This window comes from Pelecanus crispus, chromosome 1 (assembly GCF_030463565.1).
Source record: "Pelecanus crispus isolate bPelCri1 chromosome 1, bPelCri1.pri, whole genome shotgun sequence".
Classification (NCBI taxonomy): domain Eukaryota; kingdom Metazoa; phylum Chordata; class Aves; order Pelecaniformes; family Pelecanidae; genus Pelecanus; species Pelecanus crispus.
Window position 1 is genome coordinate 121,744,023 of NC_134643.1, and position 71,712 is coordinate 121,815,734.

The 71,712-nt window shown below is 45.7% G+C and overlaps 1 protein-coding gene across 1 annotated transcript; it reads left to right on the forward strand.

Moving 5' to 3' along the window:
- The first annotated feature begins 469 nt into the window (after positions 1-469).
- Positions 470-57,289, forward strand: HUNK (hormonally up-regulated Neu-associated kinase). The gene is given in 11 exon segments (XM_075725500.1): positions 470-568; positions 570-746; positions 20,311-20,603; positions 29,540-29,595; positions 35,084-35,219; positions 37,065-37,192; positions 42,729-42,864; positions 47,532-47,700; positions 48,657-48,740; positions 54,061-54,289; positions 56,643-57,289. Coding segments are annotated over 11 exon segments (2,154 nt in total).
- The last annotated feature ends 14,423 nt before the right edge of the window (positions 57,290-71,712 follow it).

Below are 71,712 nucleotides of genomic sequence, written 5' to 3' on the forward strand. Positions count from 1 at the left end.
TGGTTGAATCCCAGAGAGGGATGCGCTGCCACCCCCGGTTTGGGGTGCCGGGCGCGGGGGGGGGGCGGAGGAGGGGCCAACCGGATTTGAACAGACCCAGGCCGCCGGGTTGCGATCGCATCTGCTCCCGCCGCGTGCGAGCGGCTTAAATTACCGCAAATTCAAACTGAATGAGCCCTCTCCCCCGCCCTCCGCCGGTCCCTCCCTCCCCGCTCCCCTCCTCCCTGCTCGGCGCGGCAGCCGCGGCCGGCGCGGGGCAGAGCAGCGGCGGCGGGAGGGAGGAGGGGAGGCGAGGCGAGGCGAGGCGCCGGATCCCATGAGGGGCGGCAGCCCGGGGCACCGCGCCGCCGGCTCGCCCCAGCCCCGGCCCCCCGCCAGCCCCGCTCCGCCCCCCCGGCGCCTGGCCGCCGGCTCTCTCTCCCCCGAGCAACTTTCCTGACCGCCCGGTGGGCCAGCGGCAGGGCCGGGCATGCCGGCGGCGGCGGGCGACGGGCTCCTGAGCGAGCCGCCGGCGGTGGCGGCGGGCGGCGGCGGCGGGGAGGCGCGGAAGGCGGCGGCGGCGGCGGAGGGGGGGGGGGGGCAGCTTCCTGGCCGCTTGGCTGAGCGCGGCGGCGGCCGCGCCGCGGGAGCGGCTCCGCGACTTCCAGCACACCAAGCGGGTCGGCAACTACCTGATCGGCAGGAAGCTGGGAGAGGGCTCCTTCGCCAAGGTCCGGGAGGGGCTGCATGTGCTCACCGGAGAGAAGGTACCGCGCCCGGGCCGGGGCCGCCCCGGCACCCCGCGGGGGGCTGCCCATGCACCCCTCGGGGGGCTGCTCCCGGGGAGCGGGGCGGGGGGGGGAGGGCGGTGTGAGGCGGGTGCGCTGGGGCTCTGCCGGCCGGGAGACCGAGCCCCCCGAGGGCCACCGAGCCCCCCGAGGGCCACCGAGCCGGGGGTCGCCCAGGCGGGGGCGGCGCGGGGCTCCCGACTTCCCCGCCGCGCTGCCGCACGCTGCGGGCGTGGGGACGGCGCTGCCCCTTCGCAGGCTTGAGATTCCCGTGCCTGCAGTTTTGCTCTCCTCTCGGAACACTTCAGTTGCTTTGACCTGCCTTTTTTTTTTTTTTTTTTTTTCCCCTTCCCTTCCTCTTTGCTTGCTTATTTTTTTGGTCAGAAATGTGTTTTTAATGCCGAGACTTGCATTGCTGAGGGCCAGTCGCTGCGTGCGGTCTAGTCGCGACATTGAGCGCGTCGGTACGCAGAGGTACTTCTTGCTCGTCAGAGCGATGGGAGGTGCTGCGTGTGTCTGCAGGAGGGGGTACGGTTCGGCGATTAAAAGTTGTTGGTACCGCCGCACGGCGAAAGATGCGAGATGCACCGCCCTGGATGGTGTTTTCCCAGGGTGTCGGTAAGAAAAGTCCGCGGAGAGTCTCTGCTTTTTGTTTATTATCCAGAACCCTTCAGTGGAGGCTTTTGCCCATCAATCAGGATATGTCACAACGCTATAAAGAGCAGTAGGGGCTCGGCTGGGCGGTAAACAGAGCAAGGACAAGCCCGCCGGGGCCCCCCGAGAAAGAGTTGTGCTGCTCTTGTTTGAGCTGTCTGACTTCGGCCTCCGTTTTATCAGATCCCTAACAGAGGGCTGCCCAAAGCCTTATTGTTACTGAAAGCTCCTTGGACCGGTGGAGCTAAGTGCGGTGTAATTTCCTCCAGCTCCAGCAGCACGGTAAGCGTGCTGCTGTGAAGACTGCATCTTGGTAGCTTGCATTCCTACACTCTTGGATATCTTTTCTTTTTTCATTCCAGTAAATTGGTCACGGAGTGAAGTTTAATATAGGGCTCTGAATTTCATCAGGAGAAAAACGATAAGGTTAGTGATTATTATCATATAGGAATGCAGAAAAAATAATTTTGTTCTCTTCTGTTACTAAGCGTGTGCTTCTCCTTGGTAACAGATACATCCAATGATCCTCCAGTTGATAAAAGGCACATGCACACACACGTCCTTCCCACCTCCACGTTTTTGGATTGCTACATTTATCTCAGTCTGTTAAGAGGGGAAAAAATAAAAAAGACCCACCACACGCCCCTCTGTCTCAGCTCCCAGGCCTGCTGCTTTTTTCTTCCCTCCCCTCCCCCCCCCCCCCCAATGTCTTGAATAGCACACACTGTGACAAAGTGACAAGCAGAAACTCTAGGAGAATCACACTTCCTTCCTGCTGAGCCACTGCGTCCGTATCTGTGGACAGAGATGATGATCTCTGAGCTCCGTCTGACCTGATCTTGTACCATGGGATCAAAGGAAGCTCCTGCTGTCGACTTCAGTCAGTGAAAGATGGGTCACGTAGTTTCAAATTGACTAATCAAAAGTCCATCTTCCCAGAAAATCCACCTATTTAATTCCAGGTATTTATAGATAAGCAATTTGCATTAATGGATAGGAGATAAGAGTAATTAATGATTTGCTTCAGGTGAGGTCCTATCTCAGTGAGGTCCCTCCCTCTAACCGGAGGGGTGAATGCTTTCCATCCTACGCGTGACCCCACGTGAGAATTTCACCCCGGGTAGAGAGCTGATGGACACTCGGCTCTTCTGGGCATATTCCTCTACAGAGCTTTCACGTGGCCTCCAGCCAAAGGCAGCTGAAACGTGCCCAAACTGGCTCTGCCTCACAGCTGCCGGCAGCTCTGCCTACATGGAGCCCACCACAGGTGACTGAGCTCTGCCTGTGATACGAGGAAGAGAAGGAAAACATCTGCTTACCCGGACTCCTTTCCTTCAGAGCGCAAGGCTGCGTTGGAGAGGAGGCTGAGGCTGGCGAGGGTGGGAATGGGATCGGGAGCAACAGCGCGCGGTGGCGTGAGCGCGGGGGCCGGTGGCAGCAGGTCGCAGGAGGAGGTTCTGTGGGAAGAGGACATTCTGCTTAAGAGATGGTGTGTCTCCCTGGCAAAGTGCTTCCGCAAGAGCATCCCGATACATGAAGGGCCAGATCCATTGAGTAAGCTATATTTGTGCCTTCTGAGAAATCTCGGTGAACAGCGGGCCAGGCGCTGGAGCGTTAGGTACGACAGTGCCAGCATCTGAGCCCAGGTGACACCGACGCTCAGCACAGACCTCCTCCTCCAGACATCAGGTGCCCAAAGTCAGGCTGGAGCTAACGGAGCTGTCTGAGACATGGCATCAGTAGCGGCATGTGACAGTTACCTTCTGTCACCTCTCCCTACGCACCTCCGTCCCTAAACGTGTCTTGTCTCAGGGGGGAAGATCCCCCAAGAGCGACACCGTGCTCCTCCAGAGGCCAGAAGAGAAGATCGCTCCATAAGGGCCTGATGCCATCCCTCCTTCCATGGGGTGAGCGAGAAATTGGCCGTGTATAGTCTTCCAGTCCATTCACTTGCAGAGGAAAAGTTAATCCGCAGGAGTGTATACTTAATACACTCACAAGCGGAGCTCAGCGAAGCAAAATGTGGAAACAAAGCTGTCTCCCGTGGACAGCTCGCTGGATCAGTGTAATTGCTGCATTTTTCTAAGCTGATGTTTTATGAGCCTATTATTCCAGGATTAGTGCCTGCATGTATTTTGAAAGGAAAAAAAGTAATTGACATCTGATTTTTGTCTTGTAAAGCCATTGTTGAGCAAGGGCATTGCCTAAATTTCAATAACATTGCCATAATAGTACAAAGTAGGGGTGTTACTGCTAATGTCTGGTAGCTGTTTTGGCAGAGTCTGGTCCATTATGGTCACCAAAATATCTAACTTCAGTAAGGGGGGCCCAAACAGGTTTTGATTTGCAGCAGACTTTAGCAACTCTGGAGGAGTTAATGTGCATTATTGTTTCAGAAAATTGTGTGTTTAGAAATGAAATTGTGGATTAATGAGTCCCCAGCTAGGCTCGGATCCATCGCACTGACACAATGCATTGTACAGAATCAGGGCAATGCGGAGCGGATGCCAAAAATCTGCCATTACCTCACTCTGAAATTGCTAGAAGCTAAAGAGGTCTTCAAGAGAGCATGAGATGTTATGTACTGTGGGCCAAACACTAGTTACTTTACCAGCTGCTTCGAGGGCAGTTTGATGGACGATGCATTTTGAGTGACCTGTGTGGGATGGGAACCAGCAGCTCCTACGAGCGCCTAAGCACAAGAGGGTGAGCTAAGGTGAGATTTTTAAACCTTCCCTATGAACGTCTTTAGCACTGGACTTTAAATCAAATCTTTTATGGTACTTCTTGCGGTTTATGTTGCCATAATGTCAGGCATGTTATTATTTTGTGGGCTTGAAAAATGTTTGGTAGTGCCTGATGCAATTAAGTGTATTTTAGCTGAGTGCAGGAGAATGTTGAACAGATTATTCTTTCCATTGCTTTTGAATAAAAATATCGCAGCCTATAATCTGACATTTTTGGGTAAAAGGCTGATTTGTCAGATCAGCTCAGGCAGTCTTTATTGCTAATCCTAAGGAAACATAGTTCCTCTATGAAGAGCAAGCCAATTTAGCTTTAAATTGTGGCTCTGAAACCCCGCTGAGTTAGCTGTATTGTTATTCAGCTAACTTTGGGAGCCTGTGCCCAGTGTACTCTCAGATTGCTTCAAGCCTTCTGCTTGGGGCTCAGAAGGGTCGATCACCGGGTGATGGGAATTGGTCAAAGACAGATATCGCAAGATAATTTTTTGCATTTTTAGACAGCCGAGATTACGCTGCCATCATTGCGGTGGGGGTGGTGTGAGGCTCCATTGGCAGACCAAATAGATTGTGTTATCTGCTGAGGACCACGACGAAATGTCCGAGTAACTGCATATAGTATTGCGGACTGACAATGTATTGACCATTTACCGAGGCAAAGTTCTTATAAACAAACTTGAACCGAGATTACATTTAACTACTTTTAGGTGTAATCTTTAGCAGTACCAAAAAAAGAGTCATTGAGACAAATTGAATCATTTGATTTCTCATCCACCAAAAAAATTTGTTTATCGTTTTCTTTAGCGCTATTGTTAAGCTTGAAAAAGGTACATTTTTAGTAACAGTTAGTCAAGTGGCTTTCTGCAACAGTGGGAAGCAGCGGCTAAAAATACAATTTACCAGTTTCTTCTATAAAGGCAAAGCAATTAATATTGAAAATGGACTTTTCACAGAAGAGTTTGCATTCAGAATGCATTTCTGTATTAAAGAGGTAAAAAAAATAAAAAGAAGAGGTGTATTTGGGCACCCTGGAGGTGCTGGGGTGGGTAGGTGGGCAGAGCAGCTTCCCTGCAGAGAGCTGGAAATGCCTCTTTCGCCCTGGCAGACCCTCCTCGAAGGCGGGAGGTGTTTCCAAAGAGCATCTGCACGGCTGTCGCCTGCTAGTGGCACGCTGCGCTGCGTGCATTGTGCAAAATCATACACCAGCGTAGCAGGTGCATTTCTGTGCAAACTTCGTGCCCTACCTTTGCCTTCTGAAGTGTTTTTCAATGAGCGCGGGGGGAGCGGTGCGGCTCCCAACCTTTTTGGTAGGTGTGGAGCGACTGGGGCTGGAGCCACTGCCGGGGAGTCCGTGTGAGGTGGAGCAGCGGTCAGGCAGGTTACGTGACTGCTCTACATCATCCAAGCCTCCTAAAATGCTTCCCATGACTAGGCACAGGCTGTCAGTTTAAGCAGCGTTTACGTAAGTGAGAGTATAGAGAAGTCCATATGCGGCGGTATCGGTCGCTGGCCCTGCACCCCACCTTTCCCGTTGCAAGCCCCCTCCCACTGCAGACCTCTCCGTCCCCTTCTTGGGAGGGATGGAGGAGGCAGCTCTCAGCTCAGCCTCTCAGGACCCATTACCCAAAGCAAAGGCCGGAGCAACTCGTTTTGCACAATTTCTACCTTCTAACAACCGTTCAAGAGACTATAGGCAAGTGGACACAGAGAAATATTGACGAAAGTGGTGCCAGTAGACAACAGCAGATGTTACGATGCCATATAGACTTTCACATGTCACGGTGTTAATTTTGCCTTGAGTAAATTCACTGTTTTCCTTTGTCTTCCACCGTAGACTTGAGGGAATGGAGACTTGGCTTGGTGGCCAAAGACCTGTGGGTGTGTTGGCAAGTGAGATCTTGCCCCGTTAATGCCCTTGGTAACCGTGCCTCCCCCTGCGACATCGCTGCTCTGCATCTGGGAAGTCAACACTGGTGGAGGCTTCCCAACGAGGGCTTCTGCGCCAGACCTTGTCCGTATCTCAAGGTCAGGGTTGCCCAAGTAGTGACACTGGCTTGAAACCTGGGAAATTTGGTGTATACTTGTATATAGTTCTACGTTCTTTACCTTTGTCTGATTTCTGAGTTTTGGGGGCTGTGAATGGGGGCGGGGGGGCAGTCGCTTTCAAACCATCTTGCCAACCAAATAGGCCAGGAAATGACTTCACTGTAAACAAAAGTTGAATTTCTAAGGTGGTCACTGGTCTTTCAGTTCAACCCTTTCCTTTTTTATCCCCCAAATATTGTGAGGTTGCAGGTAAAACTGTGAAACTTTGAATGCCTTCATTGCTTTCAGTGGCTCAGAGGGTAAAGCCACAGGATCTTAATTTGAAATTTGATTTGTTATTCTATGTTCTTCCTCCAGTGATACTTGTATATCAGTTTCCTAGATGCATTTGTTCTCTGACTGTTAAGTATTTAATTAGTAGTTCTCTTCTTACCTGTTTCTCTACATATTTTTAAATTTTATCTATATCAAAAAAAAAAGCTTGTCTTGAAAAGTGCTTACTGCAAATCTGCATGGTGGCTTTCTCCCAGGATGCTGTTTGCTTTTATTAACAGCTGCCAACTGTTGCACCTGGATGACATGCCACTCTTAATTATATGCACCGAGGCAATAAAATGAGGGTGTTTCTGCAGCCTGAATTTTGATATTTTCTTGCTTCTAAGTGTTTGCTTTCACAGCTTTGACACTATTCTTTTCACAGAAGCTTGTGTGTGTGTGTGCAGATGCAGAATTTGTGTTGAAGCTACTAACATATGCTTTTGTTAACATACGATACTTCAGAAAATGATTTGAAGGACAGTGTCATGCTTGTCACGGCATCAGTGAGGACTTGGCTGGAAGCAGGACCAGAAGGTTGGTTGCTGTGTCAGCACAGGGTTCCCCGACACGTCTTACGGAGCGTGCAAGAATTTGAGTGTAAGGCAGAATAAATGCCAAACTGCTGATGTGCACCTACCTGCTCAGTTTGCTATATGATCACCTGCTAACAGTTTGTTCATCTGGAGAATAACCAGTTGCATCAGGCACTTGTTATAAAGCTACACTCTTCCCTCCAACCCTTTTCTGTGTTGCATACTTGGCGTAAGCAGGAATGGGCTTTAACAGGCAAGAGAGCCTGTTCATTAGCGCAGTCTGTCTTCCAGGAAGATTGCTTTAATATTTTTCAGCTGTAGCTTGCAACTTGTTCTGCAATGAGCTGAATTGATGCACATGTGGCAGTTGCTTATCCTTTTGAGATAATCTGCTTTCAAGTTTATATTCAGCAGTTTCAAGGACATCACTAACAGTGCATGTCAGCAATATGCTGCTTTTCATATAGACTGTTGTAATTTTAGTGGCATATGCAGGATTGAGGGAAGCAGAGTGTTTAGGTTGAATTGACGCCAGGTGTAGTTCTTACACGATGCTTGCATCTGGATCCTTGCATTTGTTCTTGCAAGTTTTGTATTTTTAGCATATTTAATGAATGTAAAGCTGTATGCCTGTTTTTGTAAGCATGTGTTACCTATGTCTTGGTAATTAAAATATGTCTCGCTATCTACATCTTGCAGTTTGCCATATCTCCTTCTACACCAGTGAGGTGGAGAATGCTACCGTAGCTTCATGCTTTTCAGCGGACATAACACACTAGGCATCTTTGCCCCTCTGCCCTCGTGAGTTATTTGTTAGCCCGCACTTGGGAAAATGGAGTTTATTAATGAGCAGCATTTACTTTTCACAAGGATATAACACCAGAAGGAAAGCAGTCGTGAGATGGTGCAACAAACCTTCTGGCAACTAAATTATAATAGTCTGCCTAAAACCTGTGCTGTTGTATGAACAACACTATAAAAATGAGCTGAGAGTTTGCGTGCTGACTACGGTGCTCTTCAAGGTTATGGAGAAGCATCTAAAACTGTCCAAAGCCAATAACTAGGTAGATACCAGCCAGAAGAAGAATTAGGTGGATTGCTGTGTTGGTGCTTACCTAGCAGCACGGGATACAACCGAACTAAAGCAAACCCGTACTGGCTGTATTCAGACCATATCGAGTACTCTTCTGCTTGCCATGTAGCCACACTTTGCATTACTTCAACTCCAGATTGGCTTGGCTGTTTTTTATAGATAAGCTGAAGAGCAAAAAACCCAAAACTTCTCAATTCCATGGCTCTGTAAAACTTCTGCTGTGCTTCCCCGATGGGTTGTCTGTTGGCTGATCTCCTTGAGGGTGCAAACTTAGTGGTGCCAGTGTTTTTGGTGGGCTGATGGAGGTCATGCTGGTGAAGAGAACCAGATAGGTTTTTCCAGTAAGCTTTACTGGAGTAAGAGAGAAGCCACCATCACAAGCACAGCTTTGGGGCCCATGCTAGGGCGGAGATACCTGTTTCGAAGCTGATAAGGTGAATCCCTGCAAAACCTGTGTGTTGATCTGCGTTTAGATATCGGTGCTTGCAGGGAGCAGGATCAAACCTCATCCTCACTGAAAGAGTCTGGGAGGAGTTACCATGGCTCCCAAGGAGACCACCTGCAAAAAATGAACAGAAAGCTGGTGCTGCCCTGACCGAAGTTTCCTTTTCTGTCAATATTTTGCACTGCTGATCTCTAGGTGCAACACCTTTAACGACAGGCCCAACAGGGCTCTTCTCATTTGTAGTGCAACATCAGTGCTACTAGTATTATGAGAAACAACATTGCAACAAAGAGAACTAAAAAAAGAGAAGTTATATATAATAAAGTTCCTTTGCTCTCTGCCTGTTGTGGAAGATTGTCATGGAAACATTTTTTTCAGAGAACAAATTTATTTTCTGTGAATAATGTCCACAGAGCTAAGGGAGAGAACATATTATTTATATATAAAAACTTTATTGGAGACATCCTTCTCCTGGCTCCCAGCAGTTGTAAATGTTTTATTGACTGTGTTTTAAATCACTGCAAAGGAGGGTATTACCTGGGCCTCAAAAGCAGTGGCTCTTGGGTTTTTGTTGGGTGGTTTTTGTTAGGTTTTGTTTTTTTTTTTTCTCCTTAAAGCCATAAAGCTATATTGGTATTAAAGTGCTTTAAATCAGGGACACTTAGTCTTCCAAAAGTCCAGTTATGCATTTGATCGCTAAAATGTGAAACGGGGACTATTTAATAGGAAACACGTTATGCGTCTGTGATCAGGAAAATGGGAAGCGGCGTGAGCCGCCGGGTTTCTCCTGTAGGGATCGGTGCTGGAGGAACGTCATTTGGTATCGCTCCTCTGCTTTTGCTTCCCGACATGTAACCTGAGATCTTCATCCGTCTCACTGTGACAGAAGTTTTCAGCATGAGGAAGGCAAGTTGTGATTTATCAGAAACAGCTGGATGGGATACGGTTCGCTTGCGACCGAGGCATCGACTGTGCCTTGCCGTGCCCCGGCTCTGGCGTCCGCCTCTGGTCCTGGCAGCCTGCTAGGGCACGCCTGGGCGGAGAGGACCTCTCTTTCCCAGCAGCTGGCCCGCTGGCCTCCTCCGTGGGGGGCTGTGAGTAGCCATCAGCTTCCGTCCGTTATTTCTTCCACCAACTCATTTCACAAGGACCTTGCTGCTCTGAACGGGTTTTCCATCTGCCGCAGTGACTGCGCGTCAGGCTCCCCGTGCGCTTGTGTGACAGGCCCTGAAAAATGTCCTTCCCGTTAGCTGGTCACGCCTTGAGCTCCAAGAGTTTTCACATTAAGTGCTGGGAGGTGTTTCAGCATGTCAGTCTTACCTCATGAATGGGGGTCAAAAAGCCTTTTACTGAAAAACAGCTAATATTTGGAAAGTGATAGTTGACGAATATTTTACATGCCAGTGGCAAGGCAAACCCAGCTGTCCCAGGCATTCAGAGACACGCTTTCTTCTTGCAGGGGATGTCTCCGGCCCGGCTTTGACAAGCTCGTAAGGATTTTTTTTGGAACCTCTTTAGTGCATCCTCATGTATCTCTGCGTCTGGCTTTCTGCCACCGCTACTTCCATCAGTCTCTGCGTAATCTCTCTTGACTTGTGTAGATATCTTTAGAGGCCAGGGAGGTAAAAATGTGCTCCTCTCCCTCGGGAGGTGCAGTTATGGCTACCCCATTAATTAGTTGACCAGGAGAGCGGTGAAAGGTGGCTGGAATTGGTTTCTTTCTGCCAGAGGTGAGATAGATCCCCTCCGTGACCCACTCAAGGCAAGCCGTGCATTCCTTCCCGTGGAGGGGGCTGTGCTGTAGCCACGCGGGTTCCTGCTTCCCAGGCTCCCGGGCTGCGCTCTGACCCTGCGGCATCCGTGCGTTGTACAGACTCTGCTGCTTTGGACATATAGCACCAAGGAAAAATGTAATTCGTGGGGGTTTCTGTTCAGAGCGGCTGGGCAGGGGCAGAATTATGGCATCCTCTTTGCCTCAAAACCATCTCCTGCTGGGCCCTGTGCTCTGGAGGTCTGGCCATTTCAGGTGGCAGAAACGCTAGCAGGTAAGAGTATGTCTTTCAGTTGTTTGAAAAGGGAGTGAAGCAGAAGATGAGAGGGAAGGGGACAGCTGGCTTTATGGAAACAGCAGTGCAGAAGCATGTCCAGGAGAGGATAACAATAGTTGCCTGTGAAGTATGGCATGGAGTTACCCATAAATGTGATGTGAAGTAAAATGCACGCTGAAGAGAAATATGGCCAAGAATGGCTCTCCTCCAGTGAAGCTGAGCTGCTCTGTGGAAATGGACCACATCAGATCAGACAAGGCATTGGTTGTGCGTTAAATCAGCAATTACCTCTGCTCTGTTTCCTTCCTTCCTGACTGAAGTAAGAGGAAGAGGGAGGAAGGGCTGCAGAAATATGGGGGACGCCATACCGTGTGGAAGGGTGCTAAGGTGGAGCGTGAGGAAGCTTTGAGGAGTCTGTGTGCACAGCCTTGCAATATTGACAGTCTTAAAACCTTCATGTGGTCTGCCCTTGCTCTTAGCATAGCAGGAGCAACCCCGTAGTATGTCCTTAGAAATACCAGTGCCTCGACACATCAAAACTCTGTCTCCCCGTGGCAACACTAATTTGACTGTGCCAATACAGTCAGTGGCAGGGCCGTGGGTGAGCTGGGCTGTCTGCAGCAGCGTCAATATTTGCATGACTCCTCGTGACACTTCACGTCTTCTGCGCCGGGGAGCTCCAGCAAGGATGTCACAGAGAGCTCGCAAAATTTACATCTTTTGATGTGACTGCTGACGGCTGTCAGAGCGTCTTGCCTAGGTCAACCCCCATCCTTCTGTGTCGTGCCTTGTCCCCCACCGCTCTCTGCAGGGACCAGAGACCCTTCACGTATGTACAGGCACTGAAGCCCAAAGGGATCACAGCAATCATCCAGCCTGACTTCCTGTAGAACACGAGCCCTGGTATTCTCTTCAGGAGTGGCTGTATCAATGTTTTGTTGAACTGTTGCATACTTTTAAGGTGGTGGGGGGGGGCAGATTCAAGATCTACATTCATCTCTGTAAGATAAGAGGTTTCTATCATTACTTCACCGCACCTAAAAAAACATGGATCATGTTTATAGCCTGAGTTTGCCCAATTTACCTTTTGGGAAGTGAATTTTTATTTTATTAGATTAAAGAGCTTTCTGTTATCACAAATCTTTTCCTCGTGTAGGTACTTGCAGAAAATCATCAAGTCAGTGCTTAACGTTCTCCTAATTAAATATTTTGAGCTTCAGTCAGTTACTATGGCAAACAGTTCTTGGACCTCAGACTGTTCTGAAGCTCCTTTCAGAACTCTTTCCAAATTCTTAACATCATTTTTTAATTACTGGCACCAGAACTGGATACAGTGATCTAATAATAGTCCCCAGTGCCTTGGACAGGTGTAATTAATACCTTTTCTTCCTTTAACAAATACACCCTGCTTATGCTTTTAGGGATTATGTTTAAGTTGGCTGTGGCATCAAGAGGGCTTACATTCATTTGCTTATCTAAAGTACTCCTGAATCCTTTTCTGCATTGCTGGATACTGTCGTCTTTGGGGTGTAGGTAATGGTAAGATTTTCTTCTTTTCCCCTGGCGATTTGATTCTTTTCTGTTCAAGCTACCGTGAATCTGAAGTACATGAGTGAGCATACTCGGAACTACTTTCTTATTTAGAAGAGTTTATCTTTCTTGAGGGGCTGATTTCAAGCTTTCCTGACTCTGTCTAGTCTGCCAACAGAGAGAGTGGCCTCCTGCCTACTGAGACATTTATCCCGTACTCCTCTCTACAGCAGCTGCTTTTATGTATTGCTAAGCTCAAAACTCTTGGCTTGCACTGTCAGAGACTCAGAAGAAAAGAGACTACTTTGACAGAAGTGACTCCTCTCTACCTTTTTTGATTGCTGAGTTTTACTAATGTCAGAGCAAATACAAAAGAAAAACTATATATTCAGCTGTCCTACAAAAAGCAGATACAAACACTATCAAAGACTGAACTTCGCCACTGAAGTGTGAAGCAAAGAAATGATACTGCTTGTTTAACGTAAAACCTCAATGCATCTCTAATTGTATAGCTACGGAGCAGCCTTTTCACAGTGCATATGTGTGCACATGCATGCACATGTTTAACTCAACCTCTGTCCCCCCCTATTCCACTCGTAGCGAGCATACAGGGCGAATATAAAAGGTATCAGATGGCCATCACTGAATGGTTGTCCTTTTCTATCCTTCATAAATAGGACAGGCCTTATTCTTGTGGAAGAGTCTGCCTTTACACACTGCTGTGGGCTTGGGCGATTGCTGGCTTCCTCGAAGAGAATGGCTAAGCTGTAAGCAGAATGGTTAGCAAGTGGTTACCTTCTTGTGATACTTTCAGAAATGTTCTGCAGTTTTCTTTGAAAGCAGTTCTTGAAAGGTGAATAGGATGCTAACATTTGTTAGGGAACTGGGAAGCCAAGCAAGATAGCCAAAGGCAGTCCCACCAAAAATGCCACCCCGGGAGCCTCTTCAGACAGTTTCTCTGAATTGGGTGGCATGGGCTGCAAGGTAGTTTGGCAAATGCCTGACATCAAGCATGTTACCTTTCTTACAGTTTCATTGTGTTTAGTCCCGTGGTGAAAGTTACATTTGTGTGATGATGTCTAGACTCATGCATGTCTGCCAGTCCTAATGGAAGAGCTGTGATTTCTCTCTGTCCTGAGTGGGACACATGTGGTCCTTTCTGAAGGTGTACAGTTTATTGATGCATTTGCTTGGATGATCCTTTTCTTTAATGCTTTATTTCTTAAGATATTGGAACTTGCTATGTAAAAAAATTATTCCTTTGCTGTATTGTAAAATTTGCTAAGCTGTAACAGCTAAAGGAAAGAATAAACGCTACCCATTGAATGAAGTTGGCATTTTCTAATCCTTGGATTCAGTTGTGAAAAGCTGGTTGGTTGCCCAAACTGAGATACCCTTGAAGGGATTGCTTTCAGGACTGTGCTGACAACTGTGCAGGCTTCAAAGTTAGGTCTGTTTAATATGATTTGAATTGGCCACCCAAAATCACCAGACGGTTTTGAAAACTAAGCTCAGATTTTTGTGGTGAGGACAGTGGTAAATACAAAGCAACCTACAAATGATGCCAGACAGCTATCACTGAAAGGAAGGAAGAAACGAAAATGAATTCATTGCATGAGCCTTCTTGGGCACTTCAAAAAAAGAGCTGGAGATGGGCTTGCACTAATGATGGCTGTAAAATATCTACATGGTCTGACTCTTAGTCTCATTCTCCTGGATGAGCCTAAACCAGACAGTAAAGGTTTGTGGGTTTAGGTGCAGAAGTCCAAGTCTCAGGCCTTCCCATTGACTGTCCCCTCAGCTGCACCCTGTAGCCTGCAGCTCTGAACTTCATCTGAATGGTCAGGGTGCACCAGGCCTCCCGTGGCCCAGGACGGTGCTGAGTCAGCGCTGCTGCCTGGCTTGGCATCATCTCCAGCAGGTCTGCCAGAAGTAGACTCTGGCAAAGAAAGAGGAGGGGGAAAAAAAAAGGGGGGGGGGGGGGGGAGGGCAGAAGAAAAGGCAGGGGGCTTGTCCCTCCAGTAGTTGAATAGCCCCTCCAATAGTTAAAGTTGCTTCTCTTGTGCTATGTTGGTCTCCTGGCCAAATCCCACAGTGCTTGCTGGATTCTTATTCAAACCACTTTCCTCTCAATTCAGCTGGAGCTCCCTTTGGCAGAGGTCTGCAGGAACTGCCTTCCTCTTATATAAAGTTAGGAGAGAATTTGCAGAAGGAAACAATTCAAGTGGTTGGGTAAGTGGGGAAAACTCTTTAAAAGTCCTCAAAATGTCATACACTGATTTTGCAAGGTCATGCGCAATCTTCTGTTCTCTGTAAACATGTTATAACATTATTTGCCAGGCTGGGGCCATTACTATGAAACTGTTCTAGATGTTATTGCAAGTGTCTGATGTGAGTATTGTTCAAGACCTCTTGACTTTGACTTGGCAAACAGGCCATTGAGAAAACCCGTTTTCCGGCAAACAGGAAGGCTTACTGCCATTGAGGTGCGCCCTTCTGCCAAGAGACGGCCTATGCAAAGACATCCAGTCTGGCACGCAAGAAGGCTGAGGCTGAGTTCGGACCTCGGCTCCCCAGATGCTAACGTATCGTGTGACTGAAGTCACGGCTGGTCATATGGTTGTTACTTGGGTTTTATTCAGGTGGAATCATGATGTGTCTTAACTGGTCAAAGCTTGAGATTCACCAGGGAAAGCTAGTTAGAGGGATAGATGTTGTTACTGTAAAACCATAGCTTGAATAAAGCTCTTTGCAGCTTGGGGAGGTGGGGAACAACCAACCAAAAACTAGAAAGCTGATTGCCTTCCATCAGTTTTGTATGTAGTTGAAAATAGGTTCTACAGCAGGCTTGGACCCGCGCCCGCCCCCCCAATATTATTATGTTTTTGTGCTTAGCTTCATCCTGGTATCCAACATTTGGTTTCCCATCAGCAGTACCCTGCAGGCATACCATGTCTCGAATTTCTTCTTGAAACACAATAGAAGCCGAAAAATACAAGTTTTCAAAGCAGGTTTCCAGCACCAAGGAGTATTTATGGAGGGTTGGTCAGAAGGGGGAAAAAAAAAAGTCTCACTAAGAGTGAGCTGCACTCTGACAAAACAACAGCGCTGCAGAGCAGTCAGGCAATGATCTGAACAGACCTTTGCATGTCCGCTGGGTAAGCAAACATCTTTCGCTCACTAACAAAAGCACTACTTCTTGACCTGTGATTTTTCCAAGTGTCGCTGTTGGGGTTATAAATAGGTGGCAGAAGGGCAGGGGGAGACCATGACTTTGACTTCTGCCCACTGAGCACCTGGAGGTTCCTCCTGCCTGGCGCAGCAGACCCATCACCAGCTCCGTGGGCTCGGCGTGCTGTCAGGGCGCAGGTCTGGGGAGCTGCCCTACGTGAAATGTGCCTCTTGCATGGACATACAGATGCTACGCTGGGGCATGCTTAGGGTGTGTGTGAGCCACCTCCCATGCTTTGTTGCAATTTCTTATGTCGAGGCATGACTGTTTACAAGGAGGATGCAAAATGTGTTTTCTCTGGATGCAGCAGTGACCTAGCGACCAAAGCCCTGGCTCCCAGAGTTCTCCAGGCAGTGTTTGGTCCTTTAAACTGTCTCATCTTGCTTTTTCTCAGGGCCTTGCTGTGACTGTTTCTGTGCAGTTTAGTGCCAGTCAGCTCCGCCCACCCCCCCGCCTCTCTCCTGCAGATTCACAAACCTGCCTAAAACACTAGTTGGCAAAAATCCTCCGCCCGTGTGTGTCAAACGTGTGCCTTTGTTTGGGTGATGACACGTGCCTGTATTTGCTGATGGTGTTTTAGCTGCTTGGTTCTGTAAGCAATGTCACTGTCTCCTGCAACGATCTGTGGAGAAGAGCAGTGTTTGCGCTTCCCCCTCACCTCCACTCCAGTACGTTTTAGCCCAACCTGAACTATTTTAGTGCGACGATCGAGAGAAGCAGCAATTGCTCATATGATGTGTCACACCATAAACTTCAGGAAAGTAATTCATTCCAACAGTGTAATTCTAGGACTCGGGAACCAAAAATATGGCCTATTACTCATCTTTGTACTTCATAACACAGAATAACCTAAACCATTTATTTATTTACATAGCCGGGGTTTAGCCAAATCAAAGTGTTGAATGTCAAGAGCCACTGTTGCTACATATTCAGAGCAATTACTTGATCATTTATTTTTTATTTCTGTGCCAATATTGGCCAAGAATTTGAGTCAGGAGATAGGCATGATGCAGATGATGCAGAGACAGAGCGCCCCTACTTCAAACTTGGGAGAGCAAGACTGCGTAACTGGCATGTCTTGAGTAGGTTATGAAAGCTCAAATGTGTTTTTTTTATGGTTATCTAACATCTACAGTATTTTCTCTACTGAAAGCTTTTTCCTTCTGCATGAGTGAAATTTTCAGGTATATGCACACACATATACACTGTGCAGGAGGCTGTGTGTATTAAATGTGTTGGGGCACATTCGGTCTTCACTTGCCTTGGTCTAACTCTGGATGAACTCAAAATTGGGGATATTTAGCTAAGTCAACCGTGGAGTAACTGAGTACAGAGTTTGATCCCTAGATTTCCTCGATATGCTTCAGAATAAATTGTAAATCAGGGGAAAATCCAAGAAACCCAAACAAGTGAAAAAATCCCACCAGAGCTCTGCCTGTCAGTGCTGGCCCCTTTGCACAACGCTTGTACCATGGGATGCATTTCACTTAGGAGAGCAAAGTGATCCTACAAGAAAGCAAAAGCAAAAAGAGCAGTGCAAGGGGTAGGACATTGACCAGGGGGACAGAAGAATAAGTGAAAGGAGTAATAAGGAAGAAGACCTGGGAGGAACAGAGAGGAACAGGAACAAAAGCTCAAAGCTATTATGGAGAGTATTCATACGAAAGTTGATAGGCTGCTTGTGTGTTTGGGTCAGCTCCAATTTTTTTCTTTAGCTATACAGAGGTTTCTTTAAAGACCCTGGCTTTTGAATAGAGATGGAGAGGGGAGCATCTGTCTGCGATGCTTCCAGGGTGCCCTGTGCTGCAGCACAGACCTATGCGAGGAGGCAAGGTCCCCCACGTGTCTGTCCCAGGAGCAAACATCGCACTGAAGCTAGTTTCCTGCCTGGTTTGGGAGATGCAAGTCTCCCGTAGTCTCAACTGGTGTTTTACTCTTCTCTTTCTCCTATGCAAAGCTGTTGCCAAAGCAAAACTGTTGTCTCCTCCTTTGTCAGCTCTGTCAGCTGTGTTGGTGGATCTTTTGGACCCGATGCAAGGGGTGTTGAAGGGGGAAAGGTAGTTTGGAGTCAAGGGTGGGTCTGACAGCGGCTTTGCTTGTCTGCTGAGATAGGTAGGGTGCCTGACCAACTATTTGTCAAAACTGAGGAGAAAATTTGTCCTTAAGGCACAGAAAGCAATTGTTTGTGGTAGTGAAAAAGTCATCAAGTATTCACGTAGTTGGCTCTGTCTCTTGGGTTCAGGTGGTTGCCCCTGCTCCCCACAGCCGTGCTCAGCCTGGGCAGCAGATGTGCCTGCATTTAGTAATGTGCTTTTTTTTGGTCAGTGAATTGGAGATGACTTAGCAATATGCATAACAGATTACTGTTCCGTACTGTTAATATTCCATGTTTTGTATCCTGCAGCTGTGGAAGATAGCAGCTTTTTTTTTAAAAAAAAAAAAAAAACTTTTGCAGAGATTTTTGTGTTGTGTTGCCAGCAAACAAACTGGCATCTCATGTTTCTGTAACCCCGAATTGGTTTGTCCTCACCAGAATAACTTCTGTGGTTTGCTGTCTAAATAATCCATGCAAGCCTCTGTGTTCATGGTCCTATCTCATTAGATGGAAGAACGTACTAATTTAAGACTGTTTCCTCGGTGAATCACCTGAGGCTTTGAAAAATTGTAAAGTTAAGCTGTGGTTTGCCTGTTGTTTTATCTTATAACTAAATGATCTTTCTTTAATGTGACTAGTCAGAAATGTAGGTTCTAGGCATTTATGGACCCATTGCTGCTCTGGGCTTCACCCAGGCAGCTGTCTCATGCGTGGTGTTCAGCCTTATCTTTTTATCAAGGGTATTTCATCAGAATGATCTTTCAGCAGCAGAAATGTATCCAGCTAATAATGTGCTCAGCAATCCTGACTTCTGACAGACCATGTAGCCCCAACTCCTGTAGTTTTATTCTTCAATTCCTCTGCCGATAGGACTTGACTTTGATTCAAGGCGTTCATGTCAAAGGGTCTGGATCTGTTTTTGTTGTCGTATTTCCAGTCCATGGTTTTTGTGGCTTTTGTTCTCTAAAGGAGAACCAAAATGTTTGCTAATTTAACCTTTCCTTTGCTTGCAGAAAAAAATAAAGATAAAGCTAGTCAGGCTGGGAGCTGTCATGTGCTTGATGTGTCCTTGGCACTTTCTCAAGCTAGGAAGGCAGCCAGGTATGCTTTGAATAAGTTTGTCTCCCTGTTGCCCAAGCCCACCAGCGCACAGTACCATGGATTGTAACGATGTCGTTCGCTGCAGTTAAAAGTGAGTTTGCTGCAAGTAGTTCGTTGGCTGTGAGGAAGGATGTTGTACGAGCTGGAGATGGAGGGAAGCCTCTTGGGCTTGTGCTGTTGTCTGGGTGTTAAGGCTAGGGTAAATAAAACTCTGAGGTTTTCCCCACATTAGTTACTCCTCCTTGTTGTAGGAGTGAGGTACTGCGGGAGATCCTCCAGGGCCAATTCAAGGCAGACAGCAAAGATGCGAGTGCAGCATCTTTGTGCCTCCATCTCGGGGGCAGAGGGATCGTGGCATTTTCTTGTGTGTTTTGTTGGACTTGTACCCATGCAAACAAGACTCTTTCACATCATGTAAAATTCAGTGTCACGCAGGAATACCAAGCACCATGCTCCCCCCACCCCATCCTGACAAACAAGCAGCCGTCACTTGGGTAATGATGGGCAAGCTGTGGGGTCCGGGTGCGTGGGGTGAAGGACTTCCTTTGTTGCAGAGCTCTGAGGAAAGGAGGAGCTGGGAGGAGGATTTCGCGGTGCCTTTTGTTGCTCAGCTGGCACAAGCTGTTAAATCTTTGTCTGGCGCAGATGATCTGGAAGTCTGCAGCACCCAGTCTAAATTAGAAACCTCAATAAATAAATAAATGTCTATAAATGTGAGGCAGAAAAAGGCAGATACTTTTATTGTGACTTTTATATACTTTTATACTTTTATATACTTTATATACTTATATACTTTTATATACTTTTATATACTTTTATAGTGAATCCATTAAAACAATAAAAGGAACCAGATTCCTTAAGCGTAGGAAAGGGCAATATCCTCCCCGGTCCCATCCCTTTTGTTCTCATGTGGCGTTCTGTGCCAGCAATGAGAAGGAAAGCACTTGGATAGGCACTAGCACGTGCTGTGTTGTAGATTGTGGTACAGAGTTTCCTTAGTCTTATTATGTACTTTCATGATGGGCTCCAGTTGACTTGGAGAGCTCTGAGCAGCTATGCCACTGAGAACTTGCATTAAAAAAAAAAAAAGTTTAGTCGTCTTGGATTTTGCAGAGTTGCTCAGTTCTAGAAGTAACAAGGAGATTGTCTTTCATGTATGTTTTAAAAGAGAGAAAAGAAATGTGCCAGGAGAGTGATACCAAACCATTTTGGTTTTCTTTTTTTTTTTTCTTTTTCATAATGCAAAACTAACATTTGGTTGTAGTTTGCGAAACTTATCATCTCAAGTTGTGTGTCAAAAGCCAGGAACAGCCAGAAATGACACTTCAAACTTGTAAATGCCAGCCTGAAGACTTTCTGAGAAAATAAATGAAAACCGTTCACTATTAAGTGTGCTAAGTATTTGGTTATGGTTAGTAAGATCGTCTCCTCCCCTTTTGTTATCTATTTCCTTGTAGTAACTTTTATCTGTCATCATACAAGGGGATAAAGAAAGAAATTGTCAGTGGAGGAGGTGGAGTTGGAAAAGCAGCTGTTTCTCTGACCTGGGCAGTTGTGCCTGAAACCACGGTGTTTCAGTTGAGACTGACATCCTTTGATTTTATTTTATTTTTTAAAAAAATTTTTTTGAGGTGGTTTATACAAGGTTAAAGCAATAAATCATTGGTGTGACTGCTAACAATCCCCTCTCCTCTGTTTTTTCATTAGGTGGCAGTGAAAGTAATTGACAAGAAAAGAGCCAAAAAGGACACCTATGTCACCAAGAATCTGCGACGGGAAGGGCAGATCCAGCAAATGATCCGCCACCCAAATATTGCTCAGCTGCTGGATATACTGGAAACTGAAAACAGCTACTACCTTGTCATGGAGCTGTGCCCTGGTGGCAACTTGATGCACAAGATCTACGAGAAAAAAAGACTTGAGGAGCATGAAGCACGCAAATATATCCGACAGCTTATCCTGGCAGTTGAACATCTTCACCGGGCAGGAGTAGTTCACAGGTAATCTTAAAAACCCTCTCTGGTTAAAATTTATCTCAGAGCCTCTAAGTGCTATTTTGGCATTTATTTGTATAGTAAGGAGTGTTCCTTACGAAAACATAACCCTGACAGCTTTTTTGGCTCATTTTCATGATGCTGTTTAGATGCTCGTATTGTGGACATCAGAAAGCACTTAAGTAAGCGTGTAACTTCAGGTCAGCACACGGGAGCTGTGCTGACTCCGTGTCCTTAAAGATAAGCCTGTGTTTTGCAAAAGTAGGGCTCTTTTCCTGCAAGTAGCCCTATTTTGCCTCTTCAAAGCGCTGTACCAACATTAACTAATGAATCATTTCACTATTTCTTTGAGGAGGTGGTTGTGTCTGTTGTTTTACTGGTGGAAATACAGCAGTGTGGGGAGATGAACTGATTTGCCCAAAGCCTGACAGTGACACAGCTGGGATGAAGCCTGAACGGGACCACAGAAGTCCCTTGCTTCTGCTTCTATTGCAGGTTATATTGCCCCAACAGGACCTCACAAGTTTGAATACTGGGAAGTACAATGCAGAGTATGCGACTGTTCAGTTCATCTCACAGTGTCTTCTCAGGAGAGATGTTGAGCTTCGTTCAATCAGTGTATAAGCAGGATGTGGATCTCCTTGCAGGAGGAGGATGCTGTGGAGTTAAAAGTTTACCTGGGAACAAGACAAACTCATCAGAGAGAAACCTGCAGAGGGTTACTGAATCAGAAGTAGCTACCTCTGCCTGAAGTCCCTGAGAAGCAAGTGGGAGAGGCTAGGAGACTACAGGTGGAGATATCACACGTGATGGCCTGTCCCTGTTCCTTTTCTCCACTTATGTGTTCTTGGATGCTATGGAGACAGGAAGATGGTGGGCTGGGTGGACCTTTGGTCTGAGCCAGTATGTCTCCTTTTCTTTTCTTAGGTGTGTTTGTAGGGTATTGTCTAAGAAGGAGGCTTCACTTTCTAAATTTGGACCAACTGGTGTTAAGTCTGGGCTCCCACATGCTTCCCATATGATGCTGAGCAAGTTGTGTCAGCCCCATCCTCAGGCTATGCAGGCACATAGTAGGAGCTAGACACCTGAATAGTTTTGAGGACCTGGGTCTTAATTTCCTTGGCTGCACTGACTGTGTATGACTCTGATGGAGAGCTGTTGTACACACCCATCCACGGGGCTGCTGTGCAGGCAGCTGGCAAACTGCCTGAAGGCAGCCCACAGCCAGCTCCTCCAGCTATGCCCAGCTGTGTGCTGAGCTGCCTACCGCTGTGCAACGCTGTTGGGCACATCTGGCTTGGTGGAACTCCATGCGCTCTGAAAACTGCTTTTTTTGTCTTGAATCTCTCTGTGTGTTCCCTGTGATCCATCAGGGATAGGTGCTACGTGCGCATACAACCTCAGGTGTACTGAGGTCTTATCTCGAGCTAGATTTCTGGTACCACTGTAATATAAATATTTGAGCAGCCACCAGGTCTATTCTGCAGGTTCTCTATCAGCAGCTAAACTGCTGACCTCTTTAAATTATTAACCCCACAGTTTGGGGCATGGAAAATGAAGAAGTCTGCTTATTGCTTTAAGGGATCAATTGGTATCCGGTATGTACAGAGAGAGAGGAAGGAAAAAGGTCAGAGTTTCTGAGATGGGCAGAGGAAAACCTGGCAGGAACAAGATGAATGCATTTAGCTTTTAACAGCAGTATTGAGTTCAGCAGCAGTTCCTCTCCCTGAAAAATTTACCGTCTGCATAGTGGCTGAAGGGCTTATGGGGGGTTGGTAGGTTTGGCTTTGATTCCCTTCTTCTTCAGGGAGGATTCAAACCCACATTTTGTACCAAAATAGCTCATTCGCTAGGTACAAGCTGCAATCAACAGGCTGCTGTGGTGGGAACAAGGCAAGGCTTTGGGGTCCAGAGAGAACATGAGCAGGAGTTCCTGTACGGATGCTGCATGCTTGCAGCAGTTTTGGCCCTCACCCCCTCTTTCTCTCTGCTGTCTCTGAACATAAGCGCAGCTCCCAGAGACTGAAGCGTGAGGGACCTTTGTGAGAGGAGGGAGGAAGCAGCCCTGGAAATACTGATACGCTCTGCTGCATCTGGCAGCTGAGCTCTCTCCATCCAGCCCTGTGGTGTTGGATTAATCCTTACCCCAAAGGCAGCATACTCCATCCACTCCATTTCTCAAATCACAGTGTGGCACAGAGCTGGGTCCTTGGGAGTCTTCCATCCAGATAATGAGCAGGTCCGGTTCTGCTTAAACTGATAACATTTGACAGAATCACAGGCAGTATATCTGCAAGTACTTTCTCTAGCTTAACCATTCAATGTCTTGACTTATTCTGCAAAGTACACAGAGCAGCGTAGAGATGCAGGAAGAACATTGATGGCGTGATCCAGATTTATTCTCCTGGCTCTCTGCGAGCAAGGGAGGGAGAAAGAATAGTCGTTACCCCAGGAGTTGTCCTTCAGCATCTCGGGCTTTTGACCGTGGCAACTGTAAAAACAGACTACTCAGTTGGCAACTGAAGAGGGGGAAAAAATAGTGCAGAAGTCTGATTCATTCTCACCCTGGATGAAATGGCAATGTTCTGTTGTTGTTATTGTTGTTATTTTTAAAACAGGTAAAAATAACAGCACTTTCATCTACGTGGTGATCTGTGGGTGTTTGCATTCACTGGGTGTGAAACAAAACACAGCATCCTAGGCCAGAAAGCGGTCTGCTGTTTGTCTCTCTCCAAATGCTTTCATTATTCACGTTGAATGGGGCAGGACATTGAAAAGTGTTCACTGACTATTTTTTTACAAAAGTCACCAGTGTTTTTGTCTGCATTATTCGGGGAATAATATAGATTACTTGCCCTGTTCTATAACTCAGGATGAAAGCAAGCCAGATGAAATAAGTTGCATGAAATTTGATTACATTATTTGATGAGTATTACTCGGTAAGCTTCATGACTTACAATCAAGACTTGGCATGGCAGGAAAAGCACTCTGGACAAGAGCTGGGACCCAGAACTCAATGGAAATGCCTCTTTTAAGAGGCAGCGATGTGCAAACAGCCTAAGGTTAAAAAACTTCAAGAGACCTCATTTTATTTAGAGAAGTTAAAAAAATACCCATGTTTGACTGTATAGATGCATTTAAAATTATTAACATTTCATCTGCTACGATGGATGAAGACGGCAAGTTCCAGAGTGCTGGAGATGCATCTTTGGTGAGGGGTGTCCAGGGTTCAGAACTCCTTGGCTGCTCGCTGAAGAAAGAAATGCTGTTACTCTAAATATGATTTCATGTAATCATTTGTGTTTCATTCCTTCTATCAGAAGAGCTGGTTGGTTGCTAAAAATATACTTGCAACAAGCTCAGCTGTGAATCAGGTAGGAATATTTATCTTTCTCTCTGACAGAGGAAAACAAATCCAAACGGCAGTATCTGGTGAAGCTTTCTCTTTTCAGAGGGTGTTTACATAGGCCTTCATGCTGTCAAAAAGCAGGATGAACAATAAGCCCCTTGGGAGTGTAAGGACAACAGAGGAAAATGAAGTGAAAGCCGTGGTGCTTGCCACAGCATCCCACAGGATATTCTCAACAACCCTTTTAAAGTAATTTTAACAAAATTCAATCCCATTCAGTGCAATTACTGTCAGGATGTCAAAGAAAACGATTTAATAATGTATTGGTAGCAAAGATAGCTTTCTGTATTCCCCCTTTTTCTGTCTTCATGGCAGCATATTCGTACCTTCCACTGCCATTTTATAATTAAAAGCAGATCAGGAGTTTGAAAGACACAAAAAAACCCTGAGGTTTTGAGCGGAGTTTATGTATTTTTCCATGATCTCCTTCCCTAGCACAGTAAGGTGGTGCCATATGATCTAGTTGCTCAGGGTGCTGCGGGATTCCTGCCTTGGTACCCGCTGCTTTGACATGTTGGCTTTGATAACTTCCATCCTATTAATTTTAAGTGCCAGTAGTCTGGCTGCTGATGCAATATGTATGACAGATCCTGCACTACAGAACAAAGTCTCCTTTTGAAGTGCAAAGCTGGTTTGTCTTTCTATTTTATGTCGGATTTCAAAATTACCTTTGGGCATTCTCTCTTGGAGTACTCTGCTGTAAACAAACTAAACATTGTTTTAGTGAAGACAATGGACCGAACTCCTCTTTTACAGGGGCAACTGCATTGAATTCAGTGATGTTGTGACTGATAAAAGAATCAGGCTCAGTAAATAATATTTTGATAACAAAGCCTTTGAAATGTATGCTGACGTGATGAGGAACCCAAATCTCTGCAACCTTTCCAGCTCACCGCCGGCTCTTACATGGGGCTAGAAAGTGGGCATGCGGGTTGGTAGTTAAGGAGTGCTTTTTCATGATTCTGTTATGATTAAAAATAAGATGCAGGAGACAGCAGCCAACCACTGCTGCTTTGCAGCTGCTTGCTGGTAAAACCTCCCTTCTCATCCCTCCTCCCCCAGACAAGAAATAAAGTGTGAAATGCAAAAACTTCAATTTTGCTGTCTGATGCCTGCAATGTCACTGAATAAGCTTCTTTCAAAAGCACACTGAGCTGACAGCTGAAGCCTGGGGTAACTCACTCAGTGGAGCAGGCTCATGTTGCCTGGTGGAGTCACTGGCTAGAGCTGGGGTTTCCAAAGTGGTCTGTGAAGCTCTAAGCAAAGCCAGAGAAAAATCAGCCCCATCAACAGAAGAACAAACTCCCAAACAAACCATCCCGTGAAGCAGGCATATTTTCAATTACGGGGAACGATGCCTGTACGCTGCTAGCTTCGCACGCTGACAAGGCATAAATATATGCTGATTCTCCACATTGTGGTAATGCAGCTTGATCTTTCTTGAGTGTCTTCATTATTCATAGATTTGACTAACGTGTACCATAGTTAGACACTCTCAACATCATGGAACTAAGCCCTCAGAAAGAGGTAAGAGTTTTTGTTCGTCTCGTATTTAATCACTGAGGGTGCACTCTGGTATTTTGAAGTTTTGAATGCCAAAAATTTGCTTCAAGGGGGAAAAAAAAAATCCTTTAGTCCCATTTTTTGAGGCGCCAAGACATTAAGGAACAAGATCAGATTTACCTCAAGGAGGGAAAGTGAAGGTCTCCAGCATCTACGTTTCTTCTCCCCACCTCAACCCCACACGGCATGGCACGTGCTGCTGGCTGCATGAGGGAGCGCTTGCCCAGCCTTTCCAGTTGCAAAGCAGCTGTGTCCCGCTCCAGCAACCCACCAAGAAGTGCAAGCCACGTGCATAATTATGAGGATCCTTGAGTCTGCAGGGACTGGCACGTGTACATGATATTCAATGCTTTGGGTCTTCCCATTGACTTCAACAAGGGTTTCAAGTGCTGTGTGTGTCGTAGCTGGTAACTCACATCCGCTCTTCCAGTTCGCAGCTGTTAAAAACATGCAAAAATCTCCACTGACTAGAATAAAAAAAGGTGGTACGTTTGCTTGCATTTGTTAAACCATTTAAAATATAGTGCATGAAATTCAGGGTCCCCTAACACTTTTGGGTGCAATGGTGCTACTTTTTCCATTACAATGAATTAATGTAAACATTCACGCAAAGCAGCAACAGAGATGAGCCTCTCTTTGTAAAAAATAATTTAACTTTGAATCGGACAGAACTGATGTAATAAAGCATTTAGGAACTCTGGGGAAATCAGTCCTGTCTCTCTGTAGGATGAGCAGATACATAATTGGATTGTACCACTGCACTTTTTGGTAAAAAGAGGGTAATTTGGTGCATTGTTAAAGTCTCTTGAAGTGTTCACTGAATAACCCTTTTGTCCCAACAGACGCAGGTCTTGTCCAGACTCGCAGGCTCTATTTGCACTTCTGCTGTCCTGGCTGCGGGTACTTGCCATCTCTGTGCCCCACTGCCAGCCCGCTGCAGGGGATCAGGCTGCCCGGGGGCCCTGCCCAGTGCCCACCCACGGGTCCACATCTGCCTAGCAGCAGTTCTCCAACTATGGCCTAGTCTGGGGAATTTTGGCTTGGTTTCATACAGCTTTTGCTTTCCATTTCTAAGGCTGGTTCGCATGGAATCTTCTCGTTAGGTTGTATCAAGGAGTAAAAAACTGTTGTCCTAGCTCCCAGTGTCACGCCAAAAAAAAAAAAACAAAACCTTTCATATTGACATGGGTTGACAAAAATGTGGTGCATACGGACTATTAGATCAGTTACCACTTACCGGCAAATCTGCTAAGAATAGGCACATGGGTAAACATCTTTAATTAACCAGGTCTGATTGCACTCTATACTGAGGCTATATTTAATTTTTTTTTCCTCTGATAGCTTTAAAATGCCATGTAATGTTTACCTTTAGTTTTATTTTTTTAACCTTGAATCCTTTTAAATACCTTTTCTTGTGTTTATTTTTAGCCCTCCTGTCACTCATTTATTATTCTAATTGCCTGCGTGTCTTTTCTCCTCAGCTTACAGCTTTCATCTTTCCATTCCCTTGCCTTTATTTTTAAAGTCTTACCTCTTCTTAGCTAATGTTTAATATACTCAGAGCTTCCAAATGCTCTTTCTCCTTGCTTTGAGGCATCATACTGAGCATTGTAGTGTATGACCCGAAGTTCCATGTGCTTCTGTTGATTTCAGTTTAGTTTTGGGTTGTTTTTTTTTTTGTTCCTCTTTCCCATACTGTTTTTTGGCAGTCTCTCCTATTAAATTCCCATCCCCTATATCTTTCTAGAGGCTCTAATCGCACTGTCTGTGAAAACCTCCACCTGGAAGCAATAAAGACGTGAGACGTGAAGAAGTAAGCCCTTTTTTGGCAGTAGAGGGAAGCAGAAGTGGGTTGATCCAGATCCATCTGGCAGGGCACATCCTCCTTGCATCAAGCCATTTCTCAGCGGCAGGGGTTGCCCGACAAGGGAAGCTCCTTTTGGAGGATGCAGGGCGGTGGGTCCGCGGCGCCGTTGCAGCATGTGGAGTCTCCCACGGATGAGGAGAGGGACGCCATGGATGCCAGCCGGGCTTATGGGGTGCACGGCCCAGAGCCGGTGCGTGCCCTTGGCGTGGGAGCAGGGCTGGAGGGTGGGCCCTTTGTAGGCTGGGTCTTGGCCCAAACACCACCAAATGTGGTTACATCTCTGCCGTGGTAGTTGAAATTAGCTGTCACTTTTAACATGGCTGGTTTCCTCAAGTTGACACACTGGGTTATTGCCAGAGGGGGAATATAATCCCCTCCTCCTGTCTCTCAGGCTGGTGCTTTATTGACTGAGTTACGCTGCTCCTCCGAGAAGAGGACTGGTGCAGAAGGCAGTCCTCTCCTCAGGAAGTGTTCGGCTGGACGCCCTAGGAAAGCCTGCATATCTCCCCTCAATACCTGAAATTTGTAAAATACTCTCCTTTGGTAGACTTACAGAGTATTTCCCCTATCTTTTTTTCACACATGAAGCAAGGAAGATCTGCAAGAAATGCTCACTGGGGTGTAGAAATACCTGTTTGGAGAAGGTCCTTGTGGTCATATTGATGAAGTGAGTGGCATCCTACCTGCAAGTACTCTCCTGCCTCAGATTTATTTGAAACACAGCATAGGCATAAAATGAAATGGAGAGGAACGTTTTAAAAAAGGCTTGGAGTTGGTCACATCTATTTTTCTTTCTTTCCCAGATCCTTTCCTGCGAAGTACTTTCTTTGGTTTGGTTGGTTTACTTGTCTTATCTTATTAAGCCTTATATCTTCATCTGTAATAGAGGCATCCTTCATTACTCCCTTTGCCTTACAGAGACAAAATACCATCGATGTCACTGACTTCCCATAATTATAGCTGATGGCTTTATTATCCAGATATTTCCGAAGCATGCTGGGAGAAGCACCGCTGCCCGTCTAAGCTATTGATATCCTGGCATGCTGATTGTTAGAAATAGTTTTGTCTGAATGGGGGAAAAAATTCTTGTGATAAAGACACAGCCAACTGCTAGAAGTCATGGACAAATTGTGTAGCAACCTAAATGATTTTTTCATATTATACTTAATGCTTAGTCTGTACAGTTTGGGGTTTTGGGGTGTTTTTGTGTGTGTGGGGGTGATCTCTGGGATATTTTTCTTAGGTCAAAGATGGCTTAGGAAAGCACAGACACGTTCTTAGGTGATGAAGGGGCACATGTAAAATGAACAACATGCTGACGTACATATCGGAAGAAGGGTCGGTCATTTTGTAGACTACTTTCGTTTTATCCTCTCTCTCGAAACTGGTCCAGGCCCTGATCTGTGCAGTGGCTCTGTGGGGACGGGCAGGGTGGCGTGGTGGAGAAAGCACTAACATGGCATTCAGAAAACCTGTGTGGCTTCTTCTCTCGGCTTTGTTACTGGCCTGCTGGATGGCATTGGGCAAGTCATTTCAATCCCTCAACCTCACTTTTCACCTCTAGCATATGGGAGTACCAATGCTGACCACCTCTATGAAGAGTTTGGATGCTTCATCGCCAGGGAAGGTTGATTCTGGTCTCCCTTGTAGACAATAGCAGAGGAGAGACATTTGACTCCTCAGATCTCTGCAGAAGGTTTATTCTTCAGCTGTGGCCAGTGAACAGCCTTTGGTTGTGAAGAGTAATGAGAAAGTGACCTCTAGTTCCAAAAACATATATTTGAAATGTTTCCAGTGTATAAGATTACTGTAAACTTTGAAGTATGTGAGAAATTTGAAGAACCTGGTTAATTACAGGATGTACTGACAAACGTTTATAAAGTCATTTTGTGCCTGAAGAATAGGTGTGAAACTGTGTGTGAAAGCACTGGTAATTTTGGAGAGGAGACAATGCATGGGGCTTTCTGCTTTGAATGTGGACCTGTGTGCGCTGCTTTCATTACACGCATTATTATATATGAATCTTGTAAATACACTGATGAGAGTGATGGGAAGCTGCTTCATTATTTTGGTGGCTCATTCAAAATATTTTATTTCTTTCAGAGACTTGAAGATAGAAAATCTGTTGCTAGATGAAGACAACAATATCAAGCTTATTGGTATGAAACCAGTTTGGCAATTCCAGTAATTAAAATTGGTAGTTTTTTAAAGACAGTTTTTAAGACTTCATAATTCTCCTTGTGACAACTGCTAATGTTGCTGCAGAGAGGAGCTGAGAGAGTATAGATAGCAATCAAGCTGTTCCTGACAGCATCTTGTGAAAAAAACATTCCAAATAATTCATCTTTAACTGGGTATGGGAATAATCCTACATCTTTTAACCAACAGCTTTCATATTAAAATCAGGAACTTTGTAAAAATTAAAGAATTGGCACCACAGAACTAATTTATTTTATTATCTTGATAATTTCATATTTACTCAGGGTTGGATTCTGCTTCCATATGCATATGCTTCCACTGAAGTCAGTGGGAGTTGCACACATTTTTAGCAGCTGGCAAAATTTGGTTCTATATTTATATTTGTTAAATTTGCTTCCAGCACCCAATGCGAAATTGGTTTAGAGGGCTGTTAAAAAATAAAAAAGATCAACGATAGAGTCTTGATTGTATTCGGGTATCAGTTGTACGCAGCACTCGACTCATTCAAGTTGTGCAGACGTTTTAGATTAATCAGCGGTGGGTATAGTCTCTCACTGCCTTTGCATAACTCCCATTAATGTTAATGTGGGCATTGAAAAGAAAATATTCCCTTCATAAAATAAACCCCAAACATCTGTTTGTATTTATCTCCATGCCTACACTTTTGCCAACAGCAGTATCTGTGGTTGCAGACTTAAAGGCTCGACTGATTTCTTCAAAAGGTTTCATGATCTGAAAAGTGATGAAAAACACTTAACATGCAGGTCAAATGGACGCTCACTGTAATGTATAGAGCACGTGCATCTCCAGACAAACAAGAGGAGGATGGTTAATGAAATCTGAAATATTCAACATTTACTTAGGGAATTCAGTCTTTGGAAATGTTACCATGACTTTTAGTCATTACTGTGTAGTGAATCAACTGACTCTGGGAAAATAATAGCAAAAGAGAACTCTGCATTACCTCAGCTACGGGTCAAGAGGATACTGATATGTTACCATGAATCATTCGTCAGTAATGATGGATACCACCCATTATCTTGATTTAGCAGATAAGTGAGACCAGATGGTTTGCAACGGTCCTATATGAATGTCTGGTAGATTTAAAGAATTTCTATAGCTTTCCCGTTATTGGGTGTTTGATTACACAACAGTACGTGAACTGGACATCCAAACCCAGACCTAATCAGATGATACGTGTACAACTGAAACTCACATGCCAAAAAATGACTTAAGAACAGTTCCTGCAGTTTAATTTGCTTTGGTTGCATAGAAAGGTCTCCTCGCAGTGGGTGGTGTGGGAAGAATAGAGAAAAGAGACAGTTCGATCTTCCGTAGCCTCGCTAGCATTGAAATAAATTGTCCTCAGGTCTGCAGTCTGATGTCTTAAGCAAAGCAGATTGTACACAGTATGTATTTTGAAACAGAGCAATTAAATCCCACCATCCAACTGGGTATGTTATGGAAAAATAAAGGTTGCTTTATTAATAATAATTTTGCTGTAAGTAAAAGCAGATTTAATATCACGGCCAGCTCATGTCCTATCTCGCTAGCGACTCTGGTGATCTCTGGTTGTTCACCCTGAAGCAGCAGTGCCTCTGTTCTTCATGCTCTGTCTGCTGCGCTTGAGGGGAAAGCTGGAGCGGGGGCTGCAGAAACCAGCCTCAGGTCCCTGGGCAACCTCTCCTCATCAATACCTCTTTTCCAGGTGGTAGCAGAAGTAGTGCTTGAGCTGCCGCGCAGCTTTCTGTTGCCATCAGGCCGTCCCAGGGCAAGGGAAATTTTCCAGCAGCTGTCTGTGACTCGTGGATAGACCAGATAATCTATAGACCAGATAATTTACTCCTCTTCCTCCTCCCTGCCTCTTCCCTCACTCAGCTCATTCAGCACCTAGTACAATATTTTATGTAGTCTGTCTTTCTAGAAATGTGATGGATCAGTTGCGTCATCACAGGAAGGTTCTTCAGGACTGAAGAACATGTTTTGAGGAATTACGTGCTGCTTTTCATGCTTGGGAGAAGAAACTCTGACCTGCAAAACCAGCTCACATTAACTGCTTTGGGGTGGGAGCTTGGTCTCCATGTCTTGTGCAGCAGCAAATACACTAGTACCTAATATAAAATGTTGCTCTTGTAATAACTACAAAATGAAGGAAAAAAAAACATCATAAAGGAAAAAAAAAAGGTGCAATGCATTGAAACTCCCTACTTGCTCATGCATTTCAGTGAGAACTGAATCCCTTGAGTCCCTTTCTTCACCCAGCTGCTTAATGGCACCTTGCTTTTGTTACTCTTTTTAGCTACATGGTAAGGTGGTTTATAATATGTTCTTAGATAGTATTATTAGCAAAATTATGTTTGCTGTGTTAAGTGGACTTATTCTTAGCTGCCTGTTAAGTCTCAAATCGAAGAACATCAGGATTGGAAACGCTGGAAATAATTCACTTCTCTTCATCTACCAGCCCATGTGATAAAGATGCCATGAAAAGCCACTCATGGGCCATGCAAAGTCCTTGGCGTCCTACTCAAGGACCTGTACGGCACCAAAAAGACCCTGCCAATAAGTAGCTATGCTGAGGTCTGTGGAGGTCTGCTGGTCAAACTCGTCCACGAGCTCCTGCTTGTTGCTAAGGCTTCTGTTATTAAATAGCTCTTTCCCTATTCCAACTGTCACAGCTTCAGAGATAGCCGTATATCCATAGCTTAATGTTGATTTCCTGGAGGCGTTAAAGAGGAGTAGTGTAATGCGATACTTCGATAGTACGAGCAGTGGGGGTGGTGGAGTTGCCGTGTCATAATATTTACTTTGGAAAAGCGAGTGCGGCCTTTGATCTGAATTCTGTAATTAGCTCGGCTTATTGAAAGGAAGCCCAAGACAGAGGCAGGAATGGCAGTGAAATTATCAATGCTGGTGGTAATACCGTTCCTATCGAGATCAGCAGTGCATCCTTAATAAAAATCACACTGCGATCGTGATGTGCTGTCACAGTGTTAACAATATTACTATTTCTTTTGCGATAAAATCCCTGTCCCCAATATGCATGTTTGTGCGCATTCTGCATTTCAACAGGCGCTAGAAAAAAGACTATACCAGCCTAGATTAGATGAATGAGCTGAAAAAAGTTAATAAGATTTTTATAGTTTAAGCAAATAAGATAATTAAAACCTCCTCTAGAGTGTGCCTCCATTGATAATGATAAAAAGGTGCCGATTTACACCATCACAGAATATAGCCCTTATATTTTGATTGTAAAGCATTATATTACAGTCAAGTAATTTTGAGGTGGTATGACACAGTAGGGTTAAGAACATGAATAATACCGTGTGGAGATAGTATTTCTAGGAATTTGAAAAAGTATTTTACACTTGACATAACTCATCTCGGGCCATAGCTAATAAGTATGTTTAATTAAGTAAATGGATCTTCGGAAGTATTTGTATAAGCCCCAGGGATAATACATGTATAGCAGAGATGATTCAGCAGTGTCCAGAGACAATTGTTTTCCATCAGAGGCAAGGAAATTGTCTTGATCCTCCCTTCAGTTTTGACAGTGTTCTCCAGTAAAACCCCTTTGAGCCTCTTTGGATGTTAAATATGGTGATTCTTGTCTCTCTTGTGCTTGTCTTGCTCTCAGAGATGCAGCCAGTCAAGTGGAAAGCACTGTGCAGTCACTTGGGCACTCCGGCTCACATAGTCATCTTTATAATTGCATTTTTTTGTAAGCATTATTATTTTTTCGCCTGGGTTTGTAAGGAGCAAGGCTTTTGTGACCACCCTGTCAGGGTACTTCTGATATCTTGAGAAACTCCTGTCTGATTTCAGCCAAATTTAACATGGGGTAAAAGCTAACAGACAGGCCATTACTTCAAGTTGTATGCAAATAAGTAGGCAGATAAGGGAGAGAGACCCAAATTAATGTCTCTGTGGAGAGAGAGTATTGCATGGGCTCAACAGTTGCCTGCTATAGTTGGCCTGCAAGGTGTGATGATTTTAGCCCATCCAGGCAGGGGGGGAGCACACCCAGAAATATGCTGGTTTGCAAGACAAATGGATGCAAGACACAAGCCTATAGGAAGAGGGTTCAGTGGTCTGCTTCTGCTGACTGCCTCGGTTATGTATAAGACAGTTTTCATTTTAAACGCATACATTCTGGGAGTTTTTAAGGAGACTGGATCAGAAAAAGAAAGGAACAAAACAGATGTCAGTGTTCTTAAGCAGTATTTTTGTTGCAGCTGTCATCAGTAACAAGTTATTAATAAATGCAAACATCTTTGATTGTGACCTCCCTAGATCCGCTGCTCCTGGATATGTTGCCCTGCAGCAAAGGCCGTTCTCCCAGCCTGTCAGCTTTGCCCATGTCATCCTCCTCCTTGCAAGCTTGTCTTGCTCCTTCCCCTTATCACGTCAAGTTGCTTGACTTCACTTCCAAGACCGTCTGCAACCTCTCCTCACCCTCCCATGCCGTCTCTCAGGCTGTGCTTTCATAATGGGTAGCATGGGCTACCGCTAGACAGGGTGGGCTTGCATGTTGTCCCCAGCCGCTTCGGCCACTGGTGTGACTCTGTCTGCCTTTTTCTCCTTGCTTAGTGGTTTCGTTTTTAAGATCCTTTCTTAAACCCAGCTCACCCTGCAGCCATACCAGCACTGGAGCAGACGAGGGAGATTGGGGGAACACCCTTCTTGGTGCCAGCCTGGGCCTGGGTTGGCTGAGGGCGCTTAGGAAGCTGCAGCCTCCTTCGGTGCGGAGAGGCTGCCTCGTCTCTCCAGTCAGCTCAGGGTGCCAGCCTTTGCCAGTCCCTTGTTATTATTGCCAGCAAAAGGGTGTCAGATATACCCAGGGGCCAGAAATACAGTAACTCAAGGCAGAAGTTGGGGAGGGGGGAGCTAAATCAACACATTCCCCTTCTTGCTCCAAGATCTCCCTGTGTTATTTTAGAGCTGAAATGCTGACTCTGCAACCCTGTGCATTTATGCATCGCCACGGTAGTCCTGGAAAGCACCCCCTCCACCCCCCTTACATCTGATGGCTCATTTATGCAATTTAGAGGAAAATGAAGAAGTCCCACTTAAACTTGGCCTCTGCGTAACATACTGCAGCAGCATGGAATCCACGACAGCCCGAAGTGGCTTTCTGCCCCATGCACATTACGTAGTACCTGGGATAAGCTCAACTCCTGTTGTTGCCATCCAGTTCCCAGTGAAATGTAGTTGCTTTGTGTATGAAATTGATAATTGTGCATGTTCTAAGACTTTACTGTTTGTGGAAATCTCTGGTTATTTAGAACCTCAGAGAAACAAATGATATAAAATTTTTGCATGTGGGTGATTTTTTTCTTAGGCAGTTAATTGCTTAGCTTTGGGAAAAAAATGTGCTTTTTTTTCTTTGCGTTCTAGCGCAGTTTTACTGTATCTGTCTCTTTCATAACTCTGTCTCTGTGCCTTTCGCAGACTTTGGATTGAGCAACTGTGCAGGCATCTTGGGTTATTCTGATCCATTCAGCACCCAGTGTGGGAGCCCGGCATATGCAGCCCCTGAACTTCTGGCAAGGAAAAAATACGGGCCCAAAATAGACGTTTGGTCCATGTGAGTAACTTCTCTAGTTTATAATTGTTACTACTGTCATCGTTACCCATTGCTCAAATGAGAAATGTTATTCATGTATTTGGCTACTCCGAGCAACAGAATCTGTTTAATTAGCATGACTCTTTGAACTGAATTGCACAGATATTTTGTTCTGAAATAGATCTTTTACGTACCTGTATATAGATTGCTAGAACATATAGCATAGGGAGATTGCAGTGAAGCACAGCTGTTGATCAGTCATGTTCAGACATAGTAGAAGACATGGCTCTGGCACAAGAGGGCCAACAGCTTTTTTTGTTTTCCCCAAAGGATCCTCAAGCGTTCGCGTGGGCTCTGTGCACTATCCACAGTCAAATCTGACAGGAAATAAGATACTGAGTCAGGTCATCATTTTGAAAGCACAGTCATTAAAGGGGAAATAAAAATGGCCAGAAAATTTGTGAGCATTTGTGAGCTTACTAACGTTCAGGCAAAAGAACAGACAGAAGTCCCTGGTGCCAGAGGTAGAGGAAACTACAAAGATGTTTTGGGGCCAATGGATTTGCAGTACTGTTGTAGACTGTGCAACTCCCACTACGCTCCTGTTGGCCATGGACATGGTGTCGGTTATCCTTGTCAATCCTGGAGAGGGATTAGCTGAAATCAGTTGAGGTTTAGCTTTTGGTTTAGTATCAATAGATTTTCCCTCACCAAGTGGGGATAATAATATTTATATAAATTTAAATGAAATAACAGAATTATGGTAATTCCCAAGCTGAAGTATTTGGAATGCTTGGAAAGTGGAATGTACTGTGTAAGTACTACTACTGCTAAGAAAGATTGGCCATAGTTTATATGTGAGACTAGGACCTGGCTCAAATTAATCTCAGTTTGATCCGGTGGGTTCCCTGTTGCACCTCAAGGCTCTTTAGAACCTCCTCTGCCGAAGCCTAGTTTGCAGTCTGTCCTCCAAGGAGACCTACAGCTTAATCATTGCATGACTGCTGAATTTCTCACTCCAGCAGCAGGCCATCCATCCACATCAAGGGTGAGAGTACCACCTCTGAGGTACGCAGGCAAACAGAGCAGTCATTCTTGTAAACCATTTAATCTCCTCCAGTAATAATGTCCTGCTCTTTTTTAATTAAAAAAAGAAAATATGGTTAACTCCTACCCTTCCTCATAGCTGAGCAAATTGCGTCTGTGATCACAGTTCGTGATAGCACACCAGTTTAGTTTCTTTCTGTTCACATATGTGTATTCAGCAGGCTGGGGAAACAAATTCCCAAAGGGGAAGAATTCCACTCAAATTGAATTTAAAGCCCTTTTAAGAGGAAAAAGAACAAGAGTGCCCAACCCACTTTTCATTGCTGACTTTGCTGGGCATAAATAAGCCATAAGTTTTCAGTTCTGAAAAATGTAATTGTTCACACCTGATCTTTGGGCTGTGCCAGAGGCTGTGGAGGTCAGTGGAAATCTTTGGGCACTGAACCAAGACCTATGATGTCCCCGTTGGTGCAGGCAGTCATTCCACACCCAGAGCAGCACCAGGACAAGGCCCCTGAAAGCAGCATGTTTATGCAGCCTGAGGAGAGACTTAATCGTGGCGTGGAATTTAGCGGAGGAATTGCCTAAGAGCTGGGCTTGGTTCTGTGGCTCCCAGCTTATGTCCTACACATTGTGTGACCCTCCATGAGCAAACCTCTGGGAATTCTTACCCAAATCATTGTACGCAACAGAAGAGCAAGCTTCTTTTTGGTCTTTTTTAATAATTGTCAGATATTAAAGATTAAGTACAGTCACTAAGCCTATGTTTTTCCTTGTTCCCGATGATTTTGGTTTCTTTTTCTCTATGTTTTCTTTTAGTGGGGTGAACATGTACGCAATGTTGACTGGAACATTACCTTTTACTGTGGAGCCCTTCAGCTTGAGAGCTTTATACCAGAAAATGGTGGACAAAGAAATGAACCCTTTTCCCACCCAGCTCTCTACAGGTAATCGAGAGGGTGTGCTGGGACCTGTTCAGATCCAGTCGGTCAGAACCATTGTGTTGAATTTGGATTGTGAGTCATGCTGCCGGCATGGCACACTAATTGTGAAAAATACTCTTTTTTTCATTTTAGCCTCCAAAAGATCTGCGGAAGTTGCTGTAGTATAACTCCTTTTGCTTTGACTTCTGTATGTAAGCTGGAGAAGCAGCAAGTTGTGCTGAATATGAGAGGAACAAATTTGTGAAAATTTGTGAAATTGCTTTTGTAGAGTAGCTGGTCAGTTTTGCACGTTTAGAAGATTTTAGCGTAGGGTATGGATGCATGAACACATTATTTTGGAATAACAGATTCCTGGGCATTATCGTGACTAGGGTTGAGTGATAAGCTATGTTGAATGACATCACATTTATTATGGAATAATGACATGCACACAAAGTATTTTGGGACAGTGGCCTGTGATAAACTTTGTGTGTTCACAAGATGCAAAATTGTTGATGTATTAGTATTAGAAATATTAATTCCTGCTTCAAAGCCATGTCTCTAGGCAACAGAATAATTTTTCAGCAAGACTGTTGTCAGCATTTGGAACAAACTTGGTTTTGTAGTTGGGTTTTATTTTTGTATGCTAAATTTGTTGTTCATGGAGAGCTTCTGCTCTCCTTATCTGGCAGCCTATTTACAAGGGACACTCAATAAAATTAAAAGATTGCAAATAGAAAAAGGGTAACAGAGCATACATTTTCGCTCAGTACACTAAGGATGGCAACCATTGTCATGGGGGATAAAAGAAAGCCCTTGAAGTTGTGTCACAAGATGAATTATCCAAGTACAGATTTACTTGCATATGGAAGAAGTAGGTAGTTAAGGGTTTTCTCACACAGTTTATCTGTGGATCAAGTGGAGTATGTTGTTCCTTGTTCACTGAGCATCTGTATGAAGTATGCTTTTCCTGCCAGCAGTTCCTATTGCTGGCATGTTGTAAAGTGGTAGGTTTACAAGTGAGCTGGGATGCTGCAGGTCTTGCCGTCTATTTGATGCAATTAGAGTGTTTGGTATTTCCATTCCAGAGACTTCCCACCAGGATTCAGTTGCACAAAATGGCTATTTTAATGTTCTAGCACACACTCTAAAGCCCCACTGAGTAAATTAAAAGAAAGATTATACTGACTGCTTTGTGCTGTACTGATCTAGATGCCAAATCCTGCATCAATTGCAAAGTTACTCTTGAATTCAGGGACTTGAATGTCATAGTAAACATTTTCCAAGTTTGGCAAAAAATTTACCCAACTTACCTCCCAGAGTGAGGCTTTTACTAAGAAAGAGCAGTTACATGATGGCTCTGTAGTGTCTTTGAACCAATGGACTGTTTCCCCGATCATTGTTTTCTTTCAATTGTCTTTAAGTGGGAGATTTCACTGGCTTCACTGGGACAACTCATGTGTTAAAGGCTGAATCACCCATGAAAGGCCTGTGGAAGACCAGACCTTGGGTAGCAAAAAAGATAACATTACTTTTGACAGGTTTCATTTTACTATTTCATTCATCCTACCATTTTATAATGGAGATCAAATTTTCTTGCAAATGCGTCTCTCTACCATTTGTAGCTCACTGACACTTCGGTCTCCAGTGAAAACGTTATTTTGTTTATCCTGTGAGAACTATAGCAGTTTGAACTTTCAGAGGTGATGGCAAATTAATGGAATAGATTTAAACGTGTTAACCTTTACTTACTGTGAACAAAGGTATGCATCAGTTCTTGACCTAAGTCAGCGGCCTTGCGCGTTCACTGACTTGGCAAACTGTGATTTAAGATGAAATTTGTTCTTGCCACAGTTAGGCTTTGGGTCAGTAGGTAGAAACTCTGCTCCTCTGCTCTGCGAATTGTTGTGTTCGTTAACTTCTTACGTTCATGGATCTTCTTCTTTAATTGGGTTTTCTTTTTCTGTAAATTCACATATAAAGTAGAGATTTTTTGCAGGAGTGTGTTTTGCTTGTTCAGTACATTGTCTTTCTATATTTAATTTCACGGTTACTGAACACACAGTCCCATCGTAAAAGTAGCCAGTCTTATCACTAAGCAAGAGTATATTTTATTTGTATTAATTAAAATGTTGGGTGACTGTGAGTGCCCTGTAGCAACTGCGTAGCAACAGGGAAAATTTGGAATTAAGAATTTTATTTTCCCATTTAGGAAACCGTTTTTCATTAAGCTTCTTAAACAACACAGCTATATGATTATTGATTTTAGGTGAGCAGAGTTCAGTTGTTCAGGAAGTTGGTATTCACCTTGCACACATTCCTTTTTTATCCTCAACTCACCACTTCTCTGTGTTCCTGGTCTTCCTTCTGGAGCAGAGAAATAAGTGGAGATGAGAAGAAAAGCCATCATCTATCCATGCTTGTAGTTTGGAGGAAGGATTTTGTTAGGTGGAGCTTGCTTGTGGCTTGCAAAATGACCTCATTGCATCTTCTCCGGCCGGTTTTGTAAGCAACACCTGTAGACCTCATTTTAACCAGGCACACCCTCACAGTGTGAGCAAGACACTAAGTTGGTTTCGTTCATGACAAGGAATGTGAAGACAGCTGAGGTCTTGTAATCCCCACTGAAGCGCTCTCCGTTTCTGGTCATCGCTGAGCTCAGTACGCTCAAGGAAGTTAAGAAAGAAATGTAGTTTCTCATGATGCTTGTCTCTCGTTTGTCAAAAGAGCAAAGTCTGGCCCAAAATTACACCATGGGAACAAAATTCCACCGAGTGCAGGTCACTGGCTAATCAGATTAGTGCTGTCCTCCAGCTCGTTGTAAACGAGGCCTCACGTAATGAGGCCCTGGCAGGGTGGTTCACGGTGCCCTTTGTTCGCCAGCCTACTCCGTGCAGCAGGAAAAATGGCTTCAGGCGCAGTGGGTCCAAAAATCAATTGGGCAGCTTTGTGCTTGCTTCCTGGGGGATTAATTTTGCTGTCCCACAGCTGCAGGGCTAACTGGAAAAGGCTTCTGTCCTCCCCGTACCATCTGACAGCTCAAATCGGCCAAGGGGCTGTTGTTACTCATCTCCTCCGTGTCGCCCAGCTCTGGCTGTCTAGCGAGCTTCCCAGGGGGGGATCTTCTCTCCAGAATAAGTTTCTCCTGGTCTGGATCTGTTGATCTCTGTGGTGCTTCACAAGCTCCATTTCATTAGTCTGCCTTTTGCCAAAGGGGAAAAAAAAGTAAGATTGTTAAGGAGACGTTAGCTGATTTGGGGACCGAGGGTGGTGTTGATGGAGGGGGAGGGTGTTGGTTTGGGGAGGGTTTCTTTACTTTGCTCTGAATCCATGGGATGCATGCGGTTTCTAACAGAGATGGGGGAAGTACTGGAGAAAGGAGATGAAGTGGAAGAACAAGGGTTTTGTTGTTTGCCATAATGGGGGGGTTCGTGCCTGAGAGGCATGACAGTGGGGCACTCGGGGCATGTGGAGAGCAGCTGTAGCATCTGTTTCCAGCAGGTTTATGAACTTGGATGTAGGCTTTGCCTGCTGCTTCCGCAATATTGCAGTTGTAGGAAAATAACAAAAATGCTGGGAAAGATTTAAGTAAAGTATCTCACATAAATCAGCAATCTGCGAAGAGAGAGCTTAGAAAAAAAACAGCCGATGCCTAGCTGAACCAGTAAATACATAATTGTAACTCTCTTCCACATGTAAGCTTCTTGACAGTAGGCCTGCATTGAAACGGATATCCTCCCAGGGCCCTCTCCAGCTGATACTTGATTTTTGCAGGATGTTGAACGCCGAGGTTACCCAAGCTGTTTGGAGTTAACACCTATCGGGTCTAAGCCTGATTTATTTGAGGAGAAACCTTCCCTTCCTCATCTGCCGCCCTGCCCTGGCGCATCAGCCCAGCCACCCTGTCCTGTACTGCGGGTGGGGGGTGATGTGGGTGGGCTTGGGGAGATAAAAATGCTCAGGAGGACAGCCAGGCAAACACGGAGGAGGGCAGCAGGCTCATAGAGGAGAACCTGTGAAGGGCAGCGGTGCTGTGCCTAGGTTAACGTTTATGCCCTTTTCAGACGAGGACATTGTGGCCTCACCAGCAGGCATATTATTCTCCTTAAATTGCATGAGGGACCAGGGATTCATGAGGGTTTCGCTGTATTGCTGGTGGAGGAGACACGTCGCGGCTGCTCTGCTTCAGAGTAGCGGATGGCGTGGTGCTGAGTGAGCATGCTGTGTCGGTGAGACCAAACGCCTGTAAAGCCGAATGGGAGGACTGGCTCATAATTTCACAGTTTTCTAGCATTGAGGTGTTAGCACATCCAGTTTGATCTGCTTTGTAACACAAGCCTTTAAGGGGTTTGGTTTACCTGCACTGAGCTGAAGTAGCTGTGTTGGCAAGGCTGTAGTGCAGGTTACTCAGAAGATGCATCCCAGAGGACACCATCCCATGCCACAGTGGTCCTGTGCTGCCGTTGCCCAGGGCACCTACGCTAGTAAGGAGGCGAGTACACACGACATGCTCAGGAGAGCGTAGGAGGGAAACCACAGCTCTGCTGTGGGAGAAGGTGGAAAAAAGCCCCCAGGGTCCTGTTCATCTGACCTGGAGAAAACTGTGCTGCAGCCATCACTTCTGCCTCTTGCTTGCCATTGACTTTATTTAGGACTCATTTGGCATCGTCTCGCTTGACTGTATCTCCTCTACAAAATCATTCCAATCTTGGTTTTCCAGAATTAGGTTTCTTTATCTTGTGTGCAGGGAATTGTAGAGGACGTAGTTAACTCTTTACTATCTTGTAGCTGATAAACTTAATCTAGCCTTGGTAATTTGAGGAATAAAGACCAGACCCAGTTAAAACAGAGTTTATTTTTAGCTCAGATATGCACTTCTTGTGAGTCTTTATGCAAATCACTTGATTTCATTGCTCCTAACCATATAAGAAGCACATGACTTAAAAATATCACAAAAGTACTTTTGAGGGTTTTTGCAAGAAACTCTGAAGGGATGGTTGAAAGTTGCTGCAAGTTGAAGGTTCAGTATCTGAAAACAGAATGAAGCCCATTAATTTTACTGTACTGTTTTAATTTGGCTAAAACCTCCTGCAACTGATCGTAGCTTGGATGGAAGCCAGGAGAGAATTTGTCCTTATAATGTCAAAGGGAGCCCAGTTCTCCATGTCTTCCCTCCCAGCTCTGCATCCCTCCCCTCCACCCACCCCCAGTCCATCTCCTAGTTTAAATACAGATTGAGTGATTTGCCTCTGACCTGACTCCAGCTGCTTGTCCTCATACAAAAATTAAGTTTTGGCTAACCTGCTTGGAAACTTCAAACAAGCTCTGAAACAAAAGGCACTTTTTCTCCTCTCCTTTATGACTCTATGAATCACTGTTTATTTTACTTACTAATCCCTTATCAGGTTTTCCTTTTTCTCAAGGACATTAGAGCATACCGTAAGGAAAACGTTCCTTTTTAGTATACTCTTGGTCAGGCTACGCACCCATAGTAACTCAACTACCGTGTTAAGTCATAAAACATATGACATAGCTGTTGTTTTTCTTGGTTTCTTCACAGCGGCCATAAACTTTCTACGATCTCTACTAGAGCCAGATCCTGCAAAGAGACCAAACATCCAGCAGGCACTTGCAAATCGATGGCTTAATGAGAATTACCCTGGGAGAGCACCACCTAATGTCACATATCCAAACAGGTACTGTGCGAAAGAGTGGAGAAAGCCTGCCAGGGTGTATATACATTAAAACGTAAATCACTCTGGCGTTGAAATTTCATTTCTTGTGTGACAGCATCCCACTGCATTTTCTGGGATTGCTTTTGTGACTCTGTCCTAAAAGTTGTTAGGATTGGCCATTAAAGATGTGTTGCTTAAAATGGTCAAACACAATACCTTGAATTAGAAGCTGGCATATGATGCATCATTTGCAGGGTGGTCTGGGGTGCAGATCATACGATTAATTGGCTCCAGACCTTGGAATGGATACAAGTGACCTGTTCATCACTTCTGATCTTCTCCTTGTTTGTTGGTAAAAGCCAAGCTACTTTTCCAGTAGAAGCTATGCCTGTTTGTGATAGATACTTGAGATTCTGTGGATTAGGTAAATATGCAAACCATAGTGAGAAGGGTCAGAGTTAAATGATCTTGCTTTGTTGGTTGTTGATCTTGAATACCTGTGCAATGCTGGATGCATGACTAAATGCAAACAGCGAACAAATCTCATGGCCAGTCAAACATCCATCTAGGGAAAAAGAAAAAGAAGGAAAGATACTTGTGGTCCGCTTTGGTTAGAAATAATCTTGTTTGACTTTAAACATCTGCAGTGTAGAGTTGACACATAAGCCAGCCAGCCTGGGCTCTCGTTACAGTCAATGGAGAGAAATAAGGGCACTTTTTACAGAATGATTCTTCTGACTTCTTTTTGATTCTGCAATAGGATGACTTTATGCCCAGGAGATCCAAGTTCCTCTCCAGTGACTATAAATGGAGCCTCAGGCAACTCACTTAGAAATGTATGTCTGTATTTGATCAGATAAAATCTCCTTCCTGTATCAAAGCCTTCCAGCTGTGTCTCATACACAATCTAGTACCTGCAGAGGATTCACTGTAGGAGTTACTAGCTTGCAGGCCAAGATCCTAAGTAACACTGAAGCAAAGACAGCAACTTAAAGCCTAATTTTGGTGCTTAACATTTGATAGTGCCCCAAAATTTCTGTCCTTACTTTCTAAGAGGAGAGTCCTTAAGTGAAGATCCTAACTTCCCCTCTGCAGTTTACTCAGTTGCCAGATACCAGTTGTAGCATGTGCCTAGGGGATCGATGACTTCTGTCTGAATATCTGAACCACTGTCCTCCCCCCAAAAATGATTTGGTGTTCACCAGCCAGGCCATCTCTTTGTGTCAGTGTCCTGAAAGACTCAGTCCCATAGGCATGCATGCTCAAGCCATGCATACAGCCAGCCTTCAGCATTCAGCCCAGGTCACAGCTTTGCTGGTAAGAGTGCCTCCCACCCATCTTCCCATCTGCTCCACCGCTAGCCAGATGAACAGGGTGTGTTTCAGAGCCATGGGTCCAACCGCTGTGGGGCTGAGAGGCACCTGCAGCACCCCTCTTACTGCTGAAGCAGGTGACAGGTGCTGCTACCGCTTGATCATGCTGAGACCTGGGCACAGGAAACCACTTTGAACCCTGAATCTTGGGGCAGCCTTTAGGAATTTTTGGAGACCTTTCCCTTTGACGTTGCTGTTGGCTGGCTTGTGGGTCGCAGCCCGCACGGTCCTGGCTCTTACCTGAGTCACCTCCATTTTTCCCTCTGCATTGACAGGCAACGGAGGTGCCCTAATTTAGCAGCAGGCATTTCCCTTCCAGAGTTAGTGTCTTAACTTTGAGGTACTGCATCATAGAGAATCACTGTGACTATGCCTTTCTTTGACCTGAGGAGAATAACAGGTCTCCCGCTCTCAAAATATGTTTGGATAGATGTTGAGCAGCTTGGGTGCCTGGAGGCATCACTAGAGCCACCCACTGAAACGGGAAGGGCAAATGTGAGGCCAGCTGCCTGCAATCCCTCGACCTACGTGGACAGAATATAAAGGTGGCCCCTATGAACAACTGTTTCGCAAGGAATAAGAATGAGAATAATCAGACCCATTATCTTGACATTACTGCCCCAGATTTAAGGGCAGTTGAGTTAATTTGCGTAGTATGCTGTACAACAAAAGGAAATCTGAGTTTCCATGGTGCATTGGACTGTACTGAAGTATGGTACATATGAACATTGTATGGTAAAGAAAGGGAAAACAAGTGTAAACTGTATGAGTCATTAAGCTAATGAAATCACTGTCATAATGAGTCTAATCAATCTACTAAACATGGCATCTGTTAAGTGAATGTAAGTGCAACCGAGAGCTGTATGGGTAATTTAATTCTTTTGCTGTGTGCATCTTATCTGCAGAAAAGAGGAAAAAAGAAAGAAATATGGCTTGAATGTGGTTTCACAATTCTTTTGCATTTGTAGGTAATGTTTTCATGCCTCTATTTTTGACTTCTTAGCTTGCAGTTGTCAGGCTTTAGTCCGGTTGTGGTGGAAGCGTCCCTTCTAGAGTCTGCTCATTGGTGCAGTTAGGTAGATGACTTACAAAAGAGGCTGGTCTCTATCAGATAGAATAGCTGCGCAATGCTCTTTATTTATGGAGTGCCCATTAATCATTCCCTCCTAAAGGCAAGTGAATCAAATGGAAGAACAGAAGAAAATGCGGTGCCGAACTATAGAGAGGGCATATGTTTGCTCATGTGTATATGTGTATATGGTGATGATAATAATCCTTTCCTATTACAAGCATTTTTAAAAGGAACATCAGTGTGGAATGCTATGCTTTGCTGTTCAAAAAAATCAGTTACTTTTTTCTTTCTTTCTCATTGCACTGCTTTTCTGATCATTTGGTCTGAGAACAGGAGAAAAGTAGATACTCCGTTTACCTGAACCCACATTTTATGTGAAGCTGTAAAGGATAAAAGCCATATAGAGTCTTTCTTTCACTTCATTTTTTTGGATAATATTTCTTTGGTTTAATTAGTTGATGCCCCAAGCTTGACCTACGTAGAATTTGTCATACTGGAGCCTTATAGGGAAAATACTGTATAAAGTTTGTAATATTTAAAGACATGGCTAGACTCCTTTTGAGCTTGCCTCAGAACGTACCACTATCGGCAGCTTTGACAGACTTTCTCCAAGTTTTCGTTAGTGTGCAGATGTGGGTAAGATGTATCGAAATAGTTCCGAAAAATCCACTACTGAATTTGCAAGGAATTTCCTCTCTCAGTCATGCTTTTTACAACACAAGCAAGAAGCTGTGTTATATTCTTCTAGTGCTCTTCCACCATTTTTGGCGTAACACCCGTTGTTTCCGAGATAAGAACTTGATAGGAAAAGGGAGAGCATGGACATAAGACAGAAGAACGGCAGAAACTGCATTTTCAGGAGAATATTCTCCCAGGCTTTTTGTAAGCTTGCTTTTATTACAGAAATTCCCCAAAGGCAAGCAAAAATTTCCCATTTTGCTGAGCAGTTCAAGTAGAAATTGCTTGAATTTCTTTTGCTGTCCAGATGCTTTAACGTGCAATGGCCAAGATAAGTTTTGCTTTTGAACTTAAATAAAACCCAACCCCAAGCATTCCTTAGCTGCAGAACGAATGTTAATAAGCACAACGAATAATGAAAGAGTTACTTGAGATTTTCCAGACTGCGTTTTACATCTTGTCTAAGTCCTTTACGTCAGACCCAGGCTGCTGTCCGGGCGTTCCTCACGTCACAGGTGCACAGGAGAGGGGGACAGGACAGCAGGGCAGGAGTGGCAACGGTGGAGAATGGTTCTTTTGAAGCAGGAAGGCAGGTTGTAAAAAAAGCCCACAACCTAAGCTCCCCTAAGTTGCCTTAGCTAGATATTAGGCTTGATATGAGGAGCAAGGAATATCCTTTAGAAACCAGATGAAACCCAGAGTTTCTTTGGAGATGGATGGGAGTTGACGGGCACATCTGGGAAGCTGGCCAACTCACTTAGAGGTCTAAATAGGAGCAGAGTTCTTTGGAAAATCTGTTTTTAACTTAGACTGAGAAGATGCTTTGCCATTTCCGCAAGGCTGCTGTACTCCATTTCTTGCCTTGGCTGAGTCTGTTACAGACTTTACAAGAGCGCACACACATAAACATGTGTTGTACTTGTGCTTTTAACTGACATGAGTATAGCAGTAGTTTTACCAGTTTGAGAGCTGCTCTAATAACCCTCCCTGTACGTCCCCTTTCTCTGGGGTGAAATTTTCTACCTGCGTAGTGCATGAACATCGTGCAACAGGTAAGGGGTGAAGCTGAACGCTGTGGTGTTTGATTACAAGAAAAGGGTCATTTCAGAAAGCAAAATGTAGTGCTCTTCCACCATTTTGGACATAACACCCATTGTTACCAAGATAAGAAGTTGGTAGGAAAAGGGAGAGCTGAGCTGGATTTTACCTCTTCTCCTTCAAAACCAGCCGGATGCTCTTGACAGTCTTCACCGGTCAGATGTAGGGTAACAAATGGCGACATCCTGAGCATCACGGTGCCATTTCGGGTCAGGGTCAGACATGAGGTCCCTCTGACTTGGTGGGAAGAGAGCTGTTCGTTCAGCTATCATGGCTTCCCGCGGTGCCTGCGATTCCCGAATAGTCTGTCCTTCTCGTACCTGCTCATGAGAGAAGAGAGCAAATCACACCCACGTTACTGAGCCTTTCAGGCCTCTTCTTTACTCTCTGCCACGTCCCCCGTGGCTGGCAAGGTACTGTTGCGGGGAGGACGGCACGAACGGCATGCTCTGCTTCTCTCTGTGCAGGATTCACCTTGAGGACCTCAGCCAAAGCGTGCTGCTCCATATGACCGAGAAGCTCGGCTACAAGAACAGCGACGTCATCAACACTGTGCTCTCAAACAGGGCAAGTCACACGCTTGCAATCTACTTTCTACTTAATAAGAAGCTTGAGCGCTACTTGGCAAGCCTTAGGGTAAGTACTGCTTGATGCCGATTCTTTGGACAAGCAGGTGAGGAGAGTAAAAAAGTGCTTGCTGGCATTTGATCTCAAGGCTTTACCCGAGGTCTTTTTTTTCTAATTTTGTAGCAGTAACCATGAAGGGGAAGCCCTTGCAAACTAATAACATTATTTCAGATAAGAATTCCCCAGGCTGCAGAGATAATTGCTGGTAGGCTTTATATATCACGAGTCTCACAAGTCTATGTTTCCATAGGAGATTCCCTCCGGCTAGGCAGTTACCCTATAGAAAGCAAACTGTTGCCATGCAGAGCCTTACTTGCGACTTGTGGCGTACTGCGTCCGTATGTTGAGATAATTCTGCCTCTTGAAATATCAATAACACAATGTAATTCGATTCAGGAAATCAAGAGGAAGCTTAAGAGCTATTAAGATTTTATTTAGTTTTTAAGTGAAAACTTAGCTGAAAGTTTTACATGAGAAATAACATGAACGTAAGGTCTCCTAATCTCCTGCTAATATTCCTGGCCCCTGAGTATGGCTTGGGGGTCAGAAACACTGCTGATGAGTTTGCACAGCAGCTTTCTCTAGGGCAGGAGGCTGCTGCCACATGTCACCCTTCCTTGTACATCTGGGGGAGCTGAGCTCGCTAGCCACATTTTGCGTGGTACTTGCTGGAGTGCTAGGATGGGCACAGCGCACAAAGTCAAGCTGCATGCTCTCTTCCTTTGGCCTCTCCACATAGCTGCCTGTGGGTCTCGTGAGGAGTCTTAACTAGTTGAGGGTCTTTAGGCTCCTGCGTGATGCCGTCAATGATATTTAAAATACAATGGACCAAATTCACCACCTCTGTAAGTTGATGCACCTCCACTGAAGGCCAATTGTGGATATGGTCCATTAAGCAGTAACTGAACGTTAGTTTTTTCTAATTATCTTACATACGTTACTTTTCTGTGCTTCTCTCTCCACAGAAGTCTGAAGGCCAGGACAATATTTGCCACAAGAACCAACTATACCAGATAGAAAAATACAAGGCAAATAAAGACTCCTATGAGGTAAAGGTCATTAAAGCTTGTTAAGGTACTTTGAAAGCAGACTGAATTTGCGGATCCCTGGCGATTGTAATTAAGGCAATGGGTTGCTGGACCTGTGGAGAGCAAAAAGACCTGTGGTCTTGCCTGTGCAGGATAAATAATTCCCTCAATTTCTTTTTGAAGGAACAAATAGCAACCCCTTAGGGTGGAAGTGTGAAGGTGACTTTCAGCTTTTATGAAGAAAATAAAAGTTTTAAATGCTCTGTTTAGCAAAATAATACAAACTTCTTCAGGGGGCTCCACAGTTTCATTCTGGGGCGCAAGTTGGTGGTGTTGTAAGAAGACCATAACTGTGTTGCCTTGAGTCTCAAGACCGTGGTGGTGTAGGGCAGAGAGCTGAGTGACAGCCAGGGTGACCCTCCCTGGTCACCTGGCGTTCCTGGTGTCCTGGGCCAACCCTGGCTTGACTACCAGAAACGATGAAACTGATTAGCACAAAACTGTGCCCAGGTTAGTATTTTTTTGCTTCTTAGCAGAAGTGATGCAGAACTAGCACACTGCATCATGAGGGACTGCCCTTGGCCAGAGAAAAGAGTTAACCAGGTTACGTTTTGGTCTGTCAGTCTCCAGTCTTTTTGCCTGCAAATAGAGAAGGTAGTTTGTATTAAAAGAATACGTCAGGTAATAGGAGTCTTCTCATGGCTGGATTTTATTTCCTTGGCTGGTTCTTTGCTAAGCACTGAAATGACAAAGATTAATATGAGCTGTGCGAGTCATACCTACCAACACGAAGAGCAGTATTCTTGAAGAGTCTACCTATTTCAAAAGCTACTCTTCAGCACTGGATTGATGATCTAATTGCAGGGGCACATTTGCATCATGGCTGGTTTTGTTTATTTTAAAGACTGCTTGCAAGACAAGTTGAACTACAAGCCAGATGGAAATATCAGGGCAAAGTACTTACCATCCTTTTCTTACATAAATCGAAAACTTACTTAAAATGTATCAGCAGCAGGTAGACTCAAGGAACATAGTATTTCAAAATGCTCTTTGACAGCTTGCTTCAAGCTGTTGCAGGGCAACCTTCCCCTGGAAACACAGGCAGGTAGCTGTGTGGGCTTCCCTGTGCAGTGACGGAGAGCCACGGATGGCCCTGCCTGCCAGCCAGGCATTAGCTGACAGCTTCTGCGTGCCTACCCCGTGTAGGGGAGTCTGCGGCAAGGGCTGCCTGTGCACCCGCACGTAGCCGGGAGAGAAGTGCGTGGTCTGGTTTGGTGGTGGCCCTGAAGTCCCTGTGCCCCTAGAAGGGAACTGGTGTTTGACTTGCGTAAGGATAATTGAAAAGTAACGGCAGTGCCACTGTACGACCCCGGTTCGGTTTGTAGGCATGCCTAGGGATAAAGGCTCCCTTCAAAGCCTCTTCTGCACTCAGAGTTAGTCCCAGTGTAGCTATTTAGAGGATGAGGGGGTGTCATTTCTCTCTTGAAATAGTTACCTTGATGCAATCACAGTGCAGACACCGTGATAATAATACAGTATATTCTCTTTCTGCATGGGCACAGCTGAGTATAAGCATGTTTTATATCACTTTAGTTGTATTTACACGAGGGGATTGTGTTACCCGTACTGTACCAGGACGGTTACAGCAGCACAGGTGGGTGAATACAGACCCTGGGATGCCACTGCCATTTGTAACTGAGGCAGACATCTCTCCTAAAATGCCTTCATGTGGATGGGAACACAGCGCTGGTAGTGTCTAGCTCGTGCCACTGAGATCAGTGGGTGCCATCGAGACTCAGGGGTGGGGATTTTGTAAGCTCAGGCAGATTCACGAGCTGTACACAGAGTCCCCTTATCACCCCCCATTTCCAGAGGGGAACTGGGAGGCACCGGTCCCTAGGGAGACACTGCACGGAGAGCGTAGCTGCACGTTGCCATGGGGATCGCAGGGAGAGAGCTGGTCAGCTTCAGCTTCAGCAGCTGACTGAATTTCTTCCACCTCACTCCAGCGATGTGAAATAAGGACTTTGCCTGGGGCCGGGGGGTGCCTGCCAGCAGCACCGCCTGTTGCCGGGGCAGGCAGCAGGGCACACGGGCAGTGGCCGTGCCCAGCCCCTCTTCTCCATTAGGTTTCCCAAGCTGGGGTGGTGGGATCAGTGTGCCAGGGCTGAGGGTGCTGGGAGCTGCTGTCGGTGCTAAGTAGCCAGGCTGTTTGGCAGGCTGATTTCGCTTCAGCGCTCCGGGCGGACGGGCAGCCCAGGGAGGCGGGAGGGAGGCAGCAGCCTGTCTCTCCCTCTGCATCTCCCTCTTTCTGTTGGAGAGGCCTCAGGTGATGAGCGGTCGTCCCTGCGGCACATCCAGGAGACCAGCGCTGGGGATGCTTGCCTCCCACAGGGTAGCCGGTGGGCTCAGACTCAGGGAATCGGCGATTTTTAAGAACTTGTGTCATTGTTCTGTCACTGTTTTAGCCATGGCCAAGGCAAATACCCTTTATCTTCCTTTCAAATCCGTTGCTGGGACTAAGAGTACGTTTTCGGGTCGAGGTCAGGACAGGAAATAGCAGAGGATGATGTAATGCCAAACCTATTCAAGTATAACATACGGTACAACTCCTGCATTGTGCGACAGCATGCCATTACATGGCTGTGCACGGTACAGTGAAGAGCGAACTTTTATAACTCCCCTGAAGGACATCTTCCTTTCCTTTTAAAATTTAATAATATGTGGCACCTTGGGAGCTCAGGATTTTGGTTGTTTCCCCTTCAACAACCATCATCTAAGAGAAACAATCTTAGTAAATTTTAAAAATACTTAAAAGACTAGTTGCAACGTTCATCCAGGGTAAAGTAATTCATTGCTAACACTGGATATGTCAGTTTGCTTTTTGGGGGGGGCTTTAATTGTATGGCACGACTGTGTTACTGCTGCTTAGAAAACATTACAGCAGTGTGAAGGCAAAGTCAGGAGCACTTGGCAGGTGAGGAGCTGCGGCTTGGCTCTTGCACCATTAGGCTAAAAATGTTGCAGCATTGAAACGTCCTGCATTCTGACAGATGCTGCAGCAACTGACATGCAAATTCTTTCCTCACCTATCCAAAATAGCAGAAAGCTGCTAACAGTCTTGATCGGCTCCTTTAAGCTTAATATAGGTACCCGCTTGGTCTCATCCTCACAAGTACCTTTAAAAAAAGATACTCAGTAGAGCCCAGTCTCTGCTGAACTTGGCAGCAGAGTTTCAGAGCCTTGAGAGGAAAAATAGTGTGGTGGGCTCCAAATTAACTGTACAGCTCCCTGACTCTATTGTCACCGGGTGTTATTCACACAGCATTATTATTATTGTTATTGCTGCTGTTGTTATTACTGTTGTTATTACTTCATTGACATTGGTAGTGACTGCGCTCGCCAAGATAGTGCCTGGGACCAATCAGATGTTGCGTTGTTCCAAGCACAGCATGGGCAGGGAGGAATAAATGCTCAGTGCCGGAGGTGTTTACAGCCTCTAAAGGCAAGGGGAAAGACATCAGGTGGACGAAGAGGTGTCACATAAGCGAAGTGGTGATGGCTCCATGATGCATTGCTTTGTTTCTGTGGAAGGGTTAGGCAGCTTTAGCTAGCTAAAGGGAAAGAAATTGGAGGGGATACGGGATGGATGGAGAGAAGGCTGGGAACAAAAAACACATGTGCGAAGGCTGACTGAGGTGACGAAGTTGAGGAGCTCAGAGAGGGTCTCTGATTCTCACTCTCCCAAGTCACCTAACCACTTGTGTCATAGACCTAAAAAATGTAGTTCATGATTCACTGAAGCTCTTCCTTCTGACTCCGTAACTTCTGAAAATCCAAAGGTTGATGAGCCCAGCGGTGCCCAACCACAGTCTATGCAGGAGGCTGGACTCTGCCTGACCTGCGAATCATCAAAACGGGTGCTGTCCAGTTATTTTCCTCTTAGGAGTCTTAATATGTTTCCAGAGCTGTTCAGTGGCCCAAGAGAACCCGAATTGTCTTCTGCGTCTTTCTTTCCTTCTTTCACATGTATGCACATTACTTTGCATTTGAGGGTTTTGATAGACTTTGTGTCGATAAACTTTCAAAATAAAGTCATCGAGAGAGCCAACCCTTTGGCAGCACATAATTAGCAGACAAAATACAGGCCTTGGCACATAATTGGGTGAAGGAACATTCCTGCATTTTTTAAAAAAGATTTGTAGTTACAATGACTTTTCAATAAGACACAGCAAAACATGTTGCTTAAATGAGAATTGCAACCACACAAAGAATGTCACATAGATGCCCCTCTAAAGAAACAACCCCAAAGCAACCAAAACAAAAGCCCCACTTCTTTGAGATTGACATCTAAAACCAGACCACACAGCTTTGTTCCAGAAAGGTGATTCTTGAAGTCTTTGAGGGATAGCAAAATATGGGCCACAAATGTGATGCCTGATTTTCAGAAGTGAAATAAGACTTTTGGCTCCCCCTGAAATCAGTGTAAAGAGTGTTACTCAGCTTGCAGAATATAGTGATTCGTGTTGAAAAAAGATACAATGAATTTTCACTGTAAAACAGTGCTTTGAAAATCGGGTTCTTCTTCAGAGTCCCACTCCCAGGTTGTTTTTCCTCTGTCATCACTGGAGATCAAACCTATCTTTTAGGGTGTATGCGTTTGCAGTCCCACCTTCAGCCGTCTTCCCCATCACGAAAAGGAGTTAGGGCTCAGTGAAGGGTTGGGTCAGTAATTTTCTCCCCCTCCGTGTCTTGTGCAGTTACAGAGATGCTATAAAACACTACTAGGTGTGAGTGGTTGGGTTTAACACTCAGTCGCACTCCTTCGCAGGTGCAGCCCCAGCATTGCACCCTAGTGTGCGCGTAGCATCTGAACCCATGGTTGCAGAGCGAGGGTTGTATTCATCCAGATCTTGTTCAGACAGACGATAAATGACTCAAAAAGTTAAACTACTTTAAAGCTTTGCAACTTACCTTTTCAAATGTCAGAGAAGGTGCAATAAAGAGAAATCAAAGACCTTTTTTCGGTGTTTAAATGGGGAGGCAAATTGCAGGTATGAAGGAGCACGAACCTGCATCTACTTGCTCCAGTGAGGTCTCCTAGGACAAGTGGCCTCTGAAGAGAAAGCTTTCCTTTTCCTTTAATTTTCCAAACCCAACTTTCACACTGCATGAGTGTCAGAGCAGATGGGAGGCATGAAATCATGTCAAACAGATCACAGGAAAATGAGGCATGGAAGATTTAGTTATTTCAAGTAACCAGGATAAGTTCCTTGTAAATGTATAGTTTTTAATTTGGCTTTGGTAAGTGGTGTGCCTATAAGTCTGGGGGTCACTTAAGCTTCCCTTAAGTAAACAAAATTGTTCTTGTTTGTTTTACAACTTAAAGGACAAAAAACTCAAAGAACAAGAAAAGAAAGGGGAGATTCTTCACCGTCAGCTCCCAAAGAAAACTGAGAAAAGTCCAGTTTCATATAGACAGCCTTCTTCCTGTCTTATCTCACAGATACAGAACACCAAGGCTCTGCTGAAGGACCGGAAAGTCACCAAGGCTGGAGGTCCGGAGAAAGGTCAGTGGGAGAAATGCCAGTGGTGCGTCCCTGTGTGCATGTGCATGTGTGGGCACACACAGTATTAGTGAGCGCGTCTTGCGTGTTGTGTGTTTGTTAGTAAATAGTCGTGGGCTTGCATTCGCTGTCTGTTCTGGAGGTGGTATGTGAAAGAGGACTGGATAACGTAGTCAAACATTGAACGAAACATTCTGAGGAAACCGTGACGACGTTGAACAGTCGAGAATCCTCACTTTTGCTCCTCTTTTTATTTGACAGAATCCCCACAGTGTTTTAAAAAAAACTTTCTTTCCCTATTTATACGTACTTATACAAAATCATCTGCACTTCACACTGGCACTTTGAAAGCATCAACACCCACTGACAAACCAAAGCCGGTAGAGATGCTTCTTCCTACCAGCGAATGCGTCTTGCTAAGAAGGGGACTAAGGGGCAGCACGGGAAGAAATCCCTGACGCTGAGGAGAGTGCCAGTAACGGTGGCATCCCTGGGAGAAGCTTCGTGCAGCAGCTGATGGTGGAGGAAGGGGAAATAGGCAGCCGAGAGGAAATGCGGGTGGGACTGCCAACCCCAGCACATTTCAGGCAGCAGAAGGAGGGGGAAGAGCATTAATGGGGAAAGGAAAAGACGAGACAGCCAGAGGAGAGCAGAGCATTAATCACGCAGGGTGGGAGGCAGCCTGGGAGGGATGGGTGAGAGCTGCTCGCCAAAGGAGGAGGAAGAAAGGAGCAGAGGAAAAGGGGAGTCAGCGGGGAAAATGGGGTGTCAGTAGTGCACACGTGGACGGGAGGCATTGAGGAGCAGAAAGGTGACGTAGCTGGCTGCTAAATGAGGGAACTAAACGAGGGGAGGTCACTACAGAGCAGCAGGGGGAAATATGGCAGTGTAAAACGTTTACTGTGGTGTCGGGGGGTTATTTAGAGTGGTGGCTTGTGGTGGTTTCATGCTCTTTCTCGTGACTCGATAATTTATCATTTGATGCTTTCTACCTGAAAAAAATGTCAAAATGGTGTTCATCTGGCAGCACAGGCACCTCTGCTGCAAAGTAGCAGTAGTCCAGAGAGCCAGTCAGAAATGGGACATACTTTTTGTGAAAAATGTAAAAAAAAAATTAAAAAATGCTCATTTTGCTCAGATTTGTTGTTCCTGTTGGGAGGGAGGCACACGGGGAAGTAAACCCAGTTCATTTTTTTCCCCTCTTCAGGTTTCTCCCTGCTTTTTTGAACTGAAACCTGAAAATCATTCACATCTCAGCTAAAGCATTTCTCTGCTTATGGAAACTGTTCTTAAATGAGGTGGTCAAAAAATTTTGACCAGTTTTAGAAAGAAACCAGTCAGATTAAACCTGGTCTGCTTTTCCCAGAGAACTCTCAATGCAAGTTGATTTCATCCCATGTGTCCATTCAGGTCTCAACCCCTGCCAAGACCATCCCTTTCAAAAGAAATACATGTGAGCTTTGCAGCTGTGACCTGAGGGCTGGCAGAACTAAATTATTTTGTATCCCTTTTAGATGGTTTGAGACCGAGGGAACTCGTGGACAGCGATTAACTGCCAGTCCGCTATTCTTTCAATTAGGGGGAACCTAGCAAAGCAGGCTCCTTGGACAGCTTTCCATAAAGGCAGCAAAACATGTTTTCTTGCGAGTACCTTGGCATAAGCGAGTGCCAGCATCCTGTAGAAGCAGAGCAGATCTTCTCCATGAGTTGTTTTGTTTTACTGGGGCAAATCCTGCAAAGATTGTTCCATTTATATTCGGTCCTTGCTGGGGGAAGATTCTCACTGAAGTCGATGCAGCAAATCTGTTCCAACTGTAACAGCCTGAATCTGGCCAGTGCAGCTACTCCATATTTACATGTGTGAAACCAAGAACAGATTTTGTTCCAAAATGCAAGGAAAGACATTGGGGATTAACTCACTGTTCTCCCCTTTGTCTCTAGCTACGTCAGTGAATACAGTACGCAGACCCGGTTAAAATCATGCAGAGTTGTGCTAAGAAAGGAGATTTGTGAGATTTCTCAGACGTGGCCTTGGAGGATATAATTAATACAAACAGCTGAAGACAGCTGTGGTTTTCCATTTCATGTCCTTGTCTTACTCAGTTTAAGCACTCTTCCTGCCTTTGAGGAGAGGGGCAGATAAATTACCCATGAAACAACAATGTAAGTATCAAATGAGAGTCAGGGAATTAGGTTCTGACTATATCCCTAAGACAGTTTGTTTTAGCTAGTGCATTTGTCATACTCTTCTAAAATTGGTTAAAGATGATGTTGGACACTGTCTGCCGTAAGGCAGAGAAGGCGGTGCTATTAAATGCAGTCTGCTCTTCTGGTTCCTTTTCTGATTGCTTTGCAGACTCCAGCAGTGGGGTAAGCCCTTTCCACGAACCCCTGGCAACCAAGACGGGCTGCGTCACTTCCAGCTCCCTGGAGTACCTCGAAGTCCAGCAGCCGCCCCCCAGAACCCCTCGGCTCCTCAAGAGGCAGGAGTCTCCGCAGCAGGAGCCAGCCCGGATTGGGGGCCGGGCAAAGGACTCTCCTCTCATCCTGAATATTGTGCACTCCTTCGAGTCGGTTGACAGAGAGGACCAAATAGACCAGGTTTCCCCCTCTCATCAGTACAGGATTTTAGGCTCGCCCATGAATTTCCCTTACAAAAGCTCAAGTGAAAGGACACTGTCCCCGCTTTTTCAGCCAGGGAGTACATCCCCCATCCACCCCACGCAAGTCTCTTTCACGTATGAAGAAAAAGCGTATCCGGCAAAGGAAGAAGCGGTGTCCCCTACTCAGCTGGTTTCCAACAACCCCTTGGGCAGCCCTAACTGTGTTAAAAGCAGAGGCAGATTCCCCATGATGGGGATCGGACAGATGCTGCGGAAGAGGAACCAGACAATGCAGTCGGCGAGCGACAAGCCGCTGGAAGCGAGGATGCCTCAGCTGCAGCAGATGAGCCCCACGCAGATTTCCTTCAATCCAACAGATGCTGTCAGCGGCCAGTGTTAGTCTGACATTCCGGGATTTGCACTGCTGTTCTCTGGGACCTAGCCTTTTTTACTTGTGAAAAGTAACAAGAAGGGAAAGCCACAGGCATGTTACTGTCACTACGTAATACACTACAGTGGTCCAACGTAGAAAATCAGAGGTCTGCTTGTAAGGAAGGTGGCGTCCTACATATTAAAGTTGAAAGAAAAGGGCTCTGCTTGTGCTGTTAAGAAATATTACCATTTGGCATCTAACTGTACACTAAACCGTGTCTTGAAAGAGCTACGTGAATATGTATTTTCACTGCTCTCATCTAGTATTGCAGTAAGGTTGATTGGAAGAGCAGCGAGCATTAACAGTTTGATTCATCAAGGTAATCTGCGTGGTGCCATGAATGCCAGTCCCATCCAGGATCTGTGGTAAGACTGCCTGTGCTCCATCTGCCTGTGCCACGCAGTACATGGTACCGCTACAGGCATTGTTCACATGGCTAGACAAATGGAAAAACTCAAGATACTATGTCCAAAGTCAACTTGCTAACAAGCACTGCCAAGAAGATGAAGTTGGTAGAAGCTTGAATAAACACAAGCGATCTAAACATTCAGAAAAAGTGGGAGTATTGGAAGTCAAAGCAGATTTTACGGTTAATTACATAAAGTAGCTAATAATGGAATAATTTTTTTTCTAAAGAAAATGATGATTTAATGATGTCACTCAGAAGAAACATGATTAAAAACAAGTATCAACACATGGAAATTCACTGCACTAGAGGCCTGTTCCTCTTATATGATGGGTCTGCAAGCGGATTCTTCAAACTAATCCAGATTGCAACACACTGTGTTTAAATGATCAAATCACCTCCGATTTTTGCAGCCATACTAATTCCATGGCATGCCTACATGCAGGACTGCATTAGCCTGTTACAGCAAGGCAGCATTGGACACACCTGAAGGCTTTTCTGAGAGACTGCAGTGAATTAAAAAGACTAATAAAGGGCACATGAACCTGTACCAATGCCATTTTATACTGCAAGATTGGTAATGAAGTGGTTACCAAAAATTCGGTATTGTCATGAGCGGTGAAGATTAACTTTCTTAAAAGGCACCATGTTCTGCATACTGGTTGTGTTTTTCTAAGTAAACGATACATCTGAGAGGTTGGCAACATCTTTTTCATTCTGTTTTTGTCTTCAAACCATTTCCTATAAATTAGAAGGTTTAGCCAAAGACTACTCTTTTCTTTTGTCTGTACCGTGCTTGTGTATGAGTTTGTGTGTATGGGACGTCTCAACAAAGCTTGTTCCAGTCTGGTTCCCAAGCGGGCAGCCCTGGCCCACATGTGTCCCACTGCTGCCCACCCAATTAATGTCATTTCAGAACCCAGGCAGCAGAGGCATTGTTTTCTTATTGGGGTTGTTGTTGGAAGATGGGGATTTTGCCTCGAGATCATCAGTAGGAATCCAAGCCCTGTTTTCATCAATATTTTTGCAAACAATTTTGTGGCCCCATTGGTTTGGTGTCTTTGCAAATGCTGAGAGTTACCCCTGTTTGAGAAGCTTTCCTTCCAGTTTCACGAGAGAGATACACAGGGACTGGGGGAGGAGGGTCAGCAGAGGCAGGGGAGAAGGTCCCCAGCAGAGCCCATAGCTGAGCGCATGTTCCCAATTCTCAGCATAGCACAGGCCTTACACCAAAATCTGCAAGAAAAGAATTGGACATTAATCCAAACACTGACAGAGCAGAGAACTGGACTGTTCAGTATTTTGAATGCTTGCTGGCAAAACCAGCAGAGCGTGAATGCCCAGAGCGCCCTTCTCATCCCTGCAGATGGGACCTTCACCTCGGCACCGAAGCCGCTTGTCGGTCCGGTACAGGGGAGTCCGTATGCATCTCGTACTCTTCAGTGTAGTGAGGACACCCACCTCTGGGGTAGTTCAGCTACCTGTAAAATAACATACATAAAAATCCCAATATGATAAGAAAGACAGCCCTGAAAAAATTTTACTCATTTTCAGATTGAAAAATGTCATCTTCTGTTTGTACAGAGCACCTGTGCATCCCAGGGGTCTATTTTAGCTCTTCCTTTCATTTAAAAACATCAAAGCATTTTCTTTTTCTTCATGCTAAGAACATGTTTGCACTGCAAAGCTAGCGAGCGGGGGCCACTGAAATCCCATCTCTTGTGTGCATTGGACTTGCGTACCTGAACAGATAGCAGATACTGACTTGAATTACAAACTCAGGTTTATTTGGAACCCAATAAAAGATTGGGGGAGGCAGGAAAGAGACATGTATTTTTTGTGAAAACCCAGTAAATATGTATAAGAATCAGAATGAAAACAGAAATGTTAAATCTTTTATTATATTTATAGAGAATATATGAGTACAACACTGCTAAAACATAACCATGTATCCAGCTTAGACAGTAGCTATGTACAGTCAAACTGCAGTGACCATAGAAGGGACTTACTGAAATACAGTAGTGGAAATTCCAGGGGGAAAAAATGTATTTGTTATGATTATTAAATACATGTACTTTTTGAACAAGATTGCCATGGACTGCTGACTTTGTTTGCCAGGTCGCTATGTAGCAAGGATTATCTAAGTACAGAAACAACCAACAAGACGGTGAGGTGACAAGAGGATTGCCAGCACCTTTACGTACACCCATCGAAGACTGTCCCTTTGAATCTGGCTGCTGACTTGCCTATAAACCCTGAGTGAGGTAAAAGGCACAAGGTGGGATTTCCCTTGCTTAATATGAGCCCTCTGCACGTTGTGCATCTAGTCTCTGCTTATTATCCAAGCTCTGTTTGTCACCAGTGGAGGCTGATAGGTATCTGCAGTTCTTCCCGCCTTAAAACAGAGGTCCAAAATGATGGGAATGAATTGCTCCTCAGCAATGCGTAACTGTATCCAGATACAAGGGAGGGAACAGGGTCGGCCAGTTCAGATGAGAACCCAGCTTATAGACAGCCATAGGAAGCCACCCCGATATAAACAAACGCAGTTGATGATCAGCTTTCTGCACCTCTGGAGTTAATGTCTTCAAGTTGTAGGGACTAGTCCTACCTTTGCTAAACTTATCACAGCCATGCAAACTGGCGATCAGCCTTGCAGCTTCAGTTGGAGTATTTCTGTTGTCGTTGATCCCACAGTTATTCTAAGTACAGTTTCTTCCTCCTCCTACCTTTGTACAAATCTGTTTCCTAGAACAACTGATCCAAAGACCTCCAAAATCAGCTGAGGTCTTTTTCTGGTGTTTGCAATAGGCTTGGCACCAAGCCTGTAATGAACCTGTTTGATAGATCTGAAAGTACGCCTTACGCTTAAGGTTGTGCATTGGGGAAGAGAACACAGCTGAGCTTTGGATGCAAGATGGAAGCACCATGGCTTTATGGGGCCTTTCTGAGGTGCTGTTTACGTGCAGAACCCAATGGAGTCAATGGAGCAGCTGTGAAGCACTTAAAGAGGGGTTTGCAAACTAACTGATCATTGGACAGCAGTTCAGGATCCATAGTAATAAAGTGATTTTGTTCAGGCTCTTCTGCCTGGGAAAATAGGTGTCAGATTTATTCAGCAAGACAGAGAACATAAATCAACATCTGTTGCTAAAGGTGTTGGTCTTTGTACTTGTCCTGTAAATGGGCTGATAACTGTTAAAATTCCCAAGTATCTAGGTTTACAAATCCTAAAACTAAATAACAGTTGCTCTCATACTTTTGTACTTGACATCACTTATATTTGCAACAAAATCCCTTGGTGCGTAGCTGCAAAATGGTTGGAGGAGACACTTAAGTCTCCAGTGCACCAGTGAGATGGTTTGTCAGGTGCTCCCCAGAGATAGCCCAGCACAAATCTGCCCAGGCCAGCAATGTGGCTGTGGTTAGTGTAGGGGGAGAGGGGAGAAAGACTCGGTGGTCAGTATAGGTTTGGTGTACTTCTGCCAGGCAGACTGTGTGTCAATGCTGGAGCGTGAGGCTGGTGGGTGAACTCTCAGTGTGCTGCTGGGTCTAGGGCTGCTGCTTGTGGTAAGGGAGTTTTAGGGTGGCACAGATACACCCCTTCCACAGCTGGTGTGACAAAAACCTCCAACCCAAGAGGAAACTGCCCCTTTAATTGTTTATTTGTAATTCAGCTCTAAACTTTACTGTTTGAAGCACCCCAAGCTCGTGAAGGCCTTGCTTATCAAGAAGTAAGCAGAAATTTCAGGGACACTATTGCTGTGTGCAGTAGTTTGGAGTTTACTTGCCTCTTCCCTGCTTTTTTAATACTCGGTGGTCAGTTTTCTCTTCTGTTTCCCTCTCCACATAGCTTCCCTGGAGCATGACAGAACTGCTAGGTACAGCACCGAGGCCTGTTTTTCCTATTAAAAAGATATCATAGCTCTGCAGACTGCAAGCTACAAATCACTCACGTGCAGAAATGCAGCCGTGTGGCAAATTCATGAATAGGTGTGACTCCTACGGTCTTTCAGCAAGCTCCCTGCCTCCTGGTTATGCGACTTGTTTGCATCAGAGGCGGTCTCTAAGCAGGAATAGCGTGGGGGAATACTGGGAGAGGGTTCAACTTCATGTCACCGCTTCTCATTGAGAGAAACATGCTCCCTCAGAAGCGAGCGAGTGCCTTATTTGCAGCAGGGTTTCCACCAAGGGAGCTGCCTGAGCATTGGTTCCTAAGCCACGTATATTGGCCTGTGTTTCCCGGGACATGTTTGCATTGCCTGGAATTGTCTTTCACAAAGATGGCTTGCAGATGTATGTAGGGGGAGGCAGGTCAAATAATTTGGAGTCTTCAATGTTTAATAGCGAAAGAAGCCTGTAATATGATGCTTTCTGTTAATTGAGGTACAGGCAATTAGCTGTAGTTAGAAACAAAGGGCATCAGGATAGAGCCTAGAGTGGGATTTGGAGTTCAACCAGGCATCTCTGCTGTCTGCCTGCTGATGCCAGGGCAGTGAAATGCCTGAGAGGAAAGAATTAAGAAGAGGTTTATTGGTGAAGGCTGAGGTGCTAAACTTGTTTTAAAACTTTGGTTAATATCTTAAAAACAAAACTACTGCATTTTTGAGGTATAGATCATAAAGAAATATATTTATTAATGTTTGTATGAATAGCACTCTTCTACCTATAAATGTAAAAATGCCCCAATTCATTGTGTCTCCTGCAACCAGAAAAGATAGAGTCAATCTAAAACAAAGCAAAGAAAAGCCACCAGAGGCTTTATTTCAAAATAGCTTCCCTGTTTCTGTTTCGCAGAAGGAAACAGAAGTGTTGTCTTCTGCTTATGTCATAGGGATGGCTGTTAGATAAAATGTTTTATTTTCCTGCCATGTCTAGCTGCCCCCAGACAATTTGTTTCCAACTTGCCTGTGTGTGGACTTGGACCCGTGTTTCCTGTGCACCCCACTGAGCTGATCTGAGTTTCCTCTACCTGGTCACCGATCCTCATAAAATCTGTGCAAACTTCAGATTTGGAGACCTCCTTTGGCTGAAAGCAGCCAGAAGGGCTCAGGCGTTGTTCAGGAGACTGATCTAGGATCCACGACAGAAATATCGTTTTCACCCCACATCAACCTGAATGTTACTGCAGGGGGTATGTGACACGTCCTGATACCCAATGTGTGAGGCATTTACCTGACAGCAGAAATTACTTGGGCGCTCATGCAGCAAAGCTCACATCCACGTGCCAGGCTGCTGGGCAGGCCTGACACTGAGATCTCTCAGCCTACCATGCCAATGCGTTAGCCATTGGAAATTACATGGGGGTTTCGGTGCCTGTTGCCAGGCTCGATTTTTAAAACACTGTTTTAATTCAGCTAAAACATTTCTGTCACTTCTGAGGACAGGGCATCAGGGAGGGAGGGAATACAGATTTGCAGTTGCCAGGTTCACAAGTTCTTGCAGCTTCTGTCTTTGAGCAGCTCTCTTGAGTACAAACCCTTTCCCGTAAAGCCTTCAAAGCTCCTGCGGGTGGCCTTTGTGCTGGGAAGTGGTCTGTCCATCCCCGTGAGAGCCACCCACATTGGACCAGACTGTAAGTCTTTGAAAAACAGCGGTGGGCAGATTTTTGAGAGGAGGCTGGGTTGTTTTAGCAGCTTGATTCCCCAAAGACCCTGCCCTGAAGACCCTGGCACTGCAGGAGCAAGGGATTTTGGGGGGGCAGGTGGCAGAGCCACCCCCCCACAATGGCGAAGTGAAAGCTGGGCATGGGATATGGAGCTACTGAAGGTTTTGAAGGATCAGGCAAGTTTGTGACGTGATCTTCCTGCATGTGATCAGCACCCAGCGGCATCAGTGGGAAGTCCTCCAAGCAGCGCCTGCAGGCCTTGGAGCTTATCCTGCAAAAGGCCACCATCAGGAGCAGGGAAATGGGAAGCCACCCTCAAAGATAACATGGAGCAGAAGCTCCCACAGAGGTGACATCTGTAAAATATGGAGGATCTTCTGCCCTAACATTTTAATCAGGGCATTTGCTCTAACTGCCCCAGCAAAAGTTCCTCTCTCACATTTATTGATTATCACTTTCTAAAGAGCAATTAAATAAAATGTTAATGCAAAACAACTTTAGAGGGGTGAAAAAGTCCATTTTCACAGTGTAGCTCCTGAATGGAGGAGTTAGCTATCCCAACAGAAAATGTCTTAAATCAGTGCTTAACTCTCCAGTCCCTGCAGAGGCCAGCAATTTGTGATGGTTTATGGATTAATTAGATTTTACTTTGAACCCTAGCGCTATTGATAAAAACTTCAGGCTTTTTACTGATGAGTTTAAGGCTTACCTTCTTAACAACCACGCACAACGCAAACCTTCTTATTTAGTTACTTAAGCATGCAGCAAAATTGCAAGTTACAAAACCAGCCTTTACTTATGAAAACGATGGCGTAGCGGGTGTTGCAGCCAACATTGTAATGTGCACGGCTCTTTTGTCAAGCACTTTTGAAGAGGAGAGGAGGGAAAGAGAACAAGCCTCTGTCCTGCCGCTCAGCAGGCGGTCGCTGCAGGAGAAAGTGGCCTTTGGGCTGGGTCCTTCAGGTGCCTGCTCTGGGAACCAGCTGAGGGCAAGGGGGAAGGTAGAGGAGACCCAGCTGGGGGGAGCGGACTGACGGCAGGAGCCCATGGGGGCAGCTCTCCGATGGGACTCTCCTGCTCTTTGCCACAGCTAAAACAGCCCTCAGAGCAAGCAGGTTTCCTGCATGCTTTTCGGCATCTTCCATGGAGCAGTATTTACCACTTCGCCCCCAGCCCTGGGCTTGCAGCTTGGCTTTGGGAGAGGACACCAAACCGCATCGTTCCTGTGGGGCAGTAAATGAGAGCTCCATGGGGCTTCCCCTTCCCTCCATGCGCCTCATGCCTTACCCGTAGAGGGTCTCCTTCTCCCAGTAACTGTCCTGAGCCCACAAGCGAGGTGACACATGTGATATGCTTCAGCAAGTGCAATTTGGGAATAAAACAGCAGCAACTTAGGCCGCCGAGGTCGGCGTGACTTGGGATGCGCAAAGGAGGGTATCTCCTCGGTGGGAAGGTGCTGCTGCTGCCAGCTGATGTTGAGAGCGGCGGGTGGTGCGTGGTGGCTGGCGCGGGGCGTGCATGGGGCGTGCGAGCAGCTCAGCCGGGCTTAGCCGGGATGTGGAGCCGATCAGTGCTGCCTTGGGGGAACCGGAGGCAAATGGAGCCTGGGAAATGCCAAAGGAAAAGTTAATAAGTGACATCTCCCTCGGAGATAGTCTCCTGAAGGGGAAGGAGGAAAGATTTCATTTACAGCTGAGCACATATGACACCAGGATAAAATCTGCTGGATGCTGCTTTATTAGCACAGAGCTGGGTAGAGCTCCTTCATTGGGGCTTATTTTATGTGTTAGGAGGGAAAATCTAACTTCAGACTGTACTCTGCTACGTACTGGTGTTCGTGGGTAAGTCCCATGCTCGTGGGTATGTGCAGCAGCAGCATGGCAGAAACCATCTCAGCAAAGACGGACATGTTTTGCTTTCTCCGAGAGTCACTGCACTAATTATTAACTCAGACAAACGCAACCAGATGGCAGGCAGCGGGAAGACAAGGAGTAGATGAGGGGCAGTTCTCCTGCAGCTGGAACCTCACGAAACCAAGGTTGTGGCTGGACCATCCACCCCTTTCTTCTCGTGCCCACCACCACCCTCCTCCGGCTTTGCTGACCTGTTTCTGCCCTCTCCCACCCTGGGGCTGCTTTCTGACACTTGACAAAGAGTGACCTCAGGAGGTGACCCAGCTGAAGAATAATTAACTTATTTGCTGGGCTGGTTTTCATCTCCCCCGAGCCCACGTTCTTTCTCATGTTGGAGAAGGGATGGGAGCACACGGATGGAGCTCCTGTGACCAGTCTAAGGTCCTGCAGAGCTGCACCCTCAGGTGCTCTCCTCCCAGGTGAGACCTTTCCTGATGGCTCATAAACAGAAGTCAAAGGCCTGTTTCTTTGTTTAAACGTGAAGGCAAATTTCAGATGTGAAAGTGCACCGATCTGCACGGGCTTGCTTCAGCAATGGGTCTGCCTCAGCCTTCATAGTAAAACCTTAATAACATGCTTTAACTTGGTCAGCCCGGAATTGGTCAGGGAGTTGGACTAGATGATCGTTCTAGGTCCCTTCCAACCGAAATACTCTAGTCTATTCTATTCTAAAACCTTCTCAACCTTTCACATCCACGTCCCCAGAGGCAGGAGAATCTCTGTTTCTCGTGCGTGGGAGAACGAGGGCACGGCGAGCTTGGGCAAAGGTGTCATCGCAGTTGCCAGGAACAGGGCTACACTCCGTCGGCATCGGTGATAACTGTGACAGGTCACCAACACCTCTGGCCTGAATCTCTCACAAGCAAATCGAACTCTCTTAATCTGCTAGTATAATTTCTGCAGCCTCAAGACTCTGCCAGAGGCTCGCTGCAGCTAGGCTAGACAGCGGGGTGCAAAGCCCCAGGTGAAAAGACACTGATGCTGGGGCAGTGAGGGTGTTTAGAAATATGAAGCTGCCGAAACAATGTGTGCTGGATGGTGCTCTGTAGCTAGGAGAATTTCATGTGCAGAAATAGGGCTAAATAATTATAGTTTAATAATTTTTTCCCCATAATAAAGCAGTGCAACCTCAGAAAAGAAACATTTTTAAACTGAGTACAAACTGCACAGAAATAGGGGAAACCATGGGGGTTTTGCTGATTGCAGCATTAAAGAAAGACAACTTCTGCCTCACCAGTGGCTCTTGCTGTCCCAGACCTCTTTTAGTCCAGTTTTGATGACTGCGTAGCTTCTATATTTTGAAGGGACATGTAGCAGGGCAAAGCCCCGTGTTCTTCTGGGGCTACCACAGCACCGCTGACATAGAGCCCAAGTCTGAGAACACAGATTGAAATAAAATGAGAAAGCATCTGGTGCTTTTCCCAAAACTGAAACCAGTTCTAACCTTTCCCTTCCTGAGCTCAGAAAACAGCTGGAACTGATGCTTTTAAAAGCATGCCTTACCCCTTCCAGCAGCTGTGTTTTGGGTTTCTCTGCTGAAGCAGCAAACCTTTCAGTACTTGCTCCACAACGCTCAGTTCGGCTACAGTTTCTCCATTGCAGTTTCGGGAGTTGGTGCAGCGTCTGAAGGGTGGACAGGGAGCTAAAATGGAGGGTGCCCACCAGGCAGGGCTGCCTGGAGACTGGCTCAGGCCTAGCCCATGCAGAGCAGCTGCAGAGCTGCTTTAAATTGCACAGACATGTGGGTCCCTAAGGGCTTCGGTGCCTCTGGGTGCAGGCAGGAGAAGGTGGGCTCCATAGCATCTCCTTTGGGAGGTATTCAGTAAACCTCATAGCCAAATCGGCACTGTGGCACTGTGGACAGGTATTTCAGTGTGTCCGTCCTATCAAGGAACCTCTGGGAAAGGGAAGGGGGGCAATTATTCAGGGTCTACATCGGCTGTCTTTACAGTAATGGAACTGGGGCGAAGCAGAGCCCTGGAGCAGGGCGGGTTGTCTTGTGCATTACAAGGACAATATATTACCACACCCCAAGGGCCCCTTTCACAGCATTTCATTTAAATATTTCATCCATGGATGCATCTGGATGCAACCTCTCTGTCCTTTCCTGGTGGCTGGGTGAGGATGTGAACCTTTGACTGCACTGGGAGTTTCATGTGGAGCTGTGCTGATGGTTTTGCATCAGCAGCACCTGGTTAAAAAACGCTTGCCTTGCTGTCCCGGGGTGCCTCTGGACACAGTTATTCATCACTGCTGTTTCACCGAGCGCCCGGCAGGCTGTAGATTCAGCTCCTCCAAGGCTGCTGAAATGCACGGAGCATTTGATGCATAAATCTGTGCAGTTGTTAGCCACGGTTGTTATTCCCCTTCTCCTCCGGGTCCGATGTCACACAGACTTGCTGAGGGGGCAGGGATGGGGCAGGCCTGCCTGTGCGAATTCAGCAAGGAGCTGCCAGCATTTTAGTGCGGTTTCTCTCTGCTCTGGCAAATCCCATGGATGCTCCGAATTTTCTTTTTCGCAGAGCTGTGCTCTCTTTTCCAAATGGAAAAGATGACATATTTAGGTCTGCTCTCCAGAAGGAAGCTTTAAACTACCTACAGCAGTGCAGTTCCCCAGTTTGCCTGTGCCGAGGCACCAGGAAAGGACTCACATGTCTAAGGTATGCGCTAGTCTCGGCTCCAAGATGTGTTCGTGCAGGGTTTGGCAGAGCGGCGTCTGACGGCCGCAGCACTCGCGCCCGCAGCGATAGGTAGAGCGATGAGAGATGCTCATGCTCCAGCCTCTGTGTGAGGAGCTGGCTCGGCGGATGGCCGGGGCTGTGATTAGGGCGTGTAACACACTTACTGAGTCTGTAAGTGACAGCAAAATGTTCCCTTCCCCGCCCCCAGCCCATGTTTTTCCTGGGTTGTGGTCTTGCATTTCAGATCACGTGCCGGGACCAGGGAGGACATGCTGTTCCCCAGGGGCTACCCACCCAGACATGCTGCAGCTGCTGAAAGGCACCGTATTCCACCCAGCAGGTTTTGTGTTCCTGGGCTATTATGGCTGGCTGGCCTCTGGTCTGGACACGGCTGGGAGCCCTGACATGGAAACCTAAGATCTGCCTGCACCCATCCCCATAGGCCTGCCATGGGTCCCCGTGTACCTGCAGCTCCCACTGATTTCTCTGCCTTTTGAGATGACCCCCTCAACAATCCATCGTAAGGCTTTACATACAGTGCAAAGTCTTCCACAGGGTTAAAACCACCTGTAGCATGAAGAATGAGAGACCTTCCAAATGAACCTGAATCTGACTGTTCTTCTGATGAACGAGCCCCAACTCCCACCACCTCCACCAGTGACAGGGACCCAATCCATGTCATACAGACTCTTCCGCTTCGGAAAATCCCACCTGAGCACCTGGCCTGCACACTTACTGTTAGCTGGGAGGGAAAAATCTCTCTTTGCCTTCAGGCACTGCACACCAGCATGAAAAAAAAAGTGCCTTCCAAAAAGCCGCCCAGCACCTGTTGCTTAGTGCTCAGCTGAAACACTAAGCCCAAATTGGTAACTTTGCAACAGTCTCCATAGTGATTAATTGTACCTTCACAGACAGGGCATCGTGACTTGGCAGGGGAAACAGATGCAGAAGCAGAAGGCCTCCGTGCTTGTAAAAAAACGGGGAGCACACATTCGATTCAGCAGACCTGCTCTGTGTTACCGCTGCTGCTCCTCAACCTCTCCAGGTCTGCGGAAGGGACTGAGGTGGAGATGGAGAATTCCCCCTGTAACCCAAACGAATGATTCCATGGGAGATGACACTTCCCTGCCTACCACACCTGATCCAAATGCATAAGTGATGAGAAGGCACAAGCTGACAGCACCAGAGGATGAAAATCCTCGCAGTGTTTGCTGATGCATGTGCTGTACGATCCCTCCAGGAAAAGTGGATGTGGCATCCACCTGAGCCCACTCACTGCCTGTTTTGTGGGACACTTGGGCGAACTTCTTACGAGAATGATTTAAGGATGGTCAAACATTACAGGGAAGAAAGGATATCATAAAACAAATACCCTCCACTTTTTCTGTCTTTGCAGATGCATTCTGGGAGAGCCTAGCATCTGTGTACTCAGGCAACTGCTCCTCTTTTCAGCTCATCTTTTCTCTGGATACTTTCTGCTTCTCAAATTGTGGTTGCCAAGAGAGCAGCTTGCATGGACAGTGTCATCTTCAGAGAGTCCTGTCTCATCTTTATTCAGTCACTTGCAATCCTCTTTGAATGAAGACACCAAAACCCTAGCTCGCAGCCAGATTAGAAAACTGATTAGTTACCTGCACATCCCATGTTAGAAGGATGGGATTATATGGCAATTACAGAGGATCAGACTCAGCCTATTTAAAGGGATGCTGACACCTTGGAAACAATTTTTACAAGCATTTTACACCGCGCATCCTTACCTCAAATCCTTTCAGGCATGTTAAATGAAATCTCAAAAGTTGGTTTCTTAAACCCATTGTGGTTTGTATTTTATGCTCAGGTGATTAGGCACAAGAAAGGCAAACTGCTGGCAACTGCCCTCTGCATTCTCAGTCTCAAGTCCCAGGCAGCACCATGGTGATGGCACTGCTTAGGCCCAGGTAGTGACCTGGGAAGATGCTATAGCTGTGTGTGGTTTTTTTCATCTTTGACAGAAGAAGTAATCGATGCATTGGAGTGGCTGCTGTGCCTTCAGTGTTTTAAAGAGCTACTGATGATACAACATTTTTTAATAATTAGTAGTATAAGCTGAGGGTTACAGTCATGTATTCATGCATTTTTACTATACATGAGTATTATTGTACATGAATATATAGTTATATATAACTCACACAGGTGAGTGTCTGTTACCTGATTCACACACAGCGTAAGCAGCAGCAGGCAGGCTTGCAACATTATTAGTTGTTTTCTGTCCCTCGGTGCGTATGTCTGTCTTCCCTGATCATTTCTGCACTGTTGGCCAAGCTCAGCTGCTGTTCACAGGGATGCAGCAGTTGCAGAAATCACATTGTTCCTAGAAGTTTCGTGAAAATACACAGGGAGATAGAGAAGGCAGAGATTGTACCCTCACAGAGGACGGGCCGCAGGCTGCACTCAGCTGTGACCACTGCAGCCGTGGGAAAGCTTCAATCCAATCCTGTGTCCCCCATGGGCTCCACAGACCCCGGCCATGTGACTGGCCTGGAGGGAGGGTTGTAATTACTCCCTCTGCTCATGCAACTACTCTTTTTTTTGTGCAGTGATGCCCTCCTCCCTCCCCCTTTAAAATGCAACCAGATACTCCAACTGGCCATTAAGTTTGTCATCTCAATCCTTCTCAAATTCCTGGCAAGCACCAAGGGCTTTTCTTTTTTTTTTTTTTTTTAATTCAGGTTCTAAAAATCCTTGTGCACAACTTCTCCATATTTGTCCCTAGTCTATGTTTATTGTATAAGCTGTTCCTTGGGGAGCAAGTAATTGCAGGGCTGTAAAATGTGTCCTAGGGAGATGGTTTTTGCAGTGAGGGAGAGCCATGCTTTGGACAGCCATGGAAAGGGAGATAAGATCAAATCTGACTAATGCCTTCCCTGTTGCTCATCAGGCTTGTAACTCAGATGCATGTGCTGACATTGACCAGCACAGGCTGCAGGAGACATTCGTAACTCCTGCACTGAGGCACTCCTGCACTGCATTGAGCTCATTAAATCAGGCAGTGAAGCTTCCTTCCCAGTCAAAAGGGAGAGGCAGGATCCTGCTCTGAGTCAGCCGATGGAGGAGCACAACTGAGTGATCTGCGTTTGCCCTGGGAAGGAGCTGACCTGTTTCTGCTGACTGAAGGAGGTGGATGAATACCTCTGCATGTATCTTCAGAGAAGTTGAAGCTTCTAGTAAAATCTGCTTCTTTAGCAATGTTGAGTCAAGCGCACTCAGGCTCCCTTTCAATGGGCCTGGGCTTCTGTGGCTTTATTCCTCCTTTATTCCTCAATGTGCTGCTGCATAAGCAGTATAAAAATAGCTTGTCTTCCAGCAAGGAGGCTTTTCAAAGCTGCCATGCTTGAACAGAGGGCAATGGGAAGGGGTGGAGGGAGGAAGGTTTTGGTTATTCCATATTACTTGTCTTCCAGTGTTTTTTTTCCTCACTTCTTTGGGAACGGAGAAAGGGGAGAAGGTTGCCAGCGCTCAGAAGGGCTGCTATGAACAGTGACCTGCAGAGACTGGGGAAGCCAGGGTTGGGGAAAAGGATCCTCACAGCCAGTTGAGACACCAAAACCATCATTTCTTTTCACACATGACACCAGCGTACCTTTAAGAAAGAAACACACCAAAAAAACCCCACTCAAAAGCACAAACATTACAGGAAAAGCAATAGTCCTGGCAAAGTTTTCTCGAAAAGGAAACCTAATGATGACGGATGCATCAGCTCCATGAGCGAACATCTGTGCTCCTCCTGGTAGGCATCTTCTGAG